The 64,513-nt window shown below is 48.7% G+C and overlaps 2 protein-coding genes across 2 annotated transcripts in view; both read left to right on the forward strand.

Annotated features, from left to right (window-relative positions):
• LOC308577309 (intercellular adhesion molecule 1-like) overlaps nt 1-12,066 on the forward strand; it is a 17,859-nt gene extending 5,793 nt beyond the window's left edge. The window contains exons 2-7 of the mRNA XM_081177397.1: nt 2,893-3,156; nt 4,982-5,302; nt 5,925-6,203; nt 7,542-7,817; nt 9,309-9,551; nt 10,529-12,066. Of these exons, the coding sequence (XP_081033523.1) occupies nt 2,893-3,156; nt 4,982-5,302; nt 5,925-6,203; nt 7,542-7,817; nt 9,309-9,551; nt 10,529-10,713 (1,568 nt within the window). The 3' untranslated portion in view covers nt 10,714-12,066. The remainder of the gene's footprint in view (nt 1-2,892; nt 3,157-4,981; nt 5,303-5,924; nt 6,204-7,541; nt 7,818-9,308; nt 9,552-10,528) is intronic.
• Nucleotides 12,067-21,984: 9,918 nt separating this feature from the next.
• Nucleotides 21,985-53,675, forward strand: LOC308577241 (intercellular adhesion molecule 2-like; the record flags this gene model as incomplete). The annotated part of the gene is made up of 6 exons (XM_081177280.1): nt 21,985-22,048; nt 36,925-37,182; nt 40,498-40,812; nt 43,821-44,141; nt 46,012-47,452; nt 52,223-53,675. 5 exons carry the CDS (start codon nt 21,985-21,987, stop codon nt 46,119-46,121), a joined length of 1,068 nt encoding a protein of 355 aa, XP_081033406.1. The 3' UTR covers nt 46,122-47,452; nt 52,223-53,675.
• Nucleotides 53,676-64,513: the final 10,838 nt, after the last annotated feature.

The raw sequence follows: 64,513 nt of genomic DNA on the forward strand, positions 1-64,513 counted from the left end.
TTTTAAAAATGATATTTATTGGGGGGAAAAAAATTTAAAGTTACCAAAGAAAAACAAAGTAGAAAAAAAGAAAAACAAGCCATTTCCAACCATACATATACAAATTCAAAATAAGAGAGAAAAAGAAAAAAGAAAAACAAAAATACACCACAAACATTTAAAAACATTTAAAAACAAATCCATTATTCTCAACTCCTCAACTATCATTACCCTCTTTCCTTGACCTCCTCCTCCTCCCCTTCCTTGTATCCTGGTTGTTAATTGTCACAGCAAATCCTTTCCATATTTCATAATATTCTGTCATTACATTACATTACCTTAAACTATTTTAATCTTATCTTACTATAAAAAACCTTGAAACTTAAAACTTAAATCTTATTTTTACCAACTTCTCATAACCATAATATTCTTGCATAATTCTTTAAACATTTTTACTAAAGCCAAGTAGTTTCATTCCAACATTTTTCTAACATTCATCAATTTTATAAAGCAGTCCTAGTAGTGAAAAAAAGAAATAAAAACAAATCCAATCTTCATCCAGCGTCCCTTCCTCCTGGTCCCGGGTTTTGTCAGTCCTTATTATCCCATCGATCTGGCGCATTAACCTGGTATCCTTATATCCGAGGCCCTTAAGTCTCTTCCATGTCCCTTCCGCAACTCTTCTTCATATTTATAACTGTCTTTTCCCTTGTCTCCTGCTCGTTTCACTCGTGGGAACTCCAGCTTAGCAATATTTTTGACCCTTCTCGACAGATCAGCCCCTTTTCCATAATCGACACTAAATTCCATGTGGTATTTAAAGACATGTTTCAAAATCCCTCCAAAATTGAGAGCCCCCACAATCCCAAACATCTCACGGCCCATTGCCAGACTTGAAAAGTCCAAACATCCCTGCATAGGAGGGTCTATCCAACCCCCCATTTCCAAACCAAACCAAACCAAACTTTTTCTTTCCAAATCTGGCTTTTTCCAAGTTCGTTTGTCAAATCCGAAAGTTCATATTCCTGTTGGGCCTGTTGTGTCAGGGCACACTCCTGATTTAATTCCTGGGTGGGCTCCACATATTTTCCCACTGCCTGTTCAAAATTTCTAACCGAATCAGCCATCAAATTCGTCTTCTCATGTAGCTGTTCCAGTAGGGCATTTGTTTTATAGAAAGCACACAACAGAGCTTCTGAATACATTGTCCTGAAGGTCAGATGTCTATTCCCACGATTGTAATCTGTAACAGCTGCCAGCTCCCAGGAGTTGGTTACAGTTTCACAGTCTCCCTCTAGGGGGGAAACTTCTATTTAATCTTTCTTTTAAAGACAAGTCTAGCAACAGAGTTTCCTTTTTTCAGATATTTTGTCAATATTTGTTCCTTTAAGGTGCGAAAGGAAACAATGGAATCACTGTTTCTCTTCTTTTAGCTATCTGTCAAAAGCGTTTGTCTCTGGTCAATGAGCTTCAAACGTCAGTCCTGACACCCCGCTCCAGGATCAGGACGATGGAAAGTTACTTTACTTTAAACTCACTTCTGCAGGTTTAAACAGTCCAGAAAAGATCCCCCTTCTTCTCCTGCTGCCGAAGGGGGGTTCAACAATTTTAAATGATGAAAGCCAATCCTTTAGAAGCGATTTTCTGAGCTCTAGTTTACGTTGTCTTTGTTGAAACTCTGTTGCTTTATTCTATCTACAAAGAAACGGAAGGCTGACTTCCTGTTTAGACCTTCCCGTTTCAGTACCAAATTGAAATAAAATTTTTAAGTCCAATTCCTTTCTGCTCGCAAGTCCTTATTTAAAGTCCAATTGTTCAAAGTTTAAGTACTCACGGGTGCTTATTTTAGAAGCCAAATTGTCCCAGGAAAAAGGCAGCGCGCTCTGGAAACAGCTGTGTGGCTTCGCTCCACAGAAATAGCAGTTGACTCACAGCACCGCGCCACTTCCCCCTCTTCGCTTTGGAGCCCATTAGTGGGTTCCTTTGCGGGTTGGGGAGGCGCTAAGGGTGCCCGCCGAGTCCCATGGTCACAGGCTTCATCCGCCTGTGATTTTTAAAAGGGTCCCCACTTCGCCGTAGCGGAAAAGACCCGTTTCGCGCGGAGCTAGTCCCTCCAATTCAGAGGGAGTCCGCCATTGCCGATGGCGCCACCCTGGAAGTCTCTCGAAACTGGACACTCTCTGGAGTCATTCTCTAGAGCAGGGACACCTGTTTCTTAAAAATTAATAAGATTTGGCTAAAAACAGGCGTATTCTGGACTGAAGGAGATAAGGGAAACAATCTGTGGAACTGCAGAGTTCACCTTATTCAGTTTCACCTTATTTGGTATTACTACTTTCTTTCTTTTGCCTTTTCCTTGCTTCTTTTCCCCCACTGTAATCTCACCATTTTATTGCTTCTTATTGGGTTTTTTAATTGAGAACTATTTAGTATTGCACTTTTGTACATGTTGTATCTATTTTGTTTTCTTTTTTTTGTACATTTTTATTGATTTTTTAACATATCATTTCCAACAATCATTTAACATAAATTCTTATCTTACACAATATTTTAGACTTCCATCAACAACCTCTGAAGATTTTCCATACTTTATCACTTATTCTGCATTTCTTAATTTCTCTATTACTTTTACTTATCATTAACTAATAATTCTCTTCATAATCTTCATTGCAATATTTCACACATTCCTCCTTACAGAAACTTCTTGCAGTCCTACTAGCGTAATCTGTTTATTACAATTGCTTTTTAAATAGTTCAAATATTTACTCCAGTCTTCTAAGAATCTCTGATCCCGCAGGTTTTGAATCCATCCTGTTAATTTATCTAATTTTGCATAGTCCATTAACCTCATTTGCCACTCTTCTTTTGTCGGTAATTCTTCTTGTTTCCATTTTGTATCTATTGTGTTTTCAGAGGCTCAACAAGAGGACTACTACTTGAGGATTTGGCCAGAAAAGCCTGCAGTGAAGTATGGAGATTCCATGGTATTAAACTGCAGTTCCAATTGTGAGAACATTGGCTTGGAGACCAGCTTACAGACCGTTGCTGCAGGGACTGGGCCTACTTGGAAAGCCTTCAATCTCACCAGTGTTACTGAGTGGGAACCAAAGCCATTGTGTTTTGCTACCTGTGGGGGGACAGAGCAGAAATATCAGAGGATAACCACCACAGTTTACCGTAAGTCATATACTGGGCAGTCCTGGAATAATCATTCACTCAGGGCAGAGGATTTGGAGTGCTGCTTGGCTTGAAGGTTATTCAGTGGAAAATAGGAGGGGCATGGATTCAAATTCAGCAAGAGGCCAGGAAAGAAAGTGGCTGGCTACTACCCTGAGCATGCACAGCTGCTTTCTGAATCCACATAACCCGGTAATCTACCTTGGAGTGGCTGTCCAGGGGACCAGGTAGGGATCTCCTGCACAGTCATTTGTGATCCTGGAATGGGAGCCCTGTCTTCAGGACTGTCTCCCCAGAGTAGTTCACTGTGGTGCTGACGCTGTTGCATTTTCAGCACCAGCAGGATACTTCTGTATTTGCCCAGGCCTTTGGTTTTTCTTTTATTTCCTCATTTAAATCTGCTTTGAATGCTGTTGATGTTTACTTCTATGTTGCTGCACTGCAATTCCTCCTGTTACTATCATTTGTTCAATTCCATTTATGAATTACTTCTTATAAAGCATCTCAAAGCAGTTTAACAGCAGAAAGAAAGAACAATTTGAAATGCAGTGCAGCTATAGAGTGTTTTTATTAAAAGAGCTTTGTTTTTATGCTTTTGTTTTTTAAGCTGCCCTGGAAGTTTCCTTGTAAAGTGAAAGGCAGGTGCCAGCCTCAAAAGCCCCAAGCAGCTTAGAGCCATTTGGCCAGAGGTTGAGGTTCCCTTCCATGCCCAGCTGCTTGGCCCACCTCAGAGTTGGGCGAACTTTTTCCAGCCCAAGGGCTGCATTCTTTTCTGGACAGCCCAGGGGCACTACCAGTGGTGGACAGGGCCAGATGCAAAAGTGGGTGGAGAAATTAATGTCCAATTTACACTCATGCATCTTCTCTATCCTCCATCCAGACAAGGAAGAGACATCCAAGTTCAAGGACATATTCCAAACAGGCAAAATCATTCGGTGAGGCTGCAGAGCTGGGCTGGTGAGGGGCATGGTCTGGGGAAAGGGGCTGCAGCTTGAGGAGAGTTCTGAGAACCAGATAGAGAAGCCTGGAGGGTTTTACCCGACATCGAAAGAGGTTCACTTGCTGAGAACAAGGGGCAGGGCCTTGCTGTGGTAGCCCCCAAGTTACAGAATTCCCTTCATTGCCCCATCCTTGATGACGTTTTAGTCGACAGTGGAAATGTCTGTGCCTTGAAGAGATACATTCTGCAACCTGTAAATATTATGTAAATTAATCAAATGGGCATGCTTCCTGCCACTTTTAATATTTTGCATGATTCAGCCTGCTGTGGCATGCCCAGAAGTTTTGTCCTTTCTTAGCTCTTAATGGCTTTGCCTAAGTCAGCTCTCTCTCAGCCCCACTTGGTTCCCAAGCAAAATTATCTTTGCAAAGGCAGGAGGGAAGACGGCAGTGGGGTGAGAGGGGCTGCCTAGCTGAAGCAGAGACCTCATGGGTCTCATCCTTAAGGTCTGGACATGCTGCCCCCTGGTCCTGAGATGCCCGGCAGGGATTGCTTCCAAGACTGGCGTAGAAAAAAAACCAGAACGTGTATCCTTTCTTTTTCCATTACTTCTGAATTTTATTAACCAATGAAGATTGGGTGGTATTTGATACTTAATTGTTTATGCATTTTTTATTGTTAAATTGCTTTGACCTGTTTCATAGGAAGTGATCTGTAAATGAAATAAATTATTATCATTACTCATTTCATTTCTATACTGCTTTATTTTTATGGGGGGAAATCTCAAACTGGTTTACAACATTTAAAAAACAACAACAATCCAGAATAAAACATTATTGAAGAAAGTCAAATCAATAGGATTTATCACTTTTTATTCCGTTCCAGGAGCTCCGGAGCGCGTAGTGTTGGATCCGCTGCCAGAGGTGGAGGTGGGTAAGGAGTATAATGTGACTTGTCGAGTTTTCGATGTTGCCCCCATCTGGAACCTCACCGTGACCTTGTATCAAGGGGAGAGGAGGCTGTATGTGGAGACCTTTGAGGACCACAGGAATCCTGAAGCCGGCAATGTTGTGGTGACAAGCAACCGCATCACTGCTCAGCAGAATGACCACGGAGAGGAAGTCACCTGCCGTGCAGTTCTGGACCTGAGGCCGGAAGGGCCCTTCTTGGAAATGGCTTCCCTCAGCAAATCGCTGGAGACTGTTGGTGAGTTCACATCAGAGGCCCCACGTCCTCTAAAAGAAGTGGGCACAATGGCAAAAGAAGCAGATTCATTGACTGCTAATGGGCATAAATCCAAGCAGAAACTCTGGAGGTAATGGAGCCCCCCCCCTGCATTGTCACTCCCCCATACAGATCCCCTTGGATGTCAGAAAGGACACTCTTTCTTGCTTCTGTTTTGCATCCATGATGGATCTATTTCATTTTTATTTATGAAATGGCATTGGGGTGCAGACAGGGCTACTGTATCTGCAAGGCTGGGGGTACTGAATGAAACTGCAACTGGTTGTAATCTTTTTGGTATAGGTGGCTACCTGTAATTATGATTTATTTCCATCTGCCGCAAACCAGAGAGGGCAGTAAGTCCATGGAAGCCAACTAACATCTAAGCCAACTGAGCAGGCTTGATGTTCATTGGGCTGGTTTGGATATCTTTACTGCCTTCCTTTGTTTTTTGGGAAAGCTCACTTGTTTTAACCTCTGCAAACCTCTAGTTTATTTCTTCGTAGCTTTGTTTTCATTTCTGTTGGCATCAGTGGTCACTGCCTGTTCATGGGAGTGATATCTCTTTTCATAACTGATATGATTTCTTTCATGGTTTTCACAGTTTTCCCTATGGACCCATATCTTCAAACTTTGGGCTCTGTAGAGATCAATACTAGCATGCCTGTGGAATGTGAGGTGTCTGGACTTTTTCCGGTTCAAAAGGCAGCGTTTCAGCTGTTCTTTGCAGGGGAGAGATTGAACTCCAGCAACCACGTATCAGGGCACAAAGTGAGTGCCCAGGGTCAGGTGACCTCCATATCAGCAGGAGAACATCAGTTGATCTGCATGGTCTCTTTGGGGCCAGTGACCAAAACTGCAGAGAGTACTGTGAATGTTTACAGTGAGTATCATTTCTGGATTTCATAGAATCAAAATTGTAGAGCTGGAAATGACCTGAGGATCATCTAGTCCAGCCGCCTGCAATTCAGGAATCTCAACTAAAGCATCCATGACAGGTGGCCACCCAACCTCTGCTTAAAAACCTCAAATGAAGGAGAGTCCACTACCTCTCATGTTTCGCTGTCAAACAGCTCCTACTATCAGAAACTTGTTCCTGGTGTTTAGTTGGAATCTCCTTTCTTGTAACTAGAAACCATTGGTTCAGGTCCTAGCCTTGGGAGAAGGAGAAAACAAGCTTGCTCCATCTTCCATGTGACAGCCCTTTAGATATTTCAAGCTGGCTATCATATTTCTTCTCAGTCTCCTCTTCAGCAGGCTAATCCTGAGCTCATTCCACCAGCATTTGTTGGCCCAACACCTATAAAGTACAGCCTTTTGCAGTGGGGCTGCCAGGCATAGGTCTTCCCTGCATGCCTGTCAAAATGACAGACATTTGGCTCCCATTAGTTAACAGCCTTTCAACATGCAATTCTAGGGAGCAGAGTCTGGCCAACGTCTCCACACCAAGAGGGGGATGATGAATGGGTTGAGCAACAGACTGGAACTTTCCTGCCTGTCCAAAAAAAATCTAGATCAGTTTGTCTGGCCCAGCTGGATGCTTCCAGGAAGCCCACAAACAGTAGGGAAAAGAAACAGCTTCCCCTGCCCCTCCTGTTTGTCCCTAGCATCTGGTACCCTGCCTGGCACAGGTACACTGCCTCTACAGGGAGTGGGTGGCGCTGTGGCCTAAACCACTGAGCCTCTTGGGCTTGCTAATCAGAAGGTCAAATCCGTATGATGGAGTGAGCTCCCGTTGCTCTGCCCCAGCTCCTGCCAACCTAGCAGTTTGAAAGCATACCAATGTAAGTAGATAAATAGGTACTACTGCAGTGGGAAGGTAAATGGTGTTTCTGCATGCTGTGGCTTCCATCATGGTGTTCCATTGTACCAGAAGTGGTTTAGTCACGCTGGCCATATGACCCAGAAAACTGTCTGTGGACAAACGCCGGCTCCCTCAGCCTGAAGCAAAATGACTGCCTCATCCCATAGTCGCCTTTGATTGGACTTAAGCATCCAGAGGTCCTTTATCTATTACCTGTTACCTTTTGTACACTGCCTCTAAGCATGGAGAGCTCTAAGCTATTTCACCATCATGGCTAAAACCTGCCAATTTACCTCAAGCCTATTTTAAAAATTCACCAAAAATTTTAACTTGATAGGGTTTAGCTCATGGTGTAATAATTATAGTCAGTCAAGCAATCTAGATATGTAATGGCTGTTCTGCTACATTCTCTTGCAGGTTTGCCCAAACCCACCCTGCACATTGACCACCCCCAAATCCCTGTCAACACAAACGTGACAGTTATGTGCAGGTCTGATGGCTCCAAGTCCCCTGGTGTCGTCATGCGGATCAGTGACACCCAGGAGATCTTACTCTCCGGAGAGGGTCCTTCTCTGCAGTATTCACTGACGGCCCAGAAAGAGGATAATGGGAGGCAATTCATGTGCAAAGTGGAGCTGAAAGTTGATGGGCGCTCGGTTGTGAAAGAGACAGCTGCAAATCTCACTGTCTTCTGTGAGTAGGAAATGCTCTTCTGAACAATATTTTATTTCTAGAGATTCAGAACTCTTCACATTATGCAACAAAGAATAAATAAATTATGCAGTGGGAATGAATTATCCAACCTGTGCAACTTGTCGTCCTAGGCCTAGTTCTGCATGAGGCAGTCTGTGCTTGGACTGTACCACTTCAGACTGTAGACAGGGGCTCACATGGCTGAGAGCTATTTTATACATGGTGGTTGTTGATTTATTTATATTCCGATTTTTCTTCTGACAGAACTCAAGGCAGCTAACAGATAAAAATAAGAACCACTAAAAACATAGAAAAAAAACACCCAATCATTAAAAAACAAATAATTACAACAAAAACAGCACAACAATCAATCCCTGCACTTCAAAAACAGGCCTGGCCTTCTCCCTTATATGCTAGTTTTTAATCTTTTGTTTGCATCATGGAGCACTGAGTCATGTCATCCCCCACTATCCCCTGCCTTCTGAAGTGGTGCAGACCAAATATAGATTTAGCTCATCATTGGGATCAATGTGATATATGCACAATTTGTGGGGTTAATTATTGTGTAAGGTTAATTAATTAATTTCCATGAATGAGAAAATAAGGGTTAGGGAAATTGCTTGAGAAGCTGGCCTATAAAATGGGAGGTTATTCTTGGAAGCCATCAGGTCTTTCCTACCCAAGCACAGGTCCTATAGCTGTACTTTTTTCCAGTGTCAGTTCCCAATGCATTTTCTCAAATCTTGGAGCCACTTACACAACCTGATCAACTCCTGATTATTCACATCTGATGTGATGTTCGATGCTGGGAGGATTGTGTTTGGATGTCCGGTTCTTTTTAAACAGTGAAACCAGGGGCAGGGAGGGGCTGATTCAGACCCGTGCCACTTAGCTGGGAGTGTGTTAACCTCCCTCCCTCAACCATTTCATTGGTCCAAATTGTCCCAATGAGAGATACTAAATGGTGTGTGCAAGGGATATACTAGTACCTATGAGTGTGTGTGTGTGTATGTGTGTACTCCCTCCAGTGCTGTGGTTCAATCCCACCCCCAACCCCCCTGTGGTTTCTTTTAGCATGTTTTCTTTAAGAAGAAATAATAATTGTAGGACTGGATTATGGATGTTAACTCCTGAGATCACATCTGTTTTGACCCTGAATGTATGAACTGAGCTCAGCTGAAATGCATTCTGTGATCTGAAGCGATACGACACTTCCGTCTATGGTGCTTGGCCTCTGGTGGTTTATTCACACATGCGTCATGCAGTGAATACGGATGCATGGACTAGCCTTGGGATTCTCAAGTTTCTGTGCAAGCCGCTAGACTGGAGCATCCAGGTGGCTTCTAGGATCCATGAGCATCCTGTGCACGCTGCCTAAAGGGCACAAGATTACCACCAAATCTTATGTGGTTTTGCAATGGTGAAATAAGATGCTGCAATTCATCCCTTATGGCCAAGGCAAAACAACCACGTTTGTCTTCTCCATTCCAGATGCGCCCCAAATGAGTGATTCTAGCTGCCCTGATAAGTTGACCTGGAAGGACGGCAGTGAAGAGACCTTTATCTGTTCAGCCTCAGGAAACCCACCACCAACTGTTGAATGCAGGAAAGATGAGGTGTCGTACAACATTGGGATACAGCAGCAAGTCTCAAAAGAGCATGGTGGCATCTATCATTGCAATGCCACCAACGCCTATGGATTTGATGTAAGAGATGTGATCATACACATTAAATGTAAGTTAACCTCCTTGTCCAAATCGTCTTCCAATGAAACACACACACACAAACACACACAAGAAGGAGAGAGAGAGAGAGAGACTCACATGGTTTGGATTTGTAGCAGACTGCCAAGAATGTGGAATTATTTAAAATTACTCTGCTAAAAAGCAGGACAAAGTGTAGGTTATAAATTGATCCCAAGGAGGCCAACAGAGAGAACCTTCCTCAATCTTTCTGGACTGGAGATAGTACACAGCTGGATATGGGATGCCAAGCCGAGCCAGGCCACTGCCCAGGTTTTCTAACAACCCGCAGGCATTAATTGCACAGGTCCAACAGAAAGACTCTTTGGGGTTTTGATGTGAGTGCTGTTGAAATCTTGCACACGCTTGTTGGCTCACTGAACAGCTTTTGTCAGGTCCCAGCCTCTGGAAGTCGCATATTCTCAGCCTCAAAGTCAGAGACGACAGTGGACCAACATAAAAGTGTGCACTTACCACAGGTAATAGTGATGCTTTCAGTGGACTTGACTCTTCTGACACTTGCTCCTGTGTTCCCTTTGATAGGCCTTAGTGCTTCATAACCTCCAATTTGTGTGTAGCCTACACAAAATTCCACTTTCGGAAATGTGCAGATTAGCTCAATTGTCTTAGCATTTCAATTTGCAACCAGACTTCCAACCCTTAAAATACCAGGACTTCCAGAAAGCAGCTAGTTTTGGAGGATTAGTCACACCTAGCATTCAACAGCAACACAAGCGTAGGAATCACCAGAGGTCTTAAAGTTAGCGAAAGAGGCAAGAATCTCTGTGGTCCACTGGTCCAGGCTCATTTACTTGAGCTTTTGGTTTTTGAGCAACCTACATGTCCTTTCAATCACGAGGGCTTGAATTTTGCCCTTTAAAAAGCAAAGCTGTGTGTGTTCTGCAGATTTGCAGCCCTGCAGAATTCTTAGGCCCATAACCTTAACCCACTTGTCTTTGCCTTTCACAGCTTACCAGCCTGACATCCTTGGAATCATAATTGGGATTCTCTGTGTAGTGTTTATTTCTTCTGCAGTAGGGGTGGCTTATTACATGCACTACAGAAGTAAGATCAAGAAGTACCACCTAAGACGGCGGCAGCAGCAAGTAACGGGAAGCCCCATGGAGCAAAAGTGCCTGAATGGCAACGTATAGTCTGTGAATGTTTAAGTGGACAGGTGGCTGCTATAAGCTGAAGAGGAACTTGAGCCCATGCCAGCAAGTTGCAGTTGTTGTTCAGGTTCACCCTCCCCACTTAGCCAGTGATCAGGGGGAGAAAATGGGAAAGCATTCTTGAGATGCTGAACAACTGATGGGCAGTGCTCCAACTGGACTTTGTCTTAAGGAGTTTGGATGGTTTCTGCACTTTCAGAAAAAGACTTGTGATCAGAAACGTGTCCCTTTTATGTTTTCTTAAAACCTTCTCTTCCATCCAAGCCTTGGAATCTTGAAGTTTTGAGAACTGGAGTGTTGGACTCTCATACTTACAGGTCAGGAGGGGGTAAAAGCTGCCAGAGCATAAGCTTTGAGAGATAGCTGACAACATTCAGTTACTCAGTAAGAAGCAACACAAAGAGTTCAGGCAGGTGTGTTGAAGGCAGACGGATGGAAGAGCCTCATTAAGGATGGACTATTTCCCCAGCAGTGGATGCTTTCAGAACTTAGATTTTCATTCCTGCAGTGTGAAATGAAGTGTCTGCCTGGATCCTTCACCCCACCCCACTGGGACTATAAGCCGGCAAGATCATGATTGCATTTTGCATTGTGAAAACAATTGTCTCCTTCTTGGACCATCCAAGCTCTTCCAGGGTGCAATCTGGCACCAGTTGGGTCGTAAAGGAAAGCCAAGATTCTTATGTGGTGGCATAGTCAACATAAAATGGTTTTTTATCATGATCCATGAACTCAGGATTCTCTTCTTTAAAGATACTACATGTCATAACTCTAAGACAACTTGTCTTTTTCAGTGTCAGGCCAGGCTGAAGTCTTTAATGTGAAGGATATGAGAATGGTTTAAAAATAATGTAGGCTTTTAAATGACTGCTGAAAAATGTTGGGTCATGTGTTTCCACATGCTCAGTTTTCCCACACTTCCGCGAGTTTAAAGTGTCATTTTTGCACATGTGGCTCAAAGCCACATTTATATGTAAAAACACCAACAAAATCTGCTTTGTGAATTATGCTTTATGGGTGTATGCCTAAAATGTATGAAATGGTCTACATACATTAGAATAGGAGGAAAGCGCTCTTGCAGAACCTTGAACTTGTCATGTAGATTTTTTAAAATGACTCCTTGTTTTAAATCTAACCTTGTATAGGAGAATTACCCCACTGTTTCAAAAATCTTTGAGCTTCTATTCTGGAGGCTGAGCACCCAAACAGCAACTGAATTGAAGGGACTGCAAGTTAATTTTCTTGCATCAAAACCTAGCAAGTCATTCTCAATGAATTTATTTTTATGTTCTTGTCTTATTGCCTGGAGAATAAAATTGTTTGCTAAATTCTGTTCATGCCATCTCCTGAATGAATGAAACTTTCACAGCAGCATGGTGAGTCTCTGTTACCAGGAAGAACTGCAGACTGCGAACAGTATGTGGGTGTCTTCTGAGAGGCAGACGGCATATGCTGTGATTATGCTTCCTTAGCTGCTCTGTCAGTTATCATGCAACCATATATAAAAATGGGAATGCTCTGAATTTAAAATTCAAGGATATTTCACTATTATTATTCTGTAGACTTTCCATACCTTAGACATTAGAGATTTTTAATAATAGTAATAATTACCGTATTTTTCGCACCATAGGACGCACTTTTCCCGTCTTAAAAACTAAGGGGAAAAGTCTGTGCGTCCTATAGAGCGAATGCAGGGAGGAGGCAGGCAGGAAAAGCCCTCAAGAGCCCCACACAAGCTTCGCGCGGCTCTTGCGGGCTTTTCCCCAAGAGGGAGAAGGGACTGACGCCGCCAGTCAGTCCCTTCTCCCTCCTCTAGAAAAGCCTTGCACAACCTCTCCAGCCGGGGGGAGGCTTCGCAAGGCTAAAGAGGAAGCCAGGGCAGCGAGCGCGATGCATCCCGTTCGCTGCCCTGGCTTCCTCTTTAGACTTGCGCGCCTCTCCAGCGGGGGTGGTGGGGGTGGGAGGCTTCGCAAGGCTAAAGAGGAGCCAGGGCAGCGAGCGCGATCCATCCCGTTCGCTGCCTGGCTTCCCCTTTAGACTTGCGCGCCTCTCCGGGGGTGGGGGTGGGGAGGAAGCCAGGCAGCGAACGGGATGGATCGCGCTCGCTGCCTGGCTTCCCCTTTAGACTTGCGCGCCTCTCCGGGGGTGGGGGGGGGTGGGAGGCTTCGCATGTCTAAAGGGGAAGCCAGGGCAGCGAGCGCGATCCATCCCGTTCGCTGCCTGGCTTCCCCTTTAGACTTGCGCGCCTCTCCGGGGGTGGGGGGTGGGTGGGAGGAAGCCAGGCAGCGAACGGGATGGATCGCGCTCGCTGCCTGGCTTCCCCTTTAGACTTGCGCGCCTCTCCGGGGGTGGGGGGGGTGGGAGGCTTCGCATGTCTAAAGGGGAAGCCAGGGCAGCGAGCGCGATCCATCCCGTTCGCTGCCTGGCTTCCCCTTTAGACTTGCGCGCCTCTCCGGGGGTGGGGGGGGGTGGGAGGAAGCCAGGCAGCGAACGGGATGGATCGCGCTCGCTGCCTGGCTTCCCCTTTAGACTTGCGCGCCTCTCCGGGGGTGGGGGGGGGGTGGGAGGCTTCGCATGTCTAAAGGGGAAGCCAGGGCAGCGAGCGCGATCCATCCCGTTCGCTGCCTGGCTTCCCCTTTGGACTTGCGCGCCTCTCCGGGGGTGGGGGGTGGTGGGAGGAAGCCAGGGCAGCGAGCGCGATCCATCCCGTTCACTGCCCTGGCTTCCTCTTTAGCCTTGCGTGCCTCTCCAGCCGCAAGAGATCTACCAGAGGTAGATCTTAACCCTTGCCTCACCTGGGAGCTTCTCTGGGCAGGAATTCCCTCAGCTTAAGTGAGGTGGGGGAAGTGTGGCAAGTAGGGGGGTACCTACCTAGACACTGAAGCCACATGTCTCTCAGATGAAAATTGGGAGTGGGCATTGTGTGAAGTGCTCTGATGGTGTTTCCTGCTTGGCAGGGGGTTGGACTCGATGGCCCTTGTGGTCTATTCCAATTCTATGATTCTATGATTCTAAGTGGCTGTGGATCTCCTGCTGCAGAACTGTAGGACTGTATAGAGTTGGGAGGGCCACCTGAGGGTCATCTAGCCCAGCCCCCTCACAATGTAGGAATCACAGCTAAAGAACGCCAGGCAGATGGTCCCCCAACCGCTGCTTAAAAGCCTCCAGTGGTGGAGACCCCAAACACCTTCCGAGGTCATAGAATTGCAAGGTTGGAAGGGAACCCCAGGAGTCATCTAGTCCAGCCCCGGTGGACAGCGGGCGCAATCCATCCCGTTGCACAAGACTAAAGATGCTGTGCAAGGCTAAAGAGGAAGCCAGGGCAGTGGGTGCCTGCCCTGGACTGCCTTGTCTTCTTCTTTAGCCGCGCTGGAGAGGTTTAGCTCCTGGCTGGAGAGGTTGCGCGGCTATGGATCCCGTGCGCTGTCTTGGCTTCTTTGCTCTTTGGGGCTGGTGGGGGAACCCGGGCTTCCCCCGCAGCCCCAAGAAGCTCTGGGTGAAGCAGACAGGCTGCGCACAGCCTGTCCGTTGCTCTTTGTGGCTGGGGGGAGGGATAATATTTTTTTCCTTGATTTCCCCCTCTAAAAACTAGGTGCGTCCTGTGGTCCGGTGCGTCCAATAGAGCGAAAAATACGGTAATAACAAGAATAATTTATTATTTATACCCCACCCATCTGGCTGGGTTGCCCCAACTACTCTGGGCGGCTCCCAACAATTAAAAGCACAATAAAATTTTAAAGAGGTTTATCACTGCAAATAAATCATAGAATCATGTAACTGTAGAGTTGGAAGGACCCTGAGTGTCATCTAGTCCAACCACCTGTCAGTAAAAGAACACCTGGGAGGCCCTGACACACTAACTTTCTAAAGTGGCTTCATGTGTATTTCAAGGCTGGATTGCTGCAGTGCTGTATGTGGGACTTCGCTGGCACTTGGTCTGGAAGCTGCAAGACAGTGCAGGATGCTGCAGCACAGTTGCTGGCAGAAGAGACGCCTCGTCAGCATAGAGCACCTCTGCTCAGAGGTCTGCGCTGGTTGCCTGCTCACTCCCAGGCCAAGCTCAAGGTGTTCCTATTAGCATATAAAGTCCTGAACAACTTGGGATCAGTTTACATCTGAGATCATCCTGCCCCACATATGACCGCTTGACCACTTCTCTTGGCAGAACTGGCACCTTCACAGAGGCTGCACATGACCCACATCTGTCAGCAGCATCAACACTGGAACGCCTAGCCTCTTGCTCTCAGGCACCTTCACTGCAGTCCTTTCAGCACCTGCTGAAGATGTTCTTATTTAGACAAGCCTACCCAGATATTCTGAAAGTTTGTAGGAGTTTAAATTGGTTTTAGTCTATTTTACTGTGGTTTTAATCTTCTGTATATTTTAAATTATGGTTGTAAATTTTTTTAGAGATAATTTTATTGTTCTGTCTTTTTTTGTAAGCCACTTTCAGGTTTCCTACAGTCAAGCAGTATATACATTTTATGAAATAAGTAAATAAAATTAATAAATGGGGAGGCTTGGAGAGGGAGGTGGAAGCCCTGTTGTTATTTTAAAAATTGTTTTATTAAAAAATTTCTTTGGTTACATAAGTACATACAGTGTCTGTTTTCAGTTTTCTTTTCTAGAGATCGTTTATATTTGATATGAGACAATAACGTTTTAGAAAAGATAAGGTTGGGAGAAGCCCTGTTATGCATGTGGAAGGCCTTGCGTAGGACTTCTGCTGATGGAACTCATCAGCTGAATCCTGCCCAGGGTCTTACAGCTGCTCCTGCTGCCCCTGAAAGGGAGCCAAAAAATCGTGAAACCAGATCACCTAATCTTGGGGTAACCTATGATGTGAGCATTCAATCTTCTGGCTGTTTTAAAATTATTATTATTCAAGGAAATAAACATCTATCTGACTTTTAGAAGACATCTGAAGGCAACCCTGTATCGGGAAATGTTTAATGCCTAATGTTTTACAATTTTTTATGTGCTGTAAGCTGCCAAGAGCGGCTGGGGAAACCCAGCCAGATGGGCGAGATATAATTTATTTATTTTTTAAAAAATATTATTGAAGTGATTTTGCCCCCTCACAAATGGAACGAGCTTGGGAGAAAAGAGACTGTACAAATTGAAACACATGCTATGTCTCTGCACCACAGTTCCCTAAGTGCATAGCTGGATTCTATGAACTGGACCAATGTCTGTTGCTGAGAACAGAGTAGCTAGGCAATACTGGATGGTTAAGCCGAGGGAGCTGGCGTTTGTCCACAGACAGCTTTCTGGGTCATGTGGCCAGCAGGACTAAACCACCTCTGGCGTAACGTAAAATCAACCATAGTAACATTCACATTACACACAGAAAATTAAGATAACGAAGTGAAGGAATGGGTTTCTGTGTAGCAAGTTTAAAACTGACTCAACCCCCCCCCTTTTGTTCTTTCAAAAAAGAGCATTTTAAATGCTCAAAACTTGAGCTGTTGAGCAAAAGGACACAATTGCAAAAACAAGCTCTCTTCTTTATCAGTCACGGCAAGGGATGACCCTGACTCTTTAGGGGAACAAAGAAAACACGTCAATACTTTATCTTATGTGCTCACCACAAAATACGTGGGGACCAAAAGCGTGTTCCCGGAGATCACAACCTCTGCGTCCCAGATAAGAGTAGGAAGGAAGATCCTTTTATGGTTGAGAGTACTGGAGCAGGAACATAGGTGATGTCAACCTGCGTACATAGGCTGACGTGGTTGGGCTCCGAGGGGAGGAGGGAGAGGGTGCCTGGAGGATATATATACTGCACGAAACTTCTCATTTCTTTGTACTACACAAGTGCCTTCTGCTATCCGGAGAGCAGAATAAACTCTTTCTTTGAACCAACTCGGTGTCATTTGACTTCCTTCCTCCTATCCCAGAGCAACGCAGGCCCAGTCGTTGAACTCCAGTAAGGCTACAGAAGGATAACATTAAAATAAAAATTATGAATAATATTAAAAATAATCCTAATGAGAAGGCTGAACCTAGTGCACTGCTATCGATTTATTCAGGTTTGGCTCTATGTCTGTCAGCAGCATTCTTACATCACCACAATTAGCTATCCCCGAAGCCGGGGAACCCCTCCCTCCAGCAGGATCTCCGGGTCCAGGGGAGGCACTGCTGCTCCCTGCACCCCCCTGCCAGCCAGCGCCATTGCACAACGCACAAAACAGCTCTGAATGGGTTTTTCAAAAATTTCTTCCCTTCCATTATGCTTCCACCACCCGCCCCCAGTTGCACCCCAGGCTACTCCCGCCCCCCTGGGAAACTCCTGGAAGCCAGTGCGAGGCCTCCCCCTGCTCCCCCCTGGGAAGCTGATGGGACCCCCGGAATGGTGTGTAGCCCCAGCTGACGGGGGGGGGGGCTCCAGGGTCCCTCCAGAGAGCCCCCTCCCCTCCTTGAGGTCCCAAATCGCAGTCACAAGGTTTGTGCCTTTCAGGTGTGCAGTAAAATCCTTGTCTGCCCCCCAGTAGTGGTCCTGGCCGCCCCATTTATCTCCCCACACTACTTTTTCTGCTCTTTCCCCTGCAAAGAATGTCACGATCTCGTTCAGAAGAGGCCGCATTCAGTCAGTCAAGCCCTTTGGAGGCCCAAACTTCAAGCAGGCGCAGCTGGATCTCTTCTCCGTGGAAATAAGGGGCGTTTAGAAACCGCCATCCTTCAGTCTGAGGGTCTGTGAATGGGCGCCACCTGCTGGCGAGTAGCAAGTGCATTCCGTGTCTTGTGCAGAGGCATTTTTAAGGCAATGCCATCTTCATACTGTTGGCACACCCATTCTTTGGGTCTGAGAGAGCGCCTTTCGGCAGAACTGTCACCCACTGCCTCCCATGTCGCAAGGCGTCCTGAAGGGCCCTTTGCCCTGTGTGGAAACTGGAGGCCTCTTCTGGGAATCTTCTCTGGCAGCCTTAGGATGTTGGGGGGCTGCACTCAGGTAGCCACTGCCCCCCAGTCCTGTGGGGATTCACCTGGAAGATACCCCAGCCATTTGGTGTTCTGGATAACCTCAGGAATAATAAAGTTGTTTAAAAAATACACAATTTCTCCCTTGCATATCATGTATACAGATATTTCAATCTTTGGAGAGTTCCATACGTTTTACAAATGTTTTGCTCTTTAAAAGGTGGGGCAGAAACAGCCTTGGGGAAGACACCACCCACTCTTTCTCCTTTGTATTCAAACACAATTGGAAATAAGCTGGTTTCCACCAGACCATTATTATTACCAGGGCTTTTTTTCCAGCTGGAGCTCAGCTCTGGCCCCTCTCAGGCGGGCACCGTTGCCATTCTAAGAGAACAAGGGAGAGGATCATGGTGAGCGCCAGCACGTCTTTTTCTTGGAAAAAAACGATTATTATTTTTTACAGTATTCCCCCCATTTATTGAAATCTTGATGCTTTGATCTACCTAACGATGCAAACACTATTGTAGCAAAATATAAACTTTTTCCACTGCCATATTTCCAACTGTTTATGCTGGCAAATTGACAGATGTGAGGCATGTCCATTTTGTGCATTGCCTTTTTTAAAAAAGTAGGTGTATGTTGCTGTTTAAGAAACCACAATGACTCCAGTGGAATTAATTTGCATAATGGGAGCAGATGTATAGGAAGCCTGAAGTGCAAATGAGGCTGGTGGTTGAGAGCCTTGCAGGCTCTTCTGACTGCTTGTCAGGTTTTAAGGTGTGACATGAGTCTTCCTTGAGGTCCGCTCCCCCCCTTGCCACTTTTAACATCTTACTGAACCCGCGAGACAATGTGCCCTACATTATGGTTACCAGACGTCCCTGTTTCCTGGGGACAGTCCCCAGATTTATAAATCTGTCCCCGGATTTCATTTAATGTCCCCGGATTTATATTTTAAGTGTTGTAGATTTATTAGTATAGAATCATAGAATCATAGAGTTGGAAGAGACCACAAGGGCCATCGAGTCCAACCATAGTAGGGAATGAATGTTGCGTGATTGGTTCAACGGCACAAGACACATCATATGGGGACTTCCTTTGAGGCAAAATGGCGGGCGCTACGGCAGTGAGCAGCTCCTGAGGCCAGCCAGAGCCAACTGCGCTACCAGGCTGGCTCTGGGCTGCTGAGACTGCTGCTGCCGCCGCCACTGCTGGGAGGGAACTAGGGACGCCCAGCACGTCAACTGGGGGAACCACTGACCCCCCTGCGACCCAAATCGAGCTGGGAGCAAGAGCACCAGCTGACTGCCCAGCGGCACTCTGGGGCCAAGAAAACCCTGGAGCTGACGCAGGGAGAAGGAGGAGAGGAGAAGGAGAAGGAAGAGAGAGAAAGAGGAAGGAGAAAAAAGAGGGGAGCCCTGACCTTGCCGCGCTGCTGCCGCCACTGAGGAGGAGAGGTAGTAGAGCACTGGGAGGGCAAGGACACGTGGCCAAGTCCTGGCCCGACCCGAGCCTACTCCATGGCGGCTAGCACTCCAAGAGAGCAGGCTGGGGCCCAGAGGAAGGCCACGCGACAGAGGAGACCACAGAAGAGAAGATATTACTTCTTTTAAAAAAAATAATAACTAAAAAAAAAATTTTTTTTCTCTTTTCCCAAAAAAAAGGATCCCCGGATTCTTTGAAAAAAATCTGGTAACCTTACCCTACATTGCAGGGGGTTGGCCAGTGCGGCGGAGGGAGGGGTGAGAGTGTTGGCCTAGGACCTGGAAGGGACCAGGATTCCAGGATTCGAATCCCCATTCTCATGAAGCTCATTTGGTGTGACCTCAGCCCAGTCACTGCCTCTCAGCCTAACCTACCTCACAGGGTTATTGTGGGCATTCAGTGAGCAGTGTGAGAATCATGTACGCCACCTTGAGCTCATTGGAGGAAGAAAGGTGGGAAATAAATGCAATGAATGAATGAATGAATGAATGACTATTGGGGCCCCTTCCAGTTCTACAATTCAGTGATTCTATACAAGGGGAGAAGGGGCAAGACAATCCTATGCCTGTTTATTCAGAAGTAAATCCCACTGTGTTTAACCAGAACTTCAGCCTTCAGCACATGCCGAACTCTTGTTAGGGATGGGGAGAAAAGCGATTTGGTTTGGATTTTAATGCTAACCTAGCCAATTTACACTTTCTGGAAAAAGATGCAAACTGAAACATGGCTATCCTTAGAAAATTCACACTTCTCTGACTCTTGTGATGCAGTTCTAGCCAAATAATGTATGCAAATTGCATGTACTAGAGCAGAGGTTTTCAACTTTTATGAGTTAACAGTTCCCTTGACCAACTGCATTCTTCCTCCAGCTCCCCTGTAGGGAAACATGCTCTGAGTCTCAGGGGCTCAGTTATGTTGTTGTCCCTTGCCTGCTGAGCTGTCAGCCCCCAGCCCTCTTTTGGACACCCTCCCTTGTGGAGGGTTCCCTCAGCCTCCTCTGCTCGGAAACGCTCACTCGCATGCTTACTTTCTCCAAGGCCAGGGCCGCTACAACAAACAGCTGCACAAATCTCTGGATTTGTGAGAGACGTGAGAGGGCATCAGAGGAGGGAGGGAAGGAGGGAGGGATGGAGGCCGGTGCTGCCCACTGCACCCCTGACCAACATTCAAGGTGCCCCTGGGTGCCACGGTGCACTGGTTGAAAAGCACTAGAGGAAAGTGAAAACATTAGTCAAATTTGCATGCAAAAATGTGTATATTACAAGAAATTTTCATTAAAATGCTCACAATTGTTAATAAGGAATCCTTTTTAAAAACATAATTACAAATGCAAAATGTGGATAACTGAACAGAAGGCCGGGAAAATGAGAAACTGAGATAAAGCAAAATTGATAGATTCAGCTCCTCCCCCAACTCTTTCTCTTACTAAAAGCAGTTGCTTTGGCTCGGCTGTGCCTAGGCTGCTCCTCCAGAATGTTCTTTCTACGCACTCTTGAGTTTTGCTGACTTATCTTCCTCTAGCAGAAAGGATACAGCGCCCTCAGCCCACCACCAGCAGAAGCCTTCTTATCTTCCCTGCATGTTGCTTGCTCTCCTTATATTCATATAGCTCATCCTGCAGTCTCACAGCAAGGAGAGAACACCAGCCTCACCGCCTGCCATTTCTCTTGCTTGAGTGCTCTTTACTCTTCCAGCCACTTTTGTCACTATCCCGGCAGGTAAGTGAGCCAGCCCCCTCTGTGTCACTTCTTGGGGACTGGGAAAAGTGCACAAACCCTGGGATTTCCTCTTCTAGCTAGCCAGAGGTGGGGGTGGATAATGGAAGCCAAACTGCTGCCTTTGACAGAAGCTGCTTGGGTGGTCTTGTTTGGCCCATCATTCTTTCAGCCTGGCCAACCTGACACGGCAGTTGTTGAGAATAAAAACTGAATAACCTCATGTATATCTCTGAGTTTCATAGAGCAAGGGGAGGAGAGGACATGGTGAAGGAAAAGAAGTAAATCTATGGGATTTGTGTTGCTACTTAATAGAAAAGCAAAGTCAATTCAATTGTTTATCTGCTATGTATATATCCCTTACCTCATTGAAAAAGATTACAAAACTGATTAAAAATTAAAATCAATTAAAAAGACAGCAAGAAGTCAAAATGAAAGGAAAGAATTAAGTTAGAATAAGTATGGCTGCAATCACACAAAGGAGAAAGTCCCTTTGAACTTAGTGGGACTTACCTCTATGATTGAAGATGCCCACGCTTGCATTGCAAGTAAGTAAGTAAGTAAGTAAGTAAGTAAGTAATGCCCTGCTCTGCTACTCAAAGGGTATTCAGGGTAGCTTCACACCATGAAAATGCAGAGGGGAAAATAGGTGTCAAAGAGGCAAAAGATCATATTTAAACTGCAGTAATCTAAAGGGAAACAGAAAGCAGCAGCAACAAAACTTTAAACATTACAAGACTGCTGCAAAAGAAAAAGAAATCAACTTGGAGTGTAAAAAAACCTAGATTGGGATCCTGACAGATCTCCACTGAGAGGATGTTTGAAAAGAGAATTGACAGTACTGGACACAATGGACCCAAAGCGGCTTCATATGTCCCTGATGAGAAAATTGCTGAGAATTGAAAATTGCAAGAAATATATTTATATTTCTTGACATTATCTCATGTACATTCCTAAGCATTTGGGTTGGTGTTGATGACAACTTTACAAACTCATCAATGGGTCATTGGGCAATGCTTCTAAACCAGAAGAAGTAAGCCAAGGGGAAAACCTTGGATTCCTTTTAAAGGTTGGTTGGAGAGAATTCTTTTGGAAGCTAAAACTCTGCTTTTCTCTCTTTCTTAACAGTAATATGAGACCCTGGAAGCTCTGCATTGACTTTCTGTGGTGTGCTGTGACCCTCACGGCATTTCCAGGTCGGTGCTCCCAAACGGGGACTGTACACTCAGCTCAATCACATTTCAAAGGGCTCCTTCAGAGGAGCTATTTATTCAGCATTTGCAATGATTTGCTTGCACAAAGCTTATTTAGCGGTTATTGATATTCATTCTGATTCGCTGGGAAGTCAAGTTGTATTGCAATGAGCATTTATTCTGATATGCCTGTGGGTTGTTTATAGGGGCCTGTCCACTTTGGGGCATTGTTTAGAGGCTGACCCCCCCCCCCAGTCCACAGCCACACATACAGCGTATGAGGAGCAGCTTAGGTCTTTCCCATCCATAGCAGTAGGCATTCCCTTTTGTGTTTGTCCCTGCCTTCTAATTTGTTGGTTCTGCTATACTATGAAATACAGATGGGGCAGGCACACAGATGGCTGCATGGGCATCATGGCGGGTTAAAAACACACACAAAAAACTCCACACAGCAAATACACAAAAGTGTACAGTCAGGCCATTTCTGGCACACCATTTTTCATGTACTGTATTTTTCCATGTATAACACCCCCCCCCCCGTGTATAACATGACCCCTATTTTGGGGGACTCTAGATAAAGAAATCCCCCATATGCACTATCCGTGTATAAACAACCCCCAATTTAAAACTTGAAAAAATATATACACGGAAAAATACAGTAATTTATGCAAATAGCTGGTTTTGTGCAAATCTGAGGCGTCAAAAGGGAGAAAACTTATAAGGCTATGCTCCATTCAGGAGCACACCAGAAATATTTATGAGCATAGCTGAAAATGAAAGCAATGTGAAAGCAGCGGGCACTGAAGGGAGTAGCAGAAAGTGAAAATTGATTCACCCAAAACACCAAAACAAATCATCTGTGACTCTCTTTAGTTTGGAGCCTCATTTCTGACACGCAGCGTAAATTAACAATGCAGAGTTTTTAAGTGAAAGAATAAGAGCTTTATTGAGTTAAACTTCTTCATAAACAACATGGTTCCAAACAGTTTGACTGAGCTTACATACTGACTCTGCTCACAACTGACTGACTGAAATCTTACTGAGAACACAGAGAGAAAATGGCTGCTACTTATAAGGAGAATGTCCCATGTCAGAGTGACTCCCCAGTTAGCAGGAGGCCCAAATGATTGTGCAGTCCCAGCCCTTCCCAGCCTGCTTGGCTGCTTCTGCTCTCAGGTGTCTATTAAGTAGTGGGTTGACATAGCAGCCGGCACAGCGATTTCTTCAAGTAGCTCTTTATTAAGATAAGCTGGAATAGAACTGACTGCGAACAGCTCAGCCGGCCTGTATTTATAGGCAGCCGGCTGTCAACATTGTAACCACAACAGCTCAGAGTTCCCGCCTAAACTAACTGCCGCGGACCTGAGTGAAAACTACCTACAGACCTGAGTGAAAACTATATACAGTATCCCCCTGTTGGCCCAGGGTGAAACTACACTACATAACACCCCTCCCCACCGAGATAAGGCGTTAGTTACAATCGTAATGGTTTCCTTATATACAGCACTACGCGTAATGGTTCAATTAGGCACAAAAGCATATCGGTTACATTTCCCATACTTAGACCAACAGTGATACCTGTCCAACAACGTAGTCCTTTAAATGAGTTGGGCGCTTGGAAACCCTGCCAGACCGCCGGGGACTGGTAGCCAAGTCCGGAGGGCCACACAGTTCTCGCTGAGGCTGTGGTGCGACCCTAGGTGGCGTTGGAACCAACTCCCCTGGATCCGCTGCTGTGGGTGGAGCCTCCGCAAGTGGAGTGGTCTGAGTCTGTTCTGAGACGGCTTGGTTCGGCTCCACGCTGGCAGTTTGCGAGGGAGGTGTAGGTGGGGCCTCGCCATCTGTACGTGTCTCTTCTGGAGCCGCAAGCGCAGTTGGGGGCACCTCGGTAGTGTCTAAGTCGCCAACCCTGCGCCTAAGCTGGTCTATGTGCCGTCGCCACAAACGTCCGTCTTCGAGTGCCACCTGGTACGAGCGAGGTCCAGTGACTCCCACTACTGTGGCTGGCACCCAAGGAATGTCCCCCACATAGTTCCGGGCAAAGACCTGGTTTCCTGGGACAAATGACCGTGGTGCGTTGGCACAGCCTGGGGGTTCAGCCACGGCAAAGTCTGGGTGTAGCCGGTCGAGCGGTGACCTGAGGCGGCGGCCCATAAGCAGTTCAGCAGGACTCCTCCCTGTGGCCGCATGAGGAGTGATGTGCTGCACGAACAAGTATTCGGCAACCCGCTCATGCCAGTCTCCCCGGTCCAGGCGCGCCAGTGCCTCTTTTGTCGAGCGCACCATTCTTTCCGCTTGCCCGTTGCTGGATGGATGAAAAGGTGCCGTTAGGGCATGGCGGATGCCCAGTCCCAAAAGATACCGCTCAAACGTACCTGACGTGAACTGCGGTCCGTTGTCAGAGACAAGGACATCAGGACACCCATGCGTTGCAAACAGGCCTCGCAGCACCCGGATGACAGCTTCGGTAGTGGTGGAGGGCATCAGGGCGACCTCCAGCCATTTGGAATAGGCGTCCACCACTACCATAAAGGTCCGGCCGTGAAAGGGGCCAGCCAGATCGATGTGCACCCTCGACCAGGGTGTCTTTGGCGTCTCCCAGGTGTGTCCCTTAGCTGCCGGTGGTGCAGGCCTCGACTCTTGGCACGCTTGACAGGCGGATACCCAGGCAGTGATGGCATCGTCCATATTAGGCCACCAGACGTAACACCGAGCCAACGCCTTCATTTTGACAATTCCCGGGTGGCCAACGTGCAGAGCCTCCAGGACGCGCTGACGGAGTCCCTGGGGAATCACGACGCGGTCTCCCCACAGCAGACAGCCGCGATGAGCTGAGAGTTCATGTTGTCTGGTTGCGAAGGGCTGGAACTCCGATGCAAAAGGCCCTTGTGGCCACCCCCTCCACACCCAGTTGAGCACCCGGCTGATGGTGCGATCCTGGGCAGACGCGGAGGCCACAGTGGCAGCCGATACAGGCGCTGCCGGAAGATCCTCAATCAGAAGGAGCAATGAAGCTGGAGCCGGGTCTTCCACAAATGCTGGAAGAGGGCAACGGCTGAGGGCGTCGGCATGGCCCATCGATTTCCCCGGGCGATGGATGAGCCGGTAGTGGTAGGCAGCCAGGAAAACAGTCCATCGCAGCATGCGTGGTGAGAGGACCGGTGGAGTTGGACGATCACCGGCGAGGAGGCCCAGGAGTGGCTTGTGGTCAGTGATGAGGTCAAAAGTCCTGCCATAGAGGTATTCATGGAACCTCTTCACTCCAGCCACAAGTGCCAATGCCTCCTTGTCGAGCTGGCTGTAATTCCGTTCCGTCGGAGATAGTGTCCTGGAAAAGTAGGCGAGCGGTGCTTCTCTTCCATCTGGGAAACGGTGACTAAGGACAGCACCGATGCCAAAAGGTGAGGCGTCGCAGGCAAGGACCAGCGGCCTGGATTCACTGTACTGTACCAGCACACTGTCTGAAGAAAGGAGAGCCTTGACCGCGTTGAAGGCCGCCGTCTCTCGATGACCCCAGGCCCAAGGCGTCTTAGTGCTAAGGAGTCGGTGAAGAGGCTCAGCCACCGTGGCTTTGTGGGGCAGGAACATGTTATAAAAGTTCAGCAGCCCCAGGAATGCCTGCAACTCCGTTTTGTCCTTTGGGGTGGGGGCCTGCTGGATAGCGCGGATCTTGGATGTGGTTGGATGAAGGCCGGAGGCATCGATAAGATAGCCCAGGAACTCTACCTGTGGAACGGCAATCAGGCACTTCTCCCTCTTTACCTTGAGCCCGGCCTCCTGGAACCTGGTCAGCACGGCACGGAGGCGCTCGAACAGCTGCTGGTGTGATTCTGCAGACACCAAGACGTCATCAAAATATGGTACCACGCCCGGAAGCCCTTGCAGGAGACGCTCCATAAGGCTTTGGAAGATGCCAGGAGCCACACTCACCCCGAACTGCAACCGGCGGCAACGGAATGCCCCCCGGTGGGTGACGATCGTCTGGGCTTCAGCAGTGGCATCATCGACTGGCAGTTGTTGATAGGCTTGGGCAAGGTCCAGCTTAGCGAAGACCTTACCCTCACCCAGGGAATGCAGCAGGTGTTGGACAACAGGAACCGGATAAGCGTGCTGCTGAAGTGCCTTGTTGATTGTGCACTTGTAGTCAGCGCAGATTCTCACCGACCCATCTGGCTTGACAGGCGTGACGATGGGGGTTTCCCACTTTGCGTGGTCAACGGGCTCCAAAACTCCTTGGGCGATCAGTTTGTCCAGTTGTTCGTCCACCTTAGCCTTGAGAGCAAAGGGAACCCGGCGTGGCTTAAGCTTGATGGGGGCGACTTGTGGATCAAGGCTAAAGGAGATGGGCGTACCAGTATATTGTCCCAAGGTGCCGTCAAAAACCTCGGCAAAGTCTTTGACCAGACCCTCAGTCTCTGCGTTAGAGATGCAGTTGATGCCGGTGACTTCCAGGCCGAGGGCATCAAACCAGTCTAGCCCTAGGAGGCTTGGCCGCTGACCTTCGACCACCACCAACCGGAGCAGGCCCGAAAAATCCTTGAAGGCGATCCGGAACCGGCCAACGCCTACCACGGGAATGTCGTTTCCCTGGTAGTCTCTCAGGTGTACGCGGTGAGAGTCGAGTTGCCTTTTGGATACTCTGGGTACCAGTCTTTTGATGGTGCTCCATGACACGACGGACAGGGCAGACCCGGTGTCGATCTCCATGTCACATGGAGCTCCTTCAATGAGCACCGTGACGTTCAGCTTGCGTCGCGTAGACGAGTCGGTTTGGCCAATCGTGGTTCCAGACGGGCAGCGGCAGTTGGTGAGAGCGAAACAACTTTCCTTGGCAGACTGGAGTGAAGACTTGAACTTGCGAGTCGATGAAGGGGGGGGTGTCAGACGGAGCCGATCGGCAGACCTTAGCGATGTGGCCCCTTCTGGAACACCTCCTACAGATGGCGTCTCTGAATCGACACTTGGCACGGGAATGGTCGCCTCCGCAGCCAGCACATTCCGGTTGGCCCTTGGACTTCTGTTGGAGCTTCCTGCGCTCCCGCTTTGTCTGGTGCACGTCATCGTCTTCACTGGAGGATGCCTCATCACTGCTGGCCTCTTCATGATGCACCGGAACTGGCCCCCTAGCAAGACGCGGGCTGCTGGACTTGCGGATCTCCTGGGCGGAGCGTTCAGCAGCTTCTGAGGCCACAGCCTCCTCAATGGCTTTCTGTAGCGTGAGGTCTGGCTTGGCTAGGAGACGCCGTTGCAAATGGATGTCCCGGACCCCGCAGACGATTCGATCCATCAGGGCATCGTCTAAGTCTCGGAACTCACAGTGCATTGCAGCCTGTCGCAGGGCGGTGGCGTAGTTGTTGATTGACTCCCCCTCTGCCTGGTTCCGGTGGTAGAACGCATGGCGGGCAGCAATCTTGGACGGCTTTGGTGCGTAGTGGTTGCGGAGCTTCTCTTGGATCGTGTCCCATGGTGTTGCCTGCACTGCTTCAGGCGCAACCAATGCTCGGGCCGTCTCAAACACCTCAGGCCCACAGAGGCTGAGGAATAGGCCCCGCTTCCGATCCACTGATACTGCTGTCAGCTCGTTGGCTTGGAGGTAGCAGTCGAACCGAGCGAGGTAGGAGTCCCATGACTCAGAGGCTGGCGCAAACGGCGGTAGAGGCACAAATGAAGCCATGATTCCGATGCCGGCGTGAAGGGCGATGGATGGAACACAGTGCTCTAGCCAGAACAGTCAGCTCTGAATTGGTTCTGCCCAGTGATTTCGCTCAGTGATTTCGCTCTGTGATTTAGCTCAGTTCAGAGGCTGGCCGCATCTGGCTGTGCTCTGATGTCCATCCAATCCCACCTTCGTCGCCAGTATTAAGTAGTGGGTTGACATAGCAGCCGGCACAGCGATTTCTTCAAGTAGCTCTTTATTAAGATAAGCTGGAATAGAACTGACTGCGAACAGCTCAGCCGGCCTGTATTTATAGGCAGCCGGCTGTCAACATTGTAACCACAACAGCTCAGAGTTCCCGCCTAAACTAACTGCCGCGGACCTGAGTGAAAACTACCTACAGACCTGAGTGAAAACTATATACAGTATCCCCCTGTTGGCCCAGGGTGAAACTACACTACATAACAGTGTCTTTGGCACGTGACAATTTCCCCTGATTTATAGGAAAGACCTGTATCTGGCAAGCATGCACTTACAAGGAAAAGGCACGGAGATGGTGTTGTCTGAGGGGAACATCATGTGAACTCTGAAGACTGTATAGGAACACAAACTGCTTATATGTGTCTGTGTGCGAAGAGACAGTAGATTTGTTGTGCTGGAGCCGCAGAGTGTTTTAATCCATATTAATTGCACAAACCTAATTTCCAGTACAGTGGTACCTCAGCCTACGAACAGTCCTGTTAATGAACTATTCGGGCAATGAACTCCACAAAACCGGAGGTAGGTGTTCTGGCTAGCAAACTTTGCCTCGGAAGCAGAACAGAAGCCAAGCAGTGGAAGGGCACCAGCAGCGGGAGGCCTCAGTAGGAAAAGTGCGCCTTGGTTTAAGAACAATTCGGTTTAAGAATGGACTTCCGGAACAAATTAAGTTTGTAAACTGAGGTACCTCTGTATACACTTGATTTAGTGACCATCTGGAAGTATTTAAAGTGCTGCTGTTAATTTTTCTATATGGTTTGGGACCTTGATACCTATTGTAATTTATTTATAAATATATTTATATAGCAGTACATCATAAAAATATATCACAGTGGTTTACATATCAGGGGGCTGGACCTTGTCCCTTCCAACTATACAATTCAATTAATCTATGAACAATATAAAAGCATAAAACCAAGCAATAAAATCACAAAAAGTTAAAAACAAATTAAACGTTGTCAGGGGTTTAGGAGCAGAGGCACGGGCAAGGGAGGAAACAGAGAGCGAAGGGGAGGAGGCAGAAGAAAAGATGAGTGATGACGACGACCCGAGATCTCCTAGTCTTTCCAGTGAATCAGAGGATTCACAGAAAGGAGCACCAGTGGCCAGGGCAAGGGGGGAGTCAAGGGGGGCACCCCAGGAAGATAGAGCCAGAAGGGACTCAGGAGGGAGCAGCTGGAAATCGGGACCAGCGTCACCGCCAGGAAGCAGGGAAGAGGAAGGGAGCCAGGGGGGAAGCGCTGGCAGCTCACCACAGGAGGGAGGGCATGAGTCAGGAGTGGCCACACCTCCATCGGGGAGCGAAGAAACGGTTAAGAGGAAGGTGGAAGGTTGGGCGCGCGCGCCAAGTTCAAATGCAGAGGAAGGCGGCGCAGTAAGCAGCCCCGAAAGGGAACCAGGTCCTAAAGCCCGGCGCAAGGAGGCAGGAGGGTCCGGGTCAGCGTCAGAAGAATCCCGGAAGGAAGAAGCCCCGGGGGGTAGAGGGACCCAGAGGAGGACAGTCAGGCGGAAAAGGTGGAGCAAGGCTAGGATATTAAGTTGGTGCACAAGGGGCGGAGATTCAGACGGAGCTTCGCCGATCTAGCTACTAGACGTAGAGTTTGCGCGCAGCAGCGTGAGAATGGAAACTGTAATTCAATAAAGACTTTTACTTAATGATCGCTGGCTAGCGTGATCCTCTGTGAGCTAGGATCTTCAAGCAGCTCTGACAGTAAGCTCCGTCTCTCCATTGTGGGCATCTACAGCCTCGAGGAGGGGAGAGAAACAGGTGCCTACTAGCGAGCTCACGAACGGCGGACGACATGACGGCTGAGCAGCAGATAGAGGACCTCAGAAGAGCAGTGGCACAACTGAACGCCGAGGTTCTCGCATCCAGGAAGAGAGAGGAGGAGGCAGCTGCCGCCTGCAGGGATCTCCAGGTCAGGTTAGACGTGCTGACAAAGCAGACCCCCCGGCAGGAGGGAATTGGGTTGGCGAGACGGACAGGCGGGCTGGTCTCTCACTTCGATGGGAACCTGCAACAGTATCCCAACTTTAGAGCCGACGTACTGTGCGCACTGCAACTACTGCATAAAGACTTTAGAGATGAACAAGAGAGAGTGGGGTTCATCATGTCCCATCTGCATGGGGATGCGAAGGCATGGCTACGTAATTTATGGAGAGATAAGGATCCGGCGCTCCAGAATGCGGATGCCTTTATTAAAGCGATGGATGGGTGCTTTTTATCAAGTATTGACGTGGATCTTGCACGGAAGGAGGTGCATGGGCTGAGACAAGGGAGGGCCAGCGTCAGGCAGTATCATGCCCGCTTTTTCGCCTTGGTCAGTGCCCTGGAATGGGACAGAGATTCGGCTCCTGTAAGAGACCTCTTTTGGGAGGGGCTGCACAACTCGATTAAAGATGAGATCGCGAGGGGGGAGAGACCCCGAACCACCCAGGAGGTCGTTCAGAGGGCACTGGCAGTGGGGGTGAGGCTGGAAGGACGTCCGTGGAGCAAGGACGAAGGGCGTGGAGGGCGCGAACCAGCCGGGGGCCCCTCCTTCCTTCCCAGAGAAGCAGCGCGGGCGCAATCCACGCCTCCGCCAGGAGGAGGAGCCGAACCTATGGAGGTTGGAGGTGCAAGGGCTCAGTCAGCAACCAGAGCCCTAGCACCGGCAGCAGTGAAAGCAAAGCCTCCTAGAGGGAACAGGAAGTGTTACGTCTGTGAGGAACCAGGACATATGGCAAAAGAGTGTCCCCAGAGGCCCCACAAGCTCACTGCAGCCTCAGCAATGGTGACTGCAGCAACGCAGCAAGGAGGACCACAGCAGGGAAACGACGCAGTCTGGCTGGAGGAAGAGGCACTGGGGCCCAGCCAGACGTGTTAGTGACGCAGTCCCCAGAGATTTTACAGCCCGTGAACCCCCTCCCGCCCAAACCAGTAGTGAGGCTCACAGCATCTCTCCAGCTGCCCACTGGAATCACCATAGACGTGCCAATCACCATTGACTCAGGCAGCAATGCGGACTTTATAGGGCAGGACTTTGTCGACAGGCACGCTGTGCAGTTGCTGCCGGCCACACTGCCCCTGCAGGTTGTCACGGTGGATGGCAGGGAGCTGCTCGGGGGGCAAGTGGTGAAGCAGACGCCACCAATGGTGATGCGACTTGGGAATCACAGGGAAATCATCAGCTTCAACGTCACTCAACTATCTGACACGCCCGTTGTATTGGGCATGAGTTGGCTGGACAAGCACAGCCCAACGATGGCTTGGTACCAGAGGCAGCTGACCTTCGGCTCTTCCTTTTGTGCTGAACACTGCATCGTGCCCAGGCAGGAAGGAGAGGAAGAGGAGTCACAGCTGCTGCTAGGCACGCTGCAAGCGATTCCCCACAAGTACGCTGAATTTTTGGAAGTTTTCTGCGAGAAGGAGGCAGACAGGCTACCCCCTCACAGACCATATGACTGCAAAATTGACCTGCTGCCGGGGGCGGCGCTGCCTAAAGGGAGACTGTATTCCATGTCAGAGGACGAACTGCAAGAACTCAAGGAGTTCATTGATCATAATTTGCAGCGCGGCTTCATCCGGGAGTCCAGGGCAGTGGGGGGCAGTCCCGTATTCTTTGTTAAGAAGCGGGACACGCCCCAAAAGAGACTCGTAGTGGATTACAGGATTTTGAACAGTGTGACGAGGCCATCGGACTTCCCCATGCCCCGAATTGACGACCTCCTCGCAAAGGTACGGAAGGGCAGAGTATTCACCAAGTTGGACCTGCGGGGGGCGTACAACCTCATTCGCATGCGGGAGGGTGATGAGTGGAAGACAGCCATGTTCACGCCACTGGGGACCTACGAATATAGAGTTATGCCTTTTGGATTGCAAAATGGCTCCCACGTTTTTCAAGCATTTATGCATCACGTGTTGGCGGGACTTCTCTACAAGACGTGCGTCTGTTTCTTAGATGACATCCTGATCTTTTCGGAGTCGCAGCAGGAGCATGACAAACACGTCAAGGAAGTGCTGAGCAGGCTAAAGCAACATAGGCTCTACGCCAAGCTGGAGAAGTGCCAATTTGACGTGCCGGAGGTGGATTTTCTGGGCTACAAGCTGTCTGACAAGGGGCTCGCCATGGACAGCGCCAAGGTTCGAGCGGTGTTGGATTGGAAGAGCCCGCGCAACCGGAAGGAGGTCCAACGGTTTGTCGGCTTTGCGAACTTCTATCGCAAGTTTATCAAGGGCTTCGCGATGCAGACGGCGGCCATCACTGACACGCTTAGCTCCAAGAAAAAGAAGTTCATTTGGACAAAGCAGGCGGAGCAGTCCTTCCAGGCACTCAAGCGTCTCTTCGCGTCGGAAGAGCAGCTGCTTCATGTCAACCCCAGCAAGCCGATGAGGGTGGAGACAGACGCTTCGGACAGAGCCGTGGGGGCGGTCCTGCTGCAAAAAGACCCGCAGGGGGTGTGGCGACCGGGAGCGTTTTACTCCAGGAAGCTCAGCAAGTCCGAGCAGAACTACACCATATGGGACAGGGAGTTGCTGGCCATTCACGCAGCGTTCAAGGCGTGGAGGCACTTTCTGATCGGCGCCAAGCACACGGTGCAGGTTTGCACGGACCACAAGAATCTAGAGCACTGGCGCACGGCACAGTTCCTGAACCAGAGGCAGATACGTTGGGCGGAGTTCTTTGCGAACTTCGACTTCCGAATAGAGTATGTCCCGGGGGACACCAACATCATGGCAGACGCTCTCTCCCGTAAGCCACAGTATCTGGAGGACGCAACACCAGCGGCCGCCATGCACATCTTCGCACCGACAGTGTGGGCGTGCGCCGCGGCGACCGTGGACCTAGAGGCGGTGCGACGAGCGTTGCAGGGGGACTCCTTCGCACAAGCAAAGATGGCAGAGGTGCAAAGGGGCAAGGCAGCGGCCGACGGTTTCCAGCTAAGAGATGGATTGCTCATCCGTAAAGGGGCCATCTACGTGCCGGGAGACGAACTTCGAGCCAAGGTGCTGCAGCAGCTGCACGACGCGCCCACGGCCGGGCACTTTGGCAAGGAGAAGACGGTGGAATTAGTAGCCAGGGATTTCTGGTGGCCTGGAATGAGAGGGGAGGTCGCAGACTACGTGGCGAGGTGTGACACCTGCCAGAGGGCCAAGCCAGTGCACAAACCGCCGGCCGGACTGTTGGAACCGCTGCAAACTCCGGTCGAACCTTGGGAAAGGGTGGCCCTGGACTTTGTCACGGATCTGCCCAGCTCAAGGGGCAAGACGGCAGTGCTGGTGGTGGTGGACCTGTTTTCCAAGATGGCCCATTTCATTCCGTGTGCTAAGGTGGCCACGGCGGAGCAAACCGCCAAACTGTTCATAGACCACGTGTTCAAGGTTCACGGTCTGCCACGGTCTATTCTGTCCGACCGGGGGCGGCAGTTCATCTCGAATTTCTGGCAGAAGCTGATGGGCTTCCTGAACGTCAAGATCAACCTGGCGTCGGCTAGACACCCGCAGACCAACGGGCAAGCGGAGCGGGTCAATGCCATCATGCAGCAGTACCTGAGATGTTATGCAAATCAACAGCCTGCGACGTGGGTGGATTACCTGCCGCTTGCCGAGTTCGCCTACAACAACACGAAGCACGTGTCCACGGGGGTCACGCCGTTCTTCGCCAACAACGGGAGGCACCCCAGAACCTTCCCGGGACTGGAAAGAATGGGGGAGGGGGAGCCGCAGACAGCAGATGCGTTCGCGTCGGAGCTGCAGGAAGTCCACGATCAGCTGAGGCGCCACCTGGAGCTGGCCAAGCACGCATACAAGGTACAAGCAGACAAGCACAGAAGGGTTGGAGAAGAGCTCCACGTGGGAGACTGGGTTTGGTTAGCAGCCCACGCAGTGCCGGCCAGGTCGTTGGCCAAGAAGAAACTAGGGCACAAGCAACTGGGGCCCTACCAAGTCGAAGAGCAGGTCAACCCGGTAGCTTTCAGACTGGCACTTCCGGAGGGTTCCAGAATGCATCCGGTATTCCACAGATCGGTGCTCACTCCCTACAAGGCACCGCACAGGTTCCAGGAACCCGGAACGGCGCCGAGTCCGGCCAGAGACAGAACAGGGCACGCGGGAGTGGCGCAGAAGGAGCGCATCAACGAAGTCACGGAGATTTTGGACTCCAGATGGGGGGAAGAGGGGGTAGAATACTTTCTCGCCAAGGAGGGCACCCCGGCCAGTGCGAACAGCTGGGTGCCGGGCTACGCCTTAGACGAACCTCTGCTCAAAGACGAGTTTCATGCCCTCTTCCCACATAGACCTATGCCAGCAGACTTTTTCGACGACTGGCTTTTCACGCCCACGCTTTCGACCAGCACGTTCCGGGGGTTCGACTCGGACGAGGAACCGACACGAGACGTCCGTTCCCCGGAGGGGTCACCCTCGGGATCCGCCTCAGAACCCTCGTATTGGTGGGACGATAGGCCAGAGGAGCAGTTCCGCAGAAAGTGGCTGGAATGCTCAGGACGAGCAACGCCGCCAGGAGGAAGTGAGGGAGAGACGGACATGGACATTTTCGGGGACGACCCTGGTTTCGAGCACGGCGGCACAGAGATGGAAGCGGAGGTGACCGTCGTCGACGAGAGCAGGGAGGAAGAACCGGAAGACTTCAGATGGAGGCCCGCCACGGGAAGCGACCGATATCCGACGTTCGTCCCTTTGCAACAGCAGCCCCCAGCTCCAGCACCGGAAGGAGGGGAGGGGGAATGGGGGGCTTCGAGGGGGGGATGGATGTCAGGGGTTTAGGAGCAGAGGCACGGGCAAGGGAGGAAACAGAGAGCGAAGGGGAGGAGGCAGAAGAAAAGATGAGTGATGACGACGACCCGAGATCTCCTAGTCTTTCCAGTGAATCAGAGGATTCACAGAAAGGAGCACCAGTGGCCAGGGCAAGGGGGGAGTCAAGGGGGGCACCCCAGGAAGATAGAGCCAGAAGGGACTCAGGAGGGAGCAGCTGGAAATCGGGACCAGCGTCACCGCCAGGAAGCAGGGAAGAGGAAGGGAGCCAGGGGGGAAGCGCTGGCAGCTCACCACAGGAGGGAGGGCATGAGTCAGGAGTGGCCACACCTCCATCGGGGAGCGAAGAAACGGTTAAGAGGAAGGTGGAAGGTTGGGCGCGCGCGCCAAGTTCAAATGCAGAGGAAGGCGGCGCAGTAAGCAGCCCCGAAAGGGAACCAGGTCCTAAAGCCCGGCGCAAGGAGGCAGGAGGGTCCGGGTCAGCGTCAGAAGAATCCCGGAAGGAAGAAGCCCCGGGGGGTAGAGGGACCCAGAGGAGGACAGTCAGGCGGAAAAGGTGGAGCAAGGCTAGGATATTAAGTTGGTGCACAAGGGGCGGAGATTCAGACGGAGCTTCGCCGATCTAGCTACTAGACGTAGAGTTTGCGCGCAGCAGCGTGAGAATGGAAACTGTAATTCAATAAAGACTTTTACTTAATGATCGCTGGCTAGCGTGATCCTCTGTGAGCTAGGATCTTCAAGCAGCTCTGACAAACGTGAAAAGCAGTTAACAATAAGTTGGAAGCAAAAAGCAAATAAAAAGAAACATTAATAGACTATAGTGGGAGATGTACTCTTAATTGCCTGGTGGAACAGAAAGGTTTTCAACAGCTGCTTAACAGTTGGCACAGAAGGCACCCACTGAATCTCTGTTGGCAGCAAGGATGCCACCTTGCCACCACAATTTAAGGGGCTGGTGCCACATGCCATGCACGAGTGATGTCAGCACATCATGCGCATGCCACAGGGTGTGTGAGAGTGGCGTGAGCACGCCAGCAGGCTGCACAATTAAAATCAGCATGTGCAGCGTGTGCACACAGCTGCTGAGGATCCCCCCATGTCTGGTACAGAGTTCCACAGGAGTGGGTGGATAAGATTAAAGGCTTGGTTTCTCATTGTTGTCATATGAGCCTCACCAGCGCAGGGAATGACTAGAGACACTCCTGCAGATGGTCCTGAGGTATCCTGAGCCCAAGTCGTTCAGGGCTTTGTAATCAATACAAGAACCTTGAACATGGCTTGGTATCAGATAGGCAGCCAGTGGCAGCAGTTTCAACAATGGTGTCACATGTTCTCAACCAGAAGCTCCCAACAGCCTTCTGGCCACGGTGTTCAGCACCAGCTGGAGCTTCTGAACTAGATCCAGGGCAACCCCACACAGAGTGCAGGTCAGCAATCTAGCCTCAAGGTTACAAACATGTACTATAGTGAACAGACTTTCCCTGTCTAGGAATGGCTGTCCTTGGCGAACCAGGCAGCTGGTAAAAGGCACTCCTAGCCACAAAGGACTGTTGGGCCTCTAGTGATATCCTGGGCTGCTACACTCTCCCCAAGTTCGCCCATCCCTGGCATACTTTTTTCTGTCTTTTGTCTGTTCCTCTCTTATGGGTTACAGTTTTCTGCTTGACCCGTGCTTTCCAGGCAGGGGTCGGAGCAGTTTTCCCTTTGCCCTGCTCCTTTCCCAGGGAAAACCTGTCCTTTCGTACTAAATTGGAACAAACGCCCATCTGGAGAAAACTTGAGTTGCCATTTGCTCTGACTGAGTGCTAAAGAGTGGTTTTCCCCAGGGGAAAGCAGTGGAGCAAGAGGAACTGTGGACAAGCCCTTACTACCTCCCATGTGCACTCCCTTGCCCCCGCAATTAAGGAGGCCCAGGGCCACACAATGTCAGCACACCGTACGCACATTCCCTGTGGCAGGTATTCATGATGCTTGCAGCATGCTGACATCATTCACGCACGCTATGGGGCGTGCTGATGTCCTGCGGTTTGCGCACGTGATGCAAGGATGCCCTGTGGCATGCATGCATGGCTGCAAATAACTTTGGGGTGTCCTGGCCCCCCCACTCCCCCCTACTCAGTGCCCCTGATTCCCCCAAACATTTCCTCAACATTTATATACCCTCCCCGCTATATTATTGCATTTTCATACAAGTTGTATCTGTTGTGTTTTCAGGGGCTCAGCAGGAGCAGGAATTTCTGAGGATTTGGCCCATAAAGCCTGTGGTGGAATTTGGAGGCTCCATTGTATTAAACTGCAGTGCCAGTTGCAAGAACATTGTCCTGGAGACCAGCTTAAACAATGTTCCAGCAGGGGAGGGTCCTACTTGGAGAGCCTTCAGCCTCACCAACGTCAGCAGCTGGGAACCAAAACCACAGTGTTATGCTACATGTCAAAGTAATACATTTCAGGAAGCAGCCATCACCGTTTACCGTAAGTCATATTTTAGACTGCCTTGGAATAATCATTCAGCTCACCTTGAAGGAAAGTGGAGCTTACTCAGTGGAACACAGGGAGGGGTTTCCTCTGCTTAGAGCCACAGATTCAAATTCAGCAGGAGTCCAGACAAGAAAGTGGTTGAATGTGCACCCCACCGGCAGGGAAGTCTTTCTTTTTCCAACAGCCCTTTGAGAACTGACTGCTTTTATTGAAAGGGCTGGTGCTGGGCTGCTTTTATGGTATGTTTTAAACAGATTTCATATAGTTATATCGTTTTAATTCTACCAATATTCAGTTGTATTTTAATAATGGACTTTTTAATGGTTCTTGTTCTTATCTGTAAGCTGTCATGAGTCCGGTCAAGGAAAATAAGAAATACAGAGTCAGACCTTGGGCCCATCCAGCCCAGCACTGTAACTGAGAGCAGATTCCCCAAGATGCCAGGCAGATATATTAACTGTGCACAAAAGCGTTTGGTTAAAATGAAATGAACACAGGACACAGGAAACTGCCTCCTTGCCAAGTCAGACCATTGGCCCACCGGGCTCCTAGAGTGTATTGTCTGCACTTTCCAGAGTTTCAGGCAGGGGACATTCCCAGCTCCACCTCCGCCAGCCCAGTTTAGCCCTAAAACAACGTTGTGAACTCCCCTGAGATCGGCAGGTGAAGGGCGGTATACCAAACAAACAAAGACAGATGATGATGATAATCCTAAAACAGAAATAGCTTTTAGGAGATGCATGGATTCTGACTTTGTTGAAGGAAAGAATTCCACATTGAAAGACAACCAGTAGGAAAACCTTCCCCTGCAAAGCCCATCCAGTCTGGTTTTGGCACCCATCAAGGAAGTCTGGCTTCAGGGACTTGAAGTGATAACAGTAGTAGATAGGTAGCCGTGTTGGTCTGCCATAGTCAAAATAAAAAAATTCCTTCCAGTAGCACCTTAAAGACCAACTAAGTTAGTTCTTGGTATGAGCTTTCGTGTGCATTCTGAAGAAGTGTGCATGCACACGAAAGCTCATACCAAGAACTAACTTAGTTGGTCTTTAAGGTGCTACTGGAAGGATTTTTTTTATTTTGAAGTGATAACATTTGTGATGGAAGCAAAGAAAGCAAATTTCCATTTCCCCGTTATTTGTGCATGTCAGGCTGCTGTTTTGCATAATTCAGCTGATTATTTTGCAGAATGTACATACAGGAGCTCTGTCTCTTGTGTGCATCCTGAAGGAGTTGGACACTAAATGCCCCACGATCCCTGGATGGAGGGGTGGTGGTGAAGTATGCCTAAACATGACAAGACCAGGAGGCCCTTGATCCATCTTTGCGCTCCTTTCCTCAGGTAGCACAGGTCCAAAAGCCCACAAAAGATCAAAACAAGAGCAAGTCCTCTTCAGTGACTTCTTGCTCCCTTGCGTTCTGCTGAGGTTCTCTCACGACAGCAAGCACAGGGCCCCAGAGTTCGCTCTGGTCCCCGCAGACTTAGTGGATTGGTGACAGCCTCTTTCCAGTTCCTGAGCCCCTTGGTGCCAGAGCAGCCTTACTCCAGGCTATGGGACTCCAGGAGGGACAGGTCCAGTGGACCCGCCTGAGTGGCGCTTCTTGTGCCGGGGCCACAGTAGCCTCTCCACTGGTGGTGGGGGCAGGAGACGCCTCTTGGCAGAGCCCCCTGTCCCTTGCTGCTGGCCGGGGAAGGGACTTCCCTCAGCCAGCCAGCCTCTGTCTCTCTCAACCTCTCCATTTGTCCGGACGGAAGCAGCTCTTCCCGCCTTGCCCGTCTTTGGCCAGGCTGCTGTGCTGGGAGTCTCCCCTTCTTGCTGGAAGGAGACCCAAGGAGATGGTGTCCTCACGGCTTCTACTTCTCCTGGCTCAGCCTTAGCCCTCCGGTTAGCTCCTGTCTGAATGCTCTCCCAAGACACTCCACACTGTCTTCCAGGCTAAGCCAAAAGAAGAAGAAGAAGAGTTTGGATTTGATATCCCGCCTTTCACTCCCCTTCAGGAGTCTCAAAGCGGCTAAAATTCTCCTTTCCCTTCCTCCCCCACAACAAACACTCTGTGAGGTGAGTGGGGCTGAGAGACTTCAGAGAAGTGTGACTGGCCCAAGGTCACCCAGCAGCTGCATGTGGAGGAGCGGAGACGCAAACCCGGTTCCCCAGATTAGGAGTCTACCGCTCTTAACCACTACACCACACTGGCTCTCTCCTTTCTCTCGCTGTAGACAATTTCCACAGAGTGGATGTTACACACATTGGGCAGAATCAACTCAACAACTCTACCTCCCAAAACTGTCCCTGAAAATTCTATCTCTAGCTTTATCTCTATGCATGGGCCTAGCCAAGGGAGGGCAATGGGAAATCAAGGAAAACAAGAGAAATGCTTAACTAACTGACCAAAACCCCGGCTACGCCCAGGTCCCTATCTCTAGCTCAACACTCCCCCAGAAAATGCTCTTTTTATTCTCCCTCCCTCCCCTCTGGCTGGCTATCTTGGTAGCCAATCAGAGAGAGGCTCTCACCCTCTGGTGGAATTCTGAGGGACTGCATGCCCAGACTGCTCTGGCTCTGCTGTCCGTCCCAAGAGGCGAGAGAGGTTGGGATTGGCCTAGGGAGGGGTGGGGTGCAGGTATACCGGAGAAGGATGTCAAAGTCGCCAGAGCTTTGTAAAGAAAGGTATAGACTTACTGCGAATCAGCCTGCCACCTTCCCAAGCCTTTGCAGAAGTGGGACAGATGCCACAGCAGAGAGATGACTTGTCTGTGCCCAAGCAAAGGTGCATAACGTTCTTCATACACAAAGCAGCATTTGTCACTTTGCCTAAGGCTTCCCGTTGCTTCACCTGCCCAGATGAGGGCATTGGTGGCAAATACCCAAGTCTGACAGGTAGTTCCCCTTCCTGGGCTCAGAGCCCAGTATCCCAAGCCCACAGGTAAGGACAGCATCACAGCAAAGCCATTTAGCCTATATAAAAGCAAGTGAATATAAGCATAAATCAGCTCACTGCTACAACCACCACCAGTTAATTGTGAGGTTATCTTGACTACCAAGTTGGTGTTAGCAAAGCTTCTGGAACAGTTCACCTTTGGTTCAACACACTTTGCAAAGGAGGAAGCTGGAAGTGGGCTGAGAGGGGCTGCCTCATGACCTCATGGGCCTCATCCTTAAGGCCTGGGCACACCACCCTCTGTCCTGGGAGCACGCAGGAAGAATTATTTCCAGAGGAGACACAGAGAGGCAGAACCTTCACCCTCATGTTCTTCTGCCCCTCTAAAATAGATAAACAAATGAAGAGTTGTCACTTTTTATTCTGTTCCAGGAGCTCCGGAGCGCGTAGTGTTGGATCCGCTGCCAGAAGTGGAGGTGGGTAAGGAGTATAATGTGACTTGTCGAGTTTTCGATGTTGCCCCCATCCGGAACCTCACCGTGACCTTGTATCAAGGGGAGAGGAGGCTGTATGTGGAGACCTTTGAGGACCACAGGAATCCTGAAGCCGGCAATGTGGTGACAAGCAACAGCATCACCGCTCAGCAGAATGACCACGGAGAGGAAGTCACCTGCCGCGCAGCTCTGGACCTGAGGCCGGAAGGGCCCTTCTTGGAAAAGGCATCAAATAATCAAAGTAGAGTGGCATGTAAGTGGCTGTACCAGGGAAAGTTTGGGGCATGGTGGCTATGGCAGCACAAGTGTCTGGTTTTGAGGAGTTAAGGGCTTATCCACACTTTCCTCTTGTCCTGCTGCTTTTCCCCAGGGAAACCACTCTTTAGCGCTCAATTGGAGCAAACGGCGATTCAGGTTTTTCCCAGATTTCCATTTGTTCCAATTTATCGCTAAAGAGTGGGTTATCCCTGGGAATGGAACGGGGCAAGAGGAAAACCTTTTGGGCCCGTACTTTATAGATGTGGGACAAGCAGAAGTCTCTACAAGCACAGGTTTTTGTGAAGCTTACTGGCCCTCTACAACCTACCTAGCCTCGTCTCAATGTTGTATCTGAGGACTAATCCACACTTCCGCTTGTCCTGCTGCTTTTCCCTGGAGAAAACTGTTCTTTCACATTCAGTTGGAGCAAATGGCAATTTGGGATTTCTCTGGATTGATGTTAATAATAATAATAATAATAATAATAATAATAATAATAATAATTTATTATTTATACCCCGCCCATCTGGCTGGGTTTCCCCAGCCACTCTGGGCGGCTTCCAAAAGAATATTAAAATACTATAATACATCAAACATTAAAAGCTTCCCGAAACAGGGCTGCCTTCAGATGTCTTCTAAAAGCCTGGTAGTTGTTGTTCTCTTTGACGTCTGGTGGGAGGGCGTTCCACAGGGCGGGCGCCACTACCGAGAAGGCCCTCTGCCTGGTTCCCTGTAACTTGGCTTCTCGCAGTGAGGGAACCGCCAGAAGGCCCTCGGTGCTGGACCTCAGTGTCCGGGTAGAACGATGGGGGTGGAGACGCTCCTTGTTTGCTCTGATTTAGAGCTGAAGAGCAAATTTTCCTTAGGAAGGGTGTGGAGAAAGTGACAAGTCACCTAGAGATCCATGCTCTCTAGGAACAGAACAAGCAGAAGTGTGGGTGAGCCTGAGAGTACCTTTTCTCCCCCTCTGGGAGAGAGCCAGTGTGGTGTAGTGGTTAAGAGCGATAGACTCACAATCTGGGGAACCGGGTTCGAGTCTCCACTCCTCCACCTGCAGCTGCTGGGTGACCTTGGGCCAGTCACACTTCTCTGAAGTCTCTCAGCCCCACTCACCTCACAGAGTGTTTGTTGTGGGGAGGAAGGGAAAGGAGAATGTCAGCCGCTTTGAGACTCCTTCGGGTAGTGATAAAGCGGGATATCAAATCCAAACTCTTCTTCTTCTTCTTCTTCTTCTTCTCTCACCACCCAGTCAGGAGCTGCACCGGGGGGGGGGGAGGGATGAGAGCCACCCATTATTATTTTTTTAAAAAGTGTCCCTCTGCACTCTCATACACGGGACTTGATATTGATATTGTTACAGAGGCAATCGCAATCCCTTCTGAGTGGTAGCAAGATCCCAGAGGTCCTGGCACTTAACCAGGGTTGCATTTCTGTTGAGAAATTAAGGCACAGCGGAGATAAGTGTCTTTACGATATATGGTTCATTGTACACATATTCGCAACCTGAGTCTTGATGGAGGGAGAGTTCACAGCATTCTCCTTCCCAGCAGCACAGCAGCAGTGGATTCAGAGGAATCCTAAGCACTCATCCCTCTGCCACAGCCTGCTTCTGCCAGCCAGCCAGCCAGGCTGGCTGCTGCCCTTCCGTCCCTGCATGGAGCTCTGCCTATTCCCTCCCCTTCTTCCCAGAAACCCTTCCTCCCAAAATCTCTGTGGGAAAAGGACACCCCCTGCCCCCGTTTACCCTGGCAACCTTCACCTCTCAATTCTTCTGCTTCTGCCCACTTCTCATCTGCATGGTCCGTTGATCTTAATGGCCTGCCACTTAGTTCTCCTTGTGCTTATTTTAATGGCATCTCTTTTTGCAATCTCCTGAACAGGGGAACTGATTTAGCCTTTATTTCCACTGGCCTGGCATCTTCCCTTCATACTCCAAAAATCAGCTAAATTTACTACATTTAGGATTATGAGGAATCTGCCCCCTGCCACAAAATCATAACATTTTAAAGCTATAGGCAGGGGTGGGGTACCTCAGGTCTGGAGACTAATGCCCCCCCCACCCCAGCCTCACTTTTCTGACCCTCAGGGTGACCCTGCCCATGCCATGTCCCTCTCAGACTCCTCCCTGCATCCTCCTGGAGGAATCTGTCCTTGAACTATGACAATGTCTGTTGCTTGCCTGGAGGGTGGATGAAGAGGTGTGCTTGCGGTTTGTATGTGTGTGGAAACCTCTGGCGTTTGCAGGCTTCAGATGTAGCCACCTCTGCAAGGGTAAGAGTCACAGTCGTTGCTCAGCTCACTCTTGCCTCTGGCTCACCACCGCCATGTGGCCCTTGGAAGATTAGGCAGTGCTCTCCTTGGGCCACACGCCTGCTGTTGGTAAATATTTATAATAAAATGGACAAATCAGTCTATTTCTGCCCCATGTCAGTTTTGTACACGCCTACTCACAAACCTGTTCTGTCCCATTTTCATATTAATTATAATTTTAAACAAAACAATCAGTATGAAAATTAGCATTTAAATACAGGTTTTTTTCTCCCCCAAAATGGCAATTCTAAATGTATTTTCTGCCCTACAAAACTAGTTTTAACATTTATTTTCATAATGTTTTTGAACTAAGAATTGCACCAGCACATTTGGAAGGTGGCAATTTGCACAAAGCATATTCTGGGAGGTGCAGATTAGGTCAATTTGTACAGTGATTCAAATTTGTTTGCTAAAAACCATTGGCCATCACAAACCTGCAAACCATCAGGCGAGAGATCCTTTAAAAAATAAAAAGCATAGATGATCTTCAGCACATGCACATTGTCCCCCATGGGTCTGATGAGGATGGTGTAGTCAACACTAACAAGTTCAGTGTGAATCAAGGATGGCACTGCCAAGAGGCATTTGACGCATTCAGATCTTGGCAGCGCAGTGGACAGAGAAGAGGGACATGGAAGCCCAGTGGGCTGCCTGGCAATCTTAATGTTTCCCTTGCTTTATGTGTTATTTCAGACCCTCCAGAGCAGGTGATCATGGAGCTCCAGAAGTCTTCCACAGGCCAAAGCTGGCACTATAACCTGAAATGCCACATTGTAAGAGTGGCCCCCCTCAGCAAGCTCACAGTGACCTTCTTCAAAGGGGCAGAGAGGCTACATTCACAGAAACTCTGGAACTATACCAGGCCTGAGCGTGCCAACGTTACAGTCACCCACCCCATCACCCTGGGACCGTGGGACCATGGGAAGGCGGCTACCTGTCACGTGATGCTGGATTTCAGCCCCCACAAAAAGCCCTTCACTGCTGCATCCCGCAAGGTGGCACTCAGGACAGCTGGTGAGTTTGTAGGCATAACGTGCTCAGAGTCACCTTTTTAACAAACCAACCAGCCACTGTTTTATATGAATCAATGCTTCAGCTTAGGGCTTGCAACATTTAAGTGAGTTTCTCCACTTTGGGATTGTGCAGCTTCAGTCTCACCATAATGTATAAGAACCACTGTCCTCAAGTAGCATAAGTGCATAGCTACCACAGATAATTTAAACGCACAAACAAATACAAATACATTGATGAGAGAACAGATTCCTTCCTAACCAACCAGCCTTCTCCAGCTTTGCAAGTGTTTTGGACTACATCAGCCCCCACCCAGGCCCTCATGGCCATGCTAGTTGAGGCTGATGGGAACTGTAGTCCAAAATAGCTGGAGAGTGCCAGGTTGAGGGAGGCTGCTCATCTACTGTCTTCTCCCTTCTCTGAGTGACAAGGGCAAGTGAGTGGGCACAGTTCAGGTAAAGAGTTGCAGCGTAAGGTTTCACTCATATGTCCAAAGTGCCTTATATGTCCAGCATGCTCTGTAATTACTATTCAGACTGGCAGCCACGCTCCGGCATCTTACCCACCCTTACCTGCCCTCCACACTTTCCAAGGCACAGCTCCATGTCCAAGCACTCTTTGTGTGTGTGTGTGTTTTGCTCCAGAGCTTTCCTCTCCTCCAAGGGCCTTCTGGCAGTTCCCTCACTGTGAGAAGCGAAGTTACAGGGAACCAGGCAAAGGGGCTTCTCGGTGGTGGCACCTGCCCTGTGGAATGCCCTCCCTTCAGATGCCTAGGAAATTAAGAACTACATAATTTTTAGAAGACATCTGTAGGCAGCCCTGTATCGGGAAGTTTTTAATGTTTGATGCTTTATTATGTTTTATATACAGTGGTGCCCCGCAAGACGAATGCCTCGCAAGACGGAAAACTCGCTAGACGAAAGAGTTTTCTGTTTTGGAGGTGCTTCGCAAAACGAATTTCCTATGGGCTTGCTTCGCAAGATGACAATGTCTTGCGAGTTCCTGCTGTTTTTTCCCCTCCCCCCTTTTTCTAAGCCGCTAAGCCGCTTATCAGCTGATCCGATCAGCAGATAAGCCGCTAATAGCGCTAATCCGCTAATCCGTCAGTGGGCTTGCTTCGCAAGACGAAAAAACCGCTAGACGAAGAGAATCACAGAATGGATTCTTTTCGTCTTGCGAGGCACCACTGTATTCTATAAGCCGCCTAGATGGATGGGGTATAAATAATAAAATTTGTATTAGTATTCCCTGTGAAAACCCACTCTTTAAAGCTAAATCAGAGTAAATGGCAACCTGGGGGAAATCTGAATTGCCCTTTGTTGTGCTTCAGCTTTAAAGAGCAGATTTTTGCAGGGCAACCTCCAAAGTACAATATAGCTTTTCAGGTACTGAAAGTTGATGCTGACATATAATCAGATATGCCCATTCAGCAATAATGTTCTCTAAATTCACTGCATGTTCAGAGCTAATTTTGTGGGACATAAAGTGACATTGAATTTACTGTTTGAGAACTGTGATCCCAAATTTGTTGAACACAGTGAAATTGAAGCATTCAATTTGCTCATTAATGTTCCGGAGAACCTTGGCCTAAGTTGGGCAATATGATGAATGTTTGTGTTTTTTCTCTCGCTTGGATCTAGATCAGAGGTGGGGAACCTTTGGCCCTCCAGATGTTGTTGGACTACAACTCCCATCAACCTTCTCTCTTGGTCATGCTGGCTGGGGTTGATGGGAGATGCATTTCAGCAACATCTGCAGGGCCACAGGCCCCCACTGCTGATTTAGTTTGCCTGTTACCTTTGCTGATGTTTGGGGACATTGCCTGCCCCGCCTCCCTGCTTTCCTCTTCTCTTACATTTCTTCTCACTTTCAGAATCCTGCACAGCTATAGTTGTAGCTGCTTCTTCTATAGCCATGCTATCTCTCCTGCTGGTGGGCATTCTCGTCTACTATCTGGTCTGGGGGCCTGCAGCTTCTAAATAGAACCCAGGAGGGCAGAACAAATGTCAAGCTAAGTAAGTTGAAAAAGCTTTGTCACAGAGATAAAGACGACCGCACAACTTGTGTTTTATGAACATCCAATACAGAAGCAATGAGCTATGAGTCATAAAGCAACTATGAAGCATTTTGTACATGGAAAAGTACTGTGAACCTTTTTTAAAAAAGTAACACAAGCCGGAATCACAATCAGACTTGGTCTTGAGCCTGACACCCAGGGGAGGTGGGGAGAGGCATGTTGTCAGGCCAATAGCCTTATTTCCCTCCACTGCTCTCTTCCTTCTCCTGGAGGTGCACCAATCAGAAGCCCAAGTGACACAGTAGCTGTCTGGATGATGTGCCACCCATTCATTCTTTTTAAGGACCTCTCATATTTCAGAAGCTTTGTCTACAACCAGCTGCACGAATATAAGATGGGGAATGCCTGGCTTGCCGATAGAATTGTAGAGTTGGAAGGGACCCCCCGGGGTCATCTAGTCCAAACCCCTGCAATGCAGAAATCTCAACTAAAGCATCCATGACAGATGGCCATCCAGCCTGTGCTTACAAACCTCCAAGGACGGAGAGTCCACCGCCTCCCGAGGGAGTCCATTCCATGGTTGAACAGCTCTTACTGTCAGAAACCTTTTCCTGATGTTTAGTCAGAATCTCACTTCTTGCAACTTGAAGCCATTGTTTCAAGTCCTGCCCTCCAGAGCAGGAGAAAACAAGCTTGTTCCATGCGACAGACCTTGAGATGTTGGAAGATGGCTATCATATCTCCTCTCAATCTCCTCTTTTCCAGGCTAAACATATCCAGCTCCTCCAACTGTTCCTCATCAGGCTTGGTTTCCAGATTCTTGATCATCTTGGTCTCCCTCCTCTGCACACATTCCAGCTTGTCAACATCCTCCTTAAACTCTGGTGCTCAGTTGTCACCAACTGACACTGAGTCACTTTAATAGGGAAAGTTTGAGCTCAAATACATACCAATGAAAGAAAAACAAAAAGGGCATTTTTTTTCCTTGAGGGGGGAAAGGTTCTCCTTTAGAGGAATCTTTGCGCATTGCATCCAAGTGAAGAAACAAGAAATGTGCAGTGAAGCTTTTTCTGTCCTATTTGTCTTGCCCCACTGCTACAGTGCATGACTGCGACTCAGTCGTGTTAAATTCATGCCAAAACCACAAGCCTATATTTGTGGTTTTCCTTCATTTGTTTTATTGCCGCCCTTCACCATAAGGTCCCTGGGCAGCAATTTAGCAGGTCAGACTAGGATACAGCTGCTATCACCAGAACCTCCTTTACACTCAGGCAGACCTGTGCAGAGCTTGTGTTATGTACTGAGTTGAATAGGATCCAAACTGAAGCAGTCTGATTGGTCCTAGAACAATAGGATCCAAATTGCAGCAGTCTGATTAGTCCTAGAACAATAGGATTCAGAATGCAGCAGTCTGATTGGTCCTAGAACAATGCAGCAGTATGATTGGTTGGCAGGAACCACCCAATCCTGCTCCAGATAGAAGTGAATCCACAACCTGATTGGCTTACAGTAGAATTCCGGAATTAGCCAATCATGTGCAGCCCATTGTGTAAATAATGTATATAAAGCAGATACTGTGAGGGGACATTCATTCATTCCTCCTCACCACTATGAGCTGAATAAAGAGCATGAAATCACTTTGCGACTCTGAGTATATTTCACTGGCGATGAAGGTGGGATCCCACTGAGCTGACTGCCACACGCAGCACCGCAGCACCGCCACCTGCCGCACCGCTGCCTCGCACGGTGTATCCAGGCTTCAGCTCCGGGACACAAGGAACTCAGAATGGCAGCCAACAGCAGCTTCTCGCCATTCAACACAGCATCTGGAGACTGGGAAGCGTATGCCTCCCGTTTCACCTTCCTCCTAGAAGCCAAAGGGGTCACCGACGAAGAAGACGCCAAGAAGAGGGCGATATTCTTCAGCGTCTGCGGAGAGGAGACGTTTGAAATCGCCCGGGCTCTCCTTGCGCCTGAAGACGTCGCTACTGTTCCATACAAAACAATAATGGAACAGCTGAAGGGGCACTTTTCGCCGCAGCCCTCAGTGGTGGCTCGTCGAAATGCCTTCTACGCAAAGCGACAAGCCCCTGGGGAAACCATAACTGGGTTTGTGACCTCTCTCCGCCAAGCCGCCCGGTTCTGCAACTTCTCAGAGCTGGAGAACATGCTTCGTGACCGCCTCGTCGGTGGCCTGAAGGTTGAGAAGCTGCAACGACGCCTCTACGCCAAGAAGGACCTAACGTTCCAGGTCGCTCTGGAGGAGGCCCTGGCAACGGAAGCTGCCGAGAGGTCGACGCAAGAGGCACGGCCGAGCCTGCCATCCCAACCGAGGGTCCACCACGAAGACCTCACCGACGACTCAGGATCCGACAGGGAGGAGGTGCACCGAGTACAGCAGCGCACAGACCACAGCTGCCTCGACGAGAAGGAGGAAACTGCGCAAGCTGCGGGGAGAGTCACGAGAGGAGGACCTGCCGTTTCCGCAACGCAGAGTGCAGGCAGTGCAGAAAATCGGGACACATCGCCCGGGTGTGTCAGGCTCGGCCCACCCGACACCAGGCATCAGATGACCAACCCAAGAGCCCCAGGTCCCGGGGCCCAACGCACCAAGGCAACTCGACGGAGCTCACGGACTGCCAGGTATACCAGTTGCCCCACCCCAACGTAGAGAAAATTTATGTAGAGGTACAGATAGAGGGGGCCCCATGCCGCATGGAGCTTGACACGGGTTCAACTCTATCCATAATCTCGGCAAGGACCTTAAGGAAACTGTGTCCTACTGGGGGTCCCAAACTCAGGCCGGCCCCATTCACCCTACGGGACTTCCAGAAACGTAAGGTCCCCACAATGGGAGTGGGGACCTTCAGGGTGCAATACCGAGGGCGGACACGGCAACTGGACTTGCTTGTGGTCAAGGGCCCCTACATTAGCTTACTGGGATTGGCATGGTTTGGACCACTGGGGCTAGCTGTCACCGGGGTGAACCACACTAGCTTACAAGTGGACGTGGACGCCATATGCAAGGAATTTCCAGGGGTTTTCGACGGGAAATTGGGACAGTATACGGGCCCCCCCATTGCGTTACAGCTTGACCCCGCAGTACGACCGGTCAGGCTCAAGGCCCGCCGGGTCCCGTTCGCCTTGAAACCCCGTATAGACGAGGAATTGGACCGACTCGTGGAGCAAGGAGTGCTGGAGCCGGTGCCTAATGCCCCCTGGGAAACCCCAATCGTCACACCCGTCAAGCCTAATGGTTCGGTCCGCATCTGCGCAGACTACAAATGTACCATAAACAAGGCCCTCACGGCCCACGCATACCCAGTGCCAGTGGTCAGCCATGTCCTTGCCACCCTGGCTGGGTCGAAAATTTTTGGCAAGCTGGACTTGGCCCAAGCATATCAACAGCTGCCAGTAGATGAGGCCACAGCAGAGGCACAGACGATTGTGACGCACAGAGGAGTGTTCAGGGTAAAGCAGCTGCAATTCGGGGTCAGCGTGGCACCAGGCATATTCCAGAATCTAATGGAGTCTCTCCTTAAAGGGATTCCTGGCGTCACCCCCTTCTTCGATGATGTGTTGATTGCCGGGCCCACACCAGAGGAGTTCTAGGACCGCCTCCGCACCGTTCTACACCGTTTCCAGACGGCGGGTCTCAAGGTGAAGCGGGAAAAATGTCTACTAGGAGTGCCTCAGGTGGACTTTCTGGGATTTATGGTGGACGTAGAAGGGGTCCACCCGACTGGGGACAAGGTACGGGCCATTTGTGATGCCCCAGCGCCCAAGAGCAAGACTGAACTTCAGGCCTTCTTGGGACTATTGAACTTTTACCATTCCTTCCTTCCCCACAAGGCGGCGGTAGCGGAGCCCCTACACAGACTCCTGGACAAGCGGGCCCCTTGGGTGTGGGGCCAGCGCCAGGAGGCTGCATTCCAGGCAGTCAAGGACTTGCTTGTCTCAAACTCTGTCTTGGCACACTTCGACGAGAGGCTGCCGGTGGTGCTAGCATGCGATGCCTCACCCTATGGCATTGGCGCTGTCCTGGGGCACCAACTCCTGGATGGAAGAGAGGTACCGGTGGCGTACTTTTCCCAGGCACTCAACGCAACCGAGCGGAACTACTCGCAAATCGACAAGGAGGGTCTGGCAATTGTGAAGGGAGTAAAAAAATTCCATGATTTCTTGTACGGGTGGCCCTTCACAGTGGTGACTGACCACAAGCCGTTGCTTGGCTTGTTTGCCCCCAAAAGCAGACCCCCCAAGTGCTGTCTCCACGCGTCCTCAGGTGGTCAATTTTCCTTGCCAGCTACCAGTATGCACTTATTCACCGACCTGGGAAGGCGATGGGCCATGCGGACGCCCTCAGCAGGCTACCACTACCGGAAACAGGCCCTGACCCAGCACCTGCACAAGAGGTTATGAGCCTGGAGCTGCTTCCCGACCGCCCCATTCAGGCACAAGAAGTTGCCCACCATTCCAAGAAAGATAGGGTCATCTCCCGGGTCCTGGACTGGGTGTGGAGGGGATGGCCCAGCAGCAGCCAGAATTCGCCGGCTACACAACCCGCAAACATGAACTGTCAGCCCACAAGGGGTGCCTGTTATGGGGAAGCAGAGTCGTTGTTCCCCAGCCCCTCCGCAAAAGGGTCCTCACAGCCCTACACGAGACACATCCAGGGGTAGTAAGAATGAAGGCCCTTGCCAGGAGTTATGTGTGGTGGCCGGGGATTGATGGAGAGATAGAGGCCTGGGTCAAACACTGCCAGGCCTGCCAAGAATCCCGCCCAGATCCCCCAAGGGCCCCAGTCCAGTCCTGGGAGTCCGCCCGAGCACCATGGTCACGCCTGCATGTGGATTTCGCTGGCCCCTTTCAGGGGAAAACATTCTTCATAGTGGTGGACTCCTACACCAAATGGCTGGAAGTCGCACTGGTACCGTCCACTTCCACGTCCGCAGCCATCCGGGTACTACGCAGGCTGTTTGCAACCCACGGGCTCCCTGACACTCTCGTCTCAGACAACGGGACTGCATTTACGTCAGGAGAATTCCAAACCTTCACAGCGCAGAACGCCATCCGCCACATCTGTTCGGCGCCATTCCACCCTGCCACCAATGGCCAAGCAGAACGCATGGTGCGGACCACCAAGGACACCCTTCGCCGCATGACACAAGGGGACTGGGAGTACCGCCTTGCCACATTCCTTCTAGCACAGCACAGCACCCCCAGCTCAACGACTGGCCGGAGCCCCACTGAACTACTAATGGGTCGGTGCCTTGCAATCAGATTGGACCGCCTTCACCCCGATAGAGCTCAGGATGAGGTAGTGGTGGGGGAAGGCAGGAACCCCCGGACCTTCGAGGCCCAGGACCCAGTGTACGCAAAGAATTTTGGGGCAGGCCCAGCATGGGTACCCGCCACAGTCACCAGGGTCACTGGCCCCGTGTCGTACGAGGTGCTAACGGATGGGGGGCAATGCTGGCGCCGCCACTGCGACCAGATACGGCGACGATTCCCGGGAGAAACCCAGGAGGAGGACAGTTCAGAGGAGTCCCAAGGGAACACGAGCCAGAACCTGGAGCCCGGACCAGGGAACACCCCAGGCCGCAACGTACACGTAGGCCGCCGGCATACCTTGAGGACTATGAATGCGACCTCCCGGGCAGGACTGGAACTTAGAGGGGAGGGGTGTTATGTACTGAGTTGAATAGGATCCAAACTGAAGCAGTCTGATTGGTCCTAGAACAATAGGATCCAAATTGCAGCCGTCTGATTAGTCCTAGAACAATAGGATTCAGAATGCAGCAGTCTGATTGGTCCTAGAACAATGCAGCAGTATGATTGGTTGGCAGGAACCACCCAATCCTGCTCCAGATAGAAGTGAATCCACAACCTGATTGGCTTACAGTAGAATTCCGGAATTAGCCAATCATGTGCAGCCCATTGTGTAAATAATGTATATAAAGCAGATACTGTGAGGGGACATTCATTCATTCCTCCTCACCACTATGAGCTGGATAAAGAGCATGAAATCACTTTGCGACTCTGAGTATATTTCAGCTTGTCTGAGACCTGGGGCAGGAGATGTCACCACCTTATCTGATCTAGGTACACAGTAACACTATCGAAGCCTTGCAGTGCATTTTGCCCATTAAGTCCGTGGTCAGCTGGGGTTTTCTGGCATGGGGCGTTCTTGCCATGACAGCGTAGGTTTGGCAGGGCTCCTCAGCCGCCTTTGTCCTCCAAGGCCTGGGGCAAGCGAAGCTGGCTGTCCCCACCTCTCTGCACAAGCCTGAACTCGGGATCCCAAGTGGTTTGCTAGCTTCTTAAAAGTCTGGACAAGTGTGCTCCACGCAAGGGCAGGCCGAATCATGATGTGGCGGAAGGACTTGCCTCCAAACACCAGATCTGGGATGCAGTTGGCTCTTCCACCTCATGCTGCAGCAGGTCTTGCTCCAGGCTCATGCAAGCAAGGCAAGGCACATGCCACATTCTTTCTGAAAAATATCAGCTTCCAACTCTCAAAGGTGTGTCACTGCCTCACCCTTCTCCATGCAAGTACAAGACGAAGGTGACAGAGCCAAGGTTATGCAGTGCCTTTATTGGAAGATTTTGGTCAGTGTCCACAGGTCAGCGAGACCACCATTTTAAAATTTTATTTTATTGTTACATTTATATCTCACCTTTGCTCCAAGGAGTCTAGATGTCATACATGGTCCTTCCCTTCCCCATTTTATCCTTGCATTTTATCCCTGTAAATTAGATTAAGCTAAAAAAAAGTGACTGCCCCAAGGTCACCCAGGGAGTTTCATGGCTGAGTGAGGATCTGAACCCTGGTCTGTCAGTTCCTGGTCGAACACTCTAACCACTAGACCACACCTGAGAATTGTGGCACCCCACCATCCACTGGAGCTATGTATGACAAATACATTTGATCTTAAACAGCTTTTTCTCAGCTGAAACTCACCAAAACTCAGCTCTGGCACCTTTCAGGTGGGCGCCATTGCCCTGGTAAGAGAACAAGGGAGGTGTTCATGGTGAGTTCTGGCACCTCTTTTTCTAGAAACAGCACTGATCTTGAACATAAAGTGAGTGGGAATGTAGGAACCTATGTAGGAAAAGCTATTTTTAAAATTTGTGAGTTTTTTTGTGGGGGTTTTGCATATTACAGAATTATTTTGTATAAAGTGTTTCAGTGTAGAATTAGCACAAAATCTGCATGCTCATCACTTCTGAGAGTCTTCCATTCGGGTGGATTCTTGAAGACTCAGATTGGGTACAGTTTCTCAGTATGTGTGTAATATATGTACTTGCACTGAAAACCTGTTCATGTGTTCTACACATGGGTTCCACTCATCCCTGTGTTGAATTATTCTTAGCCATAAGGGTCCTTTTCAAAGAAAGGGGGAAGATATATCAATATCCCACTCTGAAATGCCGCAAGGTGAATTCTGCACCTCTATGAAGCATCTTGAATGTTATTGAAGATGGTGTAAAAAGCAAATAGACAACTTTGGATCTTATATGTCTGCTTGTTTTGCTTTTTCAGATAGGTGTGGTATATCAGGACTGTGGCAGAATTTAACACTTTGCTTCCCCACAATCCTGATCCAATTCAGGGGAGAGTGGGTGCTCACCTGCAAATCTATTTATTTGTTTGTTTTTAAAAACCTGACAAACCTTAAATACACGGATAATATCATTTCTAGTTTGGTGGACCCTCACTTATCAGGAGTACCTAGACAAACAGTATGGACAAGTAGGAGGAGAATGTGATACAAGGAGTAGGAAGAGCGTGGATTACAGATGAAATATGTTTACACAGAGTCTGCTTGGCACTGTCACCTCCCTGGCACATGGGAAAAGAGTATCAGGTTTGCAGTGGCGTAGCCTGGAGGGGCTGCAGGGGTCATGGCCCTGGATGCATTTTCTGAGAGGGCACAACCAGGCGCCCCCACAACAGGCTCCCTCATCAAGGCAAGAGCTGTGGGGCAGGAAGCTGTGCCTAGGCACAGGGCCTCCAGGGCCTGGCTCCGGTGGAAGCAGCTTCCTTGTGTGATGGCCCAGCGCCACCCGCTGGCCGCAGCTCCACTCCGGGTCAGGCCTGACCCAGGGGCGGGAGAGGAAAAGAGTCGGCAGCAATGTTGCAGTCCCTCTCCTCTGCTGGGCTCTGGCACATGAGGGAGGGCTGGCAAAGCCCCACTGGGCTCCCTCTTCGCCCTTGCGCGTCCTGCGTGTCACAGATCTGCCCTGGGTGGCGATAGCATACGCTCTGCTGTGGCAGATTTGTGCTTAAAGAGAAAATTTTCTCTCTCACCCACCCACACCAATTTAAGCCCTTTTTGTCTGGAGTGAACGGAAAGGAAAGCAAGGTGGGATTGGCAGGGAAGATATCACAAAGTCGTGAGGCTGGAGGCGGCTGCACTCAGCCCTTAATCTCTTCCTCACTTGCTTTCTTTGGAGTCCCCACGCGTGTGAGTCATGCTCCTGCTGCCTCAAATAGGTCAAGGGCCACCTCCAGCAGGCACAAAAGTGGCTCAGTGTGACACGCAGCCTGGAGGAAGTTGCTGGAGCGCTCCAGTGCCTAGTGGGGAAGGGAGTCACCAGAGGAAAGCGACCTGGGGGACTGGGATGCCAGGCATGAAAAAGAGAAGAGAGCAGAGCTGTGCAGTGGCAGTTATGTACCCTACATGCACCCTGCACTTGTCTACCAGGATCAACCACCTCCCTTCCAACTTCCAGTGTTTATTTCTCTGCTTTCTTCATTCTCCTGAGTCCTTCATTTCGCCAGTCATCCCTCCTGCAACTGAACTGAGATACTGCTCCATATACGGCCTTTGCCAGCCGGGTGGGTACCTTCTAGGCTGGGCTGATGGAAAGTTGTTATTCAAAACATCTGGAGGGTAGCAGGCTGGCAAAAGCTGCAGTTGTGATTATGTCATTGCAAAGCTGCACTGGCTGAAATTCCCCATCTGTTAAATATTGTTACAAAAGCTGGGCGCTAGCCCTACTCTCTGTCAAGCAATGGCAGAAGTCTGTGGGGTTCTAGGCACTGACACAGGGCCTGTGTTCTTTGGAGAATTGAGACACGGCAAACGGGGCTTGTTCAAATGGGGCTTGTTCACCACAGCAGTGCAGCCCTGGAGTCAAAGCCATCTTTCCAGTCTTCAGCCAACCTACCAAAGATGGATCCTAGTCTTTTATCTCGCCCTTCTTCCCAGCACATATTGCTCAAAAGACTCTCTTTTTGTGTCGCCAAAAAAACACACCCCATAACCATGGCAACCTCTGTCTGCCGAGGCTCAAGATTCCTTTTGGATGGGCCATCAACACCTTTTGTCATGTTAATGGCTCTATCCCAGATTAGACCCTGACTTGGAAAGAAAAATTAGCCTGTACTTTTCCACCGACCTCCTGTTGTCCCTACAATACTTGGGGTATTCAGTGGTCTGTGTTTGCCTGAGCTTGAGTCTGGACTAAGGATTCTGAGCTCCTGTGTTCTGATTCAATACATGTTGTCCAATCACAGAACATTTCAGGATTTGGACCTCTGCCATTGGCCCTTGAACTCTGAGTTGTGATTCGCAGTTTAGACAGCCAATCACATTGGGAGTGGGAGTGGCCCAGGCTTTCAGAAATGTATATAAGCAGTTGCTTTGCCCCTGTTTCCCAGTTATGTAGTTCCATAAAGGTTCTTGCAGTTCACTGTGTCTTGCCTCATGGGAATCCACCTACACTTCACTTCAAATAATTAAAATCCTATCATTTAGCCCCCCCCCCACCCCACACAAATCTATAGCAGTATAAAGCCACCCTATACTTCTTCACATTTGGTCTCCTTATGTGTGGTCATTACTATAAGCAGAAATGCTGTGCATCTCACAGTAACAGGGAGACCATCACCAGGTGCTCAGTCTGCTGCCCAGAACAACTGATTGTTGGTGGGCACCTGCAACTCCCCCCCCCCCGTCACTGATTGTAGCTTTGTTTAAAAAGATGTGTGTGTGCCCTTTTAAATGAGGGTCCGTGATAATTCCCCAAGTGCTTGGTAGAAAAGGGGTTGAAAATGGATCTCTGCCTGGATGTAACTCATAACACCTAACTAGCACAAATGAGGGAGACACCAAGGCTTCGCCCGTAGTTTCACTTGACCTGTCTTTTGATCGCATTGTGTGCCATCAAATTTCCCCAGGTCCTATTGTCTTTTGTAGTTGTGCCTTGCAAAAATCCAATCTTACCTGCTGAATTGGATCTTATCAGGTGCGTGGGAAATCCGAAGAGATATTTCACTAAACAGAGCTTCAGTTCAGCAGGTGCGCTCAGATTTTCACAAGGCCCAGCAATGGAGCAGCAAGAAAAAGTCTCAGGTCCGGGGGAATGAATCTTTTGTGATCAAAAGATGGGTCAAGCAAAAAGGTGGATGAGCCCTAAATTAAACCAATTTAATTTGCCCCTGAGGAGTCTTGCCCAAACATCTTTACAGTTCAGTGAAGGGAACAGCCCCAAATTTGTGTCAAAATAACTATACAGTTCAGTAAGAGTACATACTTGGCCAAATTCCTATCTGTTCATAACGGATATTCCCACAATATAACAGGGTTCTCTCCATGGGAATACCAAGGATTTATGGGGGGGGGGAGGCTTTATGTTAGGGGGACAGAACCAAGCTATCTGTGGCAGGATTGGTCAGTTAGGTATTTTTATTTACTTACTTGATTTAGGGGGGCCGCTGCCCCTTGGCTACACCCATGCCCCCCTCTCTGAGTGGGTTTTTTGGGAGGGGGTGCAGTTCATCTCTACGTGATTCAAGAGTGTGCTTTTGGGTTGGAATTTGAAATAGCAACCCTGCACGCCTCCCAAAAAGGCTTTTTGCAACCATCTGGCACCTTCAAGTGCAGGCTGAAACTGCCCCCATATGCCCAGACTGTTATTCCTATTACTGAGATGCAGGCTGCTGCTAGGAATAACCCTTGCAGCCGCTTGTTCCCAATCAGAGTATAAGAGCATAATCTTGTGCATGCTTACTCATAAGTAACTCATTGAGTTGAATGGAGCTTTCTGCAAGCGTGTCAAGGATTATAGAATAAGGCATCTGAGAAGCACCTGCCACACAAAAAAGCAACTGCAAGCATATCAAGCCAGCACACAGCTTGAGGTGAGAGAAGGGAAGGGGCAGCAGCAGACATTCATCCAGTTGTTCAATATTGTTTTATCCTGCCTTTCAGCACTACATTTCCAAGGTGGCATAAAACCTATTTTTAAACCAATTTACAACAGAACAATTAAGACAAATAGCAGAATGCTCTGGGCTTGTTTAAAAACTAACCACCGAAAACTTATTCAAAAGCCATTAAAAAGCCGATTTTGTTGTTGTTGTTGGCATTCATCTGTCTTGAGAGACAATGGAGTGAGTCTCCAGGAGTGAAGAGGAACCGCTGGAGAATCACAGTGCCTGCTGTGGCTGCCGAGACTGGTAGCCCGTAATGCTGCCTCCTACATTGTATTTGCTGTGCTAGCAGCACTGAAGCGACCTTCATGGGTCACAAGCCTGTCTGTGGCAGTGTGCAGGGAGGTCCTGGGCTGCTCAGAGAAGATCAGCTTAACTGATGTGGCCCAAAGCAAAGCAGAGCAGTACACTTGGCACCAGCTTGGCTGCAGGAGCTGGCACAAAACTCAGGAAAAAATAACAATTTTTACCAGACAGATAAAAACCACCCCACTTTATGCCAGGTAAGGAAATAAGTGAGGGGAGCATCATAGGCACCAGTGTGCCAAAACCACAAAAGGCCTGTCTCAGGCTATTATTATTCTTAATAATTAAATTTATATACCACCCTATACCTGAGGTCTCAGGGCAGTTTACAAGATAAAATTACTATGTAAAAACACAAACAGAAACAGCCAAATAACCTCCCCCACAATACACAAAACAGTTAAAAACAATTGAAAACTATAAAAATAAAAAACACATGTCTGTGCACCATCTGAATATTCCAAATGACGCATCACAATCAACCCACCTTTAAAATGTGCTTAAACTGGCTACTTTTATTTTGAAGAAAAAGTGGCCACAAGGCTTCCTGGATCTGGATTCCATGCCAATTTCTGCCTGAAAAAAACACCCTGTTTTAGCTGCAATTTGTTCTGAATTAGCTGTTTGCTAATTTCAGGGCAAATAGCAGCTGAGAAGGGGAATGTTTTTTTAAAAGCAGAAAGCTGATGCAGAACCCCAGCCAGAACATCTTCTCAATTTACACACTTTTAAAAGGATGCATAAACTGATCAAACTGATCAAAACCATAGAAAGTTATTTTAAAAAATGGGTTTATTGGAGCATGTCATTTGGCTCTGCTCCGGAGCTGGATTTTCCATGTTACATCTTGCATCTTTCCTTCCAGTTTCTGAGCTAAAGCATCTAATCACATAGCCAAGCTGAAGATGTACCTTGCACCTTTGGGAACAAGAGATATCCAAGGGGCAGGTGGACTTTGCCCTTAAACGTCATTGCCATCCATGCATTGTGAAACTCGAGGCTGGAGACCTATGAACATATCAGTGCTGCAGGGTCTTTCCTTGGTCCTAGCAAGCTTCCTCCTGCTTGGGCACAAGGGATTACTTCCCAAATGTAGATTCATAACCAGCATTTGCTACTGCGGAGGCAATGGCTATGCCAGGTGTGAGGTAGTTTTGGCCCTCCAGATGTTGCTAAACTGCAACTCCCATGCTTGCTGGAGCTGATGGGAGTTGTACTTCAGCAACATCTGGAGGACCAAAGGTTCCTCACACCTGGGCTACAGATGGATGGCGATGCTTTCATAGAACCTGTTAGGACTGGTGGTCCAGGGGAGGAGGCTCCGTAGCCAAATTAGCCACTGAGCGGGCAGGCTGAATGAGGAAGCCAGCAAAGCTGAGGGTATACCGGTGAGCTGGTAGTCTCACAATAGCTTAGGATTGGCATCAGAGCTGGCACCAGGGGTTGACATTGTTGGGCACCTGCTTAGGCCCCCCATCCAAGCAAGGGACCCACTGCACTGACCCCAAAGCCCTGGGGCTATGCCCCTCCACTTGCTGCTGACCACCTTCCCTCTCTCAGCAGTGAGAAGAGCAACCTTCACCTTCACCTTCACCTTCACCTGCCTTGCCATTTCCTTTTGGACAAGGCAGAAGATATGGCCCAAAGGGAGAGTGGCAAGGAGCACCTCTCTCACTGAGGGCACGTTCTCTAAGGACGGCCTTCCCTGCAAAATAAAAGTAAAAAATGAAGTGGACACATTGGGCCACAGTAGACAGGCACATGCACAGGCCTTTCACCACTACACCTGCTGCTTCCCACAACGGTGTTGCTGGTCAGTGCTAGTCAACTTGCCCGAAATAGCTCTTCCCTTTGGAAGCTCCTGTTTCGGAGGTAGGAGGCAGAGCCATTGCCGGGTGATCTTACGCCCCTGGCAGAACCATCCAGATTGCGCCCCCCAGCCACTGACAAGTTAGCTCTTCTTTCCACCTCTCCTCCAACCCCGCTCCCTTCCAACTATTCAATTCACCCTCTATTTAAAACCATTTCTTATGAGGCAATAATTGATATTTATATTTAAGGACATAATTTTAGCTGATTTTGCCCCCCCCCCATTGCCTGTGCCCCTGGTGGGGGCCCACCTCACCATCCCCTAGTTACGGCCATGGTAGGAGGGGAATATGGGGGTGGGGAGAGATGGTTGCCACCTGAGTCCTTATGACAACAGAGCTAATTTATGCACATGCACACAATTCCAGAAGCAGGTATGGGCCGAGGCAAGAATGAGTGGCACCTAAGCCAGGGTCAGGCCAATGTGGGTGACCACTTTGAAGTGCTTTCTAGCTGTACCTGCTGCACAGTTTGCATTTCAGAGTTGGGGAAGGTTGCCCTGTGCTGGGAATTGAGAGGTTCTCTGAAAGTTTGCCTTGTGTCCCAGAGAGGAGAGCAAAATGAAATGGATCTAGGCAGCCTAGCTTTTGCCATTGGAACAACCTTTGAACAAGAAGTCTTGCCAAAGAATCCTCTCCAGGAGCTGGCAAGACTTATCAGCACACCCACAAGACCAGATTCTTGAAGGTGTCCAGGGTCCAATATGGCCCCTTGCTTTCCTTCCTAAATAGGGGGTGAGCCATCTGTCACTACAGTTATGTCATCTGCCCACCTTCTGGTTTGGTACTGTTCATCTCAGCCCATTAGAAGCCTAAGTCTATGTGTTTCTCCTTTCCCACTAAAGTGCATCTAGAGGGACATCAGCCTTTTTCGAACAATGGAAAAGGCATGGTTCTCTAGCTCTCTACCATTTTATCCTTAGGAGTTTGCTGATGCAGTTTTCTGGTACGTAAAAACAACAAGGTGTATTGATTCATCTTAACAACTAATACAATAACAACTAATATTATGTATTATTATGAATTAATCTGCTTCATCAGATGCACAAAGTATTATCCTCGATGTGTGTGCTCTGTGTGCATGTGTGTGAAGTTTCATGTTGCAGTCTCCCTTTGAAGTTTGTTCTAGGAAGGACACTCAAAGAAAATAAACTTCAAAGACAGGCTACAGTGTGGAATTGCAGAATTATTACACTTTATCAAGAGGTTCAGTGCAATTACTTGTGGACTTGATGGAAACATTTTTTTTAAAAGTGCATTATATTTGTAATTGGCTTGCCAATGCCACAGTGTCTGTGTCATGAAGACCTGTTCTGTGAATTACTACCATTAAGTACTTAGTCATCACTCACAATAAATTTTCACATTTCATTTCGCTTTAGACATTCCTTTTTTGTAAGTCCACTACTCCTAAAATTATTTGTGTGTATTATGTACTAATATCAAAGCAGAGTGCACAAAAACAGTGCATTTGCTGACAGTTCATTTCTGGGCTCAGTTGAAGGGGTTCACAGCAATGTTCATAGCCCAAAGCAGGGCAGCAGGAGACATTCTGGTACCTGAGGCAAAGCACCCCCGCTGCCACCCACCCTTTTCGTGCTGCCGCTGTGCACTTGCCTCTCCCTCCCAGCAGCAAGTCTCTTTCTTTCTTTTTAATTGCCAGCCTCACATAACCAACATGTCTAAGTCTGATAAATGCATGAAGGGGTTAATGCCACAGAGTAAGCGGTCCTGCCAGGCTTAGCTAGGTCATTCTTTGAGAAAAAGCCCTTGCAGGGCATCATCATCAGGAAGTAGGGTAGGACTCCTCCAGGAAATGCCATTGCAGAGCCTAGCTAGGGGAGGGGCAGTGGCACCCCGCCCAGGTGTTTGTCTTTTGTGTTCTCCTTTGTGGTGACTTACTGTTGGTACACTTTGGTGAAAGAACCACAGCAGAGATTTAAAATCACAAAACATCCAGCAAATTAAAGCATGGAAATCTAGGCTGTTAGACCTTTAAAATATGCCCAAATTCTTTCCAAAATAGTCCCCTTTTCTTTTTTTAAATAAAATATTTATTGAGATTTTGCACAAAAGAAAAACAGTGTGATAAAAAATACAAAAAAAACCAGATAGTTGAAAAAGAAGGGGAAAAAAGAAAAAAATTCTTAAAAAAGAAATAATCCATTTTTCAATATCTTTAGGTTCATTTGCTTATTTCCTTGACCTCCTCACACCTCCCCTTTTTGTATTCCCATTTACAAAGTCCTTTCAGCAAATCCTTACCCTCTTTCATTTATCTTTACTCTATATTCTTAACCTATTATAACTATAAATTTTCATCCATATAACTATCTATATTTACATATTCTTATTAGCCTTAATACCAAAATCACTTATTTTCAGTCCAACATCATTTTAACATTCATTAATTTTACAGTATTTCTGCAGATCGTCTTTGAATTTCTTCCAGTCTTCTTCCACCATTTCTTCTCCCTGGTCTCGGATTCTGCCAGTCATTTCTGCCAATTCCATATAGTCCATCATCTTCATCTGCCATTCTTCCAGAGTGGGTAAATCTTGTGTCTTCCAATACTTTGCAATAAGTAATCTTGCTGCTGTTGTAGCATACATAAAAAAAGTTCTATCCTTCTTTGGCACCAATTGGCCGACAATGCCTAGAAGAAAGGCCTCTGGTTTCTTCAGGAAAGTATATTTAAATACCTTTTTCATTTCATTATAGATCATTTCCCAGAAAGCCTTAATCCTTGGGCACGTCCACCAAAGGTGAAAGAATGTACCTTCAGTTTCTTTACATTTCCAACATTTATTATCGGGCAAGTGATAGATTTTTACAAGCTTGACTGGTGTCATGTACCACCTGTAAATCATTTTCATAATATTCTCTCTTAAGGCATTACATGCCGTAAATTTTATACCTGTGGTCCACAACTGTTCCCAGTCAGCAAACATGATGTTATGTCCAACGTCCTGTGCCCATTTAATCATAGCAGATTTAACCGTCTCGTCCTGAGTGTTCCATTTTAACAGCAAGTTATACAATCTTGAAAGTATCTTTGTTTTAGGATCTAACAATTCTGTTTCCAACTTTGATTTTTCCACCTGGAAGCCAATTTCTTTGTCTAAATTGTAGGCCTCTCTTATTTGGTAATAGTGAAGCCAGTCTCGCACTTTATCTTTTAGTTTCTCAAAACTCTGCAATTTCAGTTTATCTCCTTCCTGCTCCAAAATTTCCCAATATTTCGGCCACTTGGCCTCCATATTGAGCTTTTTCTGGGCCTTTGCCTCCATCGGTGACAACCACCTTGGGGTTTTGTTTTCAAGTAAGTCTTTATATCTTGTCCCAAAATAGTCCCCTTTTCTCCTAGCATAAGGAAAGACCACACATTTGATAAATTAAAAAATGGTTTACTTACAAACTCTCCAAAGGTCGGGTTCATGTGCTTTTCTATACAGCATTCAGAAAACACAGGCAGTAGAACTTTGCTTAGTTACAGTGGTGAAAGTGCCTAAATTATTGGTATAGGAAGACATTAAAGGCTTGTAAGAGTCATGTGTTTTAAGCTTAGAGTAACCAGCTCAGACCTCTTCACACCCTTAGCTTCTCAGGTAGACTGGGAGGGAACAATAGGTTTTATTACCTTCCTTCCATGGTGAAGGGGAATAAGCTAGCTAAGCCTGGCAGAGCAGCTTACTCTATAACATTAACCCCTTCATGCATTAATTAGACCTAGGCATGTTGGTTATATGATGTTGATTATCCCACATGTTGGTTATATGATGTTGATTATCCCACACTTAAGGATTGTTTCAGTTGTGGTAAGGACACAGTGAGTCACTTGTTTCACAGTAAATAGTGAGTATTTTGAAAAAAATTATAAAAAGAAACAAATATCTTGAGAGACCCTCTGTGTTCTTACCACAACTGAAACAATACTTAAGTACAAGTAACTGCATTTGTTTGTCTCATTACCCTTGCCTCTCCTTTGATAGACAATGTTAAAGTTTAGATTGCAAAATCTGCTGAAGTTTAGATTGCAAAATCTGACTTACATTCATCCATCCATCCATCCAGTTAATACCCTCCTCTCCTCCTGAAGGAGGAATGTTATTCTGTCAAGTCTTGTATGCACCATATTGATGAACTTACCATCATCCTCACCACCTTCATCATCATTCCTTTTGTGCAAACCACACCTGGCAATTAATAAGCAGGAAAAAGGGTGTCTTCTTTCCCATTTTGATGACAGCTGTCACCATGCAGGAAGAAGGGCCTGGAGGGAGTGGGCCTTTTAGTATGGGCAGTGCCAGAAGAGAGGCAAGGGAGCACATGGCCCCCCGAAGGAGATTTCCCCTCACTTGCCCCCTGCCCCAATTGCTGGACCCCCGTCATTAAGATATACTGCTGTTTTTCTTCAGAGGTGTGTGACACAGCCTGTGGCAGACCTACATTTCAGGGGTCCTGAAGCTTGACCTGTAACGGAGGTCCCTTTGCAACCAGAAACAAGGCCTGGGTAACCACTGTTCTCTTCTACAATGGGTTGTTCTTTTAAAAAACAACTATTGCATCTCAAATTTTGAATAAAATTACTGTATTATCTCACATGTCAAAGTGTGAATAAAAAATCCTTATGCCTTATACTGTATTTTTCGCTCTATAACACGCACCAGACCATAACACGCACGTAGTTTTTAGAGGAGGAAAACAATAAAAAAAATATTCTAAATGAAATAGTGGATATATGATTTTTGTGGTTCATGCTGTGGCCACAGACATGTGATCTGACAGTGAGTTTGGAGTAGCCCAATGCAAAAATCCTGAGGATCCATGTGGATCCATGCTTTGTAACCACGGAGGAGGGAAGGAAGGGGAACCATGGATCCTCTGCTCACGACTGCAGCAGATCCCCCCTGCCACCCGCAGGCATTTGCTCCATAACACACACAGACATTTCCCCTC

The sequence above is a fragment of the Podarcis bocagei genome (assembly GCF_964188305.1).
Source record: "Podarcis bocagei genome assembly, chromosome: 17".
NCBI classification, from domain to species: domain Eukaryota; kingdom Metazoa; phylum Chordata; class Lepidosauria; order Squamata; family Lacertidae; genus Podarcis; species Podarcis bocagei.